Genomic DNA, 56,614 nt, shown 5'->3' on the forward strand with positions numbered 1-56,614 from the left:
GAGGTGGGAGTGAGGGAATAAAAGCATTCCTGCATGTCTGGAGGAAAGAAAATAGATAAAGGAGGAAAGTGAAAGGGGAGGGGAACAGCGGCCAGGGACTTGAACGGCCAGTGAAACGACGCTTCTCTGGCCCCCCTGTTCAGATAATAATTAACTCGGGGTTAAAGATTAGTACTCAGGCAAAGCACTGTATAAATGGCCCCGGCAAGCCGAATGTATGTGAGGTGCCTCCTGCTCTCCAGGCCGCCAAGCTGCCCTCCCCTGGCCCCTGCCCAGCGGCATGAGTGGCCCGCAGTGCGCGCTGTGCCGCGGCTGGCTCCCGGCGCTGCTGCTCCAGGCGCTGCTGCTGCTGCCGGCGCTGCCGGCGCTGCCGGCCGCCCGCCTCGCCCGCGGCGCGCAGCCCGTGCTCTGCGCCCCCTGCACCCCGGAGAGGCTCGCTCTGTGTCCGCCCGTCCCGCCCGACTGCCCGGAGGCTGCCCGGCAGCCGGGCTGCGGCTGCTGTCAGATCTGCGCCCTCGGGCCGGGGCAGCCCTGTGGGGTCTACACCGCCCGCTGCCGCCTGGGACTCCGCTGCCACATCCCCGCAGGGGAGTCCCGGCCGCTCTCCGCCCTCATCCAGGGGCACGGGACGTGCTTGCCCGCCAGCGAGATCGGAGAGATGCGTACAGAAGAGCCGGCAGGTACCGCGCCATCGCGTCCCCGCTCCGCGCGCCTCACGGGCCCGGTCGGGAGCTGAGCGCCGGGCGCTGCGGCACAGCCCTCGCCGAGGGCGGCCGGAGGAATTGGCAGGCTATGGGAGCCAGAAGCTGGGAACAATGAGCGAAGTTAGGGAGGTGTCTGAAATGTAGTGAGGTTGGAATGCACTTTCCAGGGAAACGTGCTCTGACCTGTTCGAGCTGAGATGCATCCTGGTGCCGGACCTAAGATGTTCACAACAAGCTTGTACGCTACAATCTGAAAGCGTGAAAACCCTCAAGCATAATGATGGAACAATGCAGAATAACTACAATAACATATCTGGGAGGCTGCAGACAATTTTTCTTTAGTAGCAGACAGTAGCTGGAGTAGGACAAATGTTTTATAGGCTTTGGTTATGTCCATCTCTAAAAGTCATGATAAGAATGAAAAGGCTTTGTGCCTGGGAATAAAATGTACCTGGAGCAATGGAGTGCTAGCCAAATTATCTTGAGGCAAAAAGGCATCTCAAGCATCTTAGACTATATGATGGGCAGGAATTTCTTCAGTGTTATTTTAGTATTTTTCAATTTAATATTATTATAATAATGATGATGATTGTTATTATTTTCATCATCACTACAGCTATGTCTATGAAGTGGTTATTAAGGTAACCTGGTAGCATTACAAAAATAATCATCATTGACTCAAAATAACAATAGCCATTAGTAGAAGTGGAGTTTCTCTTGTAGTTGAGGGGGTGGGGAAGGCAGAGAACAGTGATCAAATTGAGTATTTAAGCTACCTGCATTATATTTGATTTGATTTTTCCAGAGTTTGCTAGCTTCATTCCTTCCTTACTTTCTTTCTTCCTTTTTTTGCCTCCTTAATATCTCACCTTCATTTTTTCTTGAACATTTTCAATCCATTGCCTGTTTACAGCCTTCATCCAGCAAGTAATTTAGATATGTAAAAATTTTATCCTATGATGAATCACCTGCAATTGCAAAGATCTTCTCTTGCTTTCAGTGGAAGAGTTCACACATGCTGATTTAGGCACTGGTATGAAGGCCATGATCAGGCAGAAACAAATATTTTCTGCCAGTTCTTTGCTATTTGGTCTACTGCAGATCAGCAGGAGCTACTTCTGGCCCCTGTGAATTGCTACCCCTTCTTATTTATGAGGCAAGAGCAAAGTACAGGATACCATGGGATGAGGTCTTGACCATTTCCTTTCATGAATAAAACCAGAAGTACATCATGCTGACAAAAATCTAAATTCATTACAAGTTTAACATCAATCTTTTCTCATTTAGCCAAGTTTCTACAACCCACTGTACTCGAGAAGGCTTTTTTCACTTTTAACAGATGGGCTGCAACTTCATCTTTGGGATTCAAGTAGTTTTGAAGGATCATAAAATAACCAACATTAGAGAATAGCTGCTGAGCCCTTCTATGAATTTATTATCAAGGTATAATTTGCCATGCTGCACATGTAATTTATTCCTACAGGATCTACTGTAATGGATGTCTTAGATATTACTTTTTCTTTTCTTTTGGTTGATCTTTCTTTTCACCTTTTTAAACTTTGAGAAATAAGTGCCAAATTTCACTGAAGATGTTTACTTTAATATCATCACTTCCAGATTCTATAGAACCTGATGATATGCCTCTGGAAAGCACTGAAATAACACAGGATCAGCTGCTGAACTATCAGTTGATGTTACCCATAGGCCAGGATAAATCAACTCCCTGGAATTCCATCACTGCGTATGAAAACATGAAAGCAAAGAGAATATCTGAACTCAAGAAATGGAAAGAGCAGGTGGGTTTTCTTTGTAAAACTTTCAGAGACCATTTCAGTAGAGCCTTGCTCTACTGAAATTTCTAGCAGCAACATTGAAATATCAGTATTTTGGGTAGCTGGCAAAGCAGCTTTTGGAATGTTCTCATCACATGCTTGAGGAACAGACAAAATGTCTGGAGCCATAATAACATGTGTGCATCAGGTATGTCCTAAACAGACTTCATGCAGAGGCTGAATGTTTCACCATATTTACAATCAGATTATAACCTGCCCCCTTAATTTACAAGAATCTATATTAAATTATTGGACTCCTTTTTAGTTTTAGTTAAGAAAAGGCATTTTTCACTGGTCCAACATACAGCAAAATAAAAGGGAGTCCTTCTATGAAGTTATTGATGAAACATCAATGCAAAACTCTGTGATTCACTCTGATCACAAGGAAACACTATTAAGTGTATTCATGTAGAAAGAAAAAAACCTCAACAATTAAAGTGGGGCTCGACACTGCAAAATCCTACTGGGTAATGAGAATGGATGGCCTTTGCAAGCAGGTTTGTGTTCCGCTTGAGGGCACCAGAGAACCACAGTTAGACAGGTCCCAGGCGGCAGCCGCACCCCTGCATTATGGAGCTGGGTTAGTTGGGCAGCACAGAAGCTTTGGTTCGTAATGGTCACTGACAAAATGGAAAAGAAAAAGAAAACATATACTAATCACCACCCTACCTTAGGAAGCCTCATTCCATATCCAGAACGGGACTTAATCATTGATTTAGTTTGAATATGTACATGTACTGTTAGCTGCAATTCTGATTTTTTGGGCTTTTGCTTTTCTCACCCTGAGCCACAGATAAACCCACAGACTGGAATATGACAGCTTATATGAGGGGCTAACATGGGAGGTTTTGCAAAAGCAGAGTTTATGCTTTCACTCAGAAGTAGAAATATTTATTCAGTTACTTTTCCTTTCTTGTACTGATTCAAATGTGTTAGGTACTATTGATGTACAGAAATTGTGACTTTGAAAAAGAGAGCCAGCAAATTGTGAAACAAATTGCAAACAGTTCTTCATTCCCAGTTCCAAGAACTTTGGGGTTTGGTCCCAGAGCTATAGAATGGCTCCGTGTTGCTTTGGCAACGGGTCTGTCCTGTTCAAAAGATAAAAAACATTCAGATATTTGTTCTTGCACCATCTCTGTATGTCTTGTACCTATCTTCCATATATCAACACAGCACAAGCCATGGCAACCTGGAAAACATGACCAATCTCATGTACCAGTCTTCTAACTTCCACCTCCCTATAAGAGGAGAGATTGTATCCTCTAAGCAGTAATGTGTTTACTTAGTACAGGGTGAATTTTCTTGAGTGGCAATTTAAGGACTAAAATCTCCATGTTTATAGAACAGAAAAAACCTCAAAGAATAAAAACAAAGGTCTGAATGCAACACCAGAGTTTTCTGTGCTTCTACTGATAGAAGAAAAACTACATGCAAAACAGTCCAGTGTAGACTTTATGCCTAATAAGTATTTTCAGCTTTTTACTGTCTATAATCTGATCACCTTTTATGTAGCTGATTTACTTGTGATTCTGGTATTCACTACCCTGGTATACTTGCAGAGTCCTTGTCAGAAGGAGCTTTACAGAGCCCTGTATAAACTGGTGAAGGCTCAGAGAAGCAGAGGGGAGATTTACAAATTTTACTTGCCCAACTGCAACAAGAATGGATTTTACCACAGCAAACAGGTGTGTGCCTTTTCCCCCCTCTCTGCTCACAGCAGTGCTGCGACTAGCCTGATATAGCCAACCCTTTCACAGCCCTCTGCTCCCAAACTCACAAGTTTGCAGCAGGTTGTGAAAACAGGGATACTTAGAGCAGATGGTGTGTCCTTCTCTTCAAGGTGAGCTGCATGCTGGTGGCTGCCAGTAATAGAGGCAAAAGTATTTTCCCTTCACAAAACAGGTGTACTCAGAGCCTTTTCCAAAATATTTTAACCCTATCTGCTCCCATGTACCCGATTTGTTAGCATTCATTCAGTTGACATTAATTCATAAGATCTGCCATACTACCTGCCAAAACCCATTGAATATATAATAGTCACTATGTAAAAAGAGGCTGGCTCTCAGCTCACAGGCAGCAGAAAACCTACATAGGCAGTGGAAAAAAAAAACTCTTTAGAGAAAAATTAACCTTCTGAAAGCCTAACAAAAATACTGATTTGTGCCTGTGGATTAGGTTATTTGCTCATTTCCATCATACCCTCAAAAAATCTTTTGCAAGTTACAGTGAGAGTAATCTGCAAAACTAACTAAAGCTCCAAACCTCAAGCCACACCCTGTAACCACAGGTCATGCACACAAATTTAGTAGGTCTGCATAATTCTGTGTCACCAAGACTCCTTGGTTTTGGGCATAGCATCACAGTGTGACTCACGAACACTGTGACCTGGGATCTAATCAAGCAGAAACAGAAACCAGTTTAAGCCCCTCCTCAAGAAAAAAACCCAAAACATATCACCTTTTTTGTCTCCTTGTGTGAAGAGACAGAAAATTCAATCACTGCTCTCACCCTATAAGATTGTATATTCTGCCATCCTTCCATTTCTCACACTGGTGCTGGGAGATACTGCTTTTTTCTACTGCTGTTCACCAAGGGCTGGACAGTTTTAAATCTGAAGTTGCTGTTGTGATAGCTGAGCTTAGGTCTTGGTTCCCTAACCGAGTGTGTTGTTTAGAGGCTCTGCAGACCACTGCATTCAAAACAAGACTATGCATGGCAGGTCCCCATGTTCTGATCCTAATTGTGTCCAACACCTCTACTGGCAGTACCTCACAGGTAATCTTACAGTTACTTATTGTGTTTGGGTTTTTTTTTTTTGCTAATACTATTCTAGTGTGAAACTTTGCTGAATGGAGAGTCTGCTGAATGCTGGTGTGTCTATCCGGAAAACGGCAGAAGAATTCCCAGATCTCCAGCAATTAAAGGAGACCCAGAATGCCAACAGTATCTCAGCTCACAAGAATAAAACTAAACCCTAAGGTTTTTCACACCAAGTTTTCTGTGGGGCCTGTTATAGTCAGGAACCATTCCAGTCAGGAGCCATTTCACTAAGGTAGTCTTGTGCACCTGATTTGGAGTATATGAGTAACCCCATAAAGTAACATTTTTACTGCACTGAGATTGCCTACATGTTTAAGTGACAAATGTGAGCTACTGCAAGATCAAATCCTATAATCTTGTATATTTGGTTTGTATAATATTATATATACTCTCATATGTAAAGCTGATGAATTATTTATTTCACACTGCATGTATTTTTGTCTCTATGTGTTGTTACTAATTTATATTCTCAAACACTTCATAACTTTATATTTAAATACTTAATATTATTGTGCTTAAATATATGCATCATGTTGGAGGAATGCTACAATTTAAGTATTCAAATGGCATAGCTATTGGAAAAAATGGCTTGTAAACTTGCATTTTTGTACTACATATTTATAGATGTAAAACTGAATTTTTAAAACTAGATTTCAGTAGAAAGCATGCTTAGAAACTTATTTAAAACTTGTTTTGTGAACATATTATGTTACTTTTGCACCTCTGTTTCAATGCCAGTCTGTTTCTTAAAAAAGAAATATTATATACCGAAGCTCCTGATGGGACAGTATTTGTATAGTTTTTAAATATATGCACTGGATAAATGGCAAAACACAATATGATATTCTGCACCACCTTTGATGATGTAAGTCGTTCACAATGTTGACAATATTATTTAAAATGAGCTTGAGCTATTAAAAGTCTTCTGCTCTGCCCTTGTCTCTTGTTTTCTGCTTGTTTCCCTTCAACAGTCTGACCTCAGCAGGAAAACAGGCAAAAGTCTTGCAAATCTGCCTCCTGCATGCCATGCTCCTTTTACATTCAATGAGTTTCCTTCTTTTGGTCTCCTTTCCCCATTGCCCTAGTCCTTTCCTCTCCAGTCCCAGCTGTGCCATGCAAGCCTCTGTCTTGGTTAAAACAGCTGCTTCCAAGGGAAGTTATTAAAAGATTTTCTGGAGAGGAAATTTGGATGCCTTTCTCCACTCAAATGCCCAAGGCAGCAGTATTAGTACATTTACAAGATAACATCAAGACTAGAAAGAGCCATTTCCTGCACATAAAGTCAGAAGTTATAAAAAGGAGGCTGGGAAAAAAACAGTCTCACACTTTTTTCTGAAAGCAGAGAAGAGGGTGCTCCTGGCTTGGGATACAGTCCATTTCCCTCCCTTACATGTTCCTTTGACTTAGTGATTGCAGAGAAAAAGAGAATGCAAGTGACTTCCATTCTGGCTTCAAGCTGATTTTGTCCATGGAGAAATGGGTGTGGGACTAAGCAAGATGCACAGGTGAAAACAGTCTGCACCAGCCCTTCCTATGAAAACAGCTGGGGAGGATAGTGATAACATTTTCTAAGAGTCTGGCAGAAGTGAAAGCCTAAAATTCTCCTGCCATTTGTTGGCACAAACTGAGTTTTAAATGGGAGAGGGAAGCTGCTTGTTGAAACTGCAAAATGAAAGTGTGATCTCTGCTCTCCCTGTCACATTTCTGTGGCTTCATACATTGCACTTGCTGACTGTGTTGTATCTGCATGACAGTGTCTGCCAATCCAATGGGGGTCTATTAAACTGCTCTAGATTTAAAAGTTTGGATATACCACTGACCTCCTTTGTGAAGTCTTTTGAGATCTTCCCAAGGAAAGCACTGCAAAAAAGCAGTCGATGGTATTGGTATTGTAACTAATGTCTAACATCCCTGTGATGAGCTGCTGTGAAACCTGGCTAAAACTGTGTTACACCACTGCACCACATTCACTATGTCCAAATGCTTGGCAGTCTCTGTATCAAAATAATGAAGAAGCAGCAAGTTTTGGAGTCCTTTTCAGGGAGTGTACTCAGCATGGAACATTTGTCACAGCATTGCCAAGGGAAAATGGTGAAGAAAGGAGGGGAAATCATAGTCTCACAGCTACAGCACACTCTTAAGAGTACTCTGACTTCTCTTACCACTTGTGTAAAGGTTTATCTCTAAAGAGCAGAAATTGATTCTTTTTGTTGGGATTATTATACATATAGGGGAAACACTATTAGTTTATGTAGTAATAGTCTGCTTGCAGAATAGCAATCCAGTGGACACCTACTTCCAACATTTTGCAGTGTGGAAAATTCCCTATAAGAAATTGGAGTTTTCAGTGGGGACAGGGGTTTAGGAGATACTCTTTCCTCTAATTTTTAAGTACCAGAAGCAGAAGTTACTTTGTACAACATTCAGGAATGATAGGCCAATTTCTTAGAAGTGTTTAGCCCCTTACTTCCCACTGAAAGTGCCAGGGGAGGAGTGCCTCCTTATCTGCAATCTGGCCTCCTATGACATCTTGCCAGGACTCACCAGGATAGACATGTGCTCACCTGCTGAGTAGAGCTGTTGGACTAGAACCAGACTCTTCCATATACTGGGATTAGGACTAATACAAGGAGGCAAAGCAGGCAAATTTTATCTTCCCTATAAAAATTCTGCTGGGAGCTTAGACTACATTTACACCATAGATGACACACACCTTGCTTTGTCCTAATTTTTATGATCAGCCTCAAACATCAGGGTGAAAAATCAAAGATCTTCAGTTTTTCTCTGTTTTATTTTCTTGTTTGTGGAGCACTTTGGTTTTGTTGTTTTAGTGGTTGTTTGGTTGGTTGGTTTTGCTTTTGTTTTGTTGGAGTTCTCTTCTCTTCTCTTCTCTTCTCTTCTCTTCTCTTCTCTTCTCTTCTCTTCTCTTCTCTTCTCTTCTCTTCTCTTCTCTTCTCTTCTTTTCTCTTTTCCATGTGTCAGCTGGCAGTGCTGGCTTCAGTGTGTGCCTGCTGCAATGGTTCCTCCTGGGCTGGCAAGCCAAGGCTGGTGGGAATGAGTGGCCAAACAAGGAAGGTGCCACAGGATATTCACCCAGCTCGAGTGTGTAGCTGGATGTGTAAAGGAGATGTACTGATCCTTGTTATTTCAGGTCCCTCCCTTCATATTCACTTGCATTTCTCCTACTCTACCTAAAAAGAAATTAGCTGGGCATCTGTGATGTTTGGTTCATGTCATCTGAGAACTCTACCTACCCATTTTGCGTTTCTTCTTGCCAAAACCAACAGGTTTGCTGCAGCAGGGGTTTTTCCAGCCATGCCTCCTCCTGCCCATGGCCTACTGCCAGCTGCAAAATGTAAATAGCACAGAAATGAGGTCACTGCCTTCTTTACTTCATTTTATACCCATTGTTTCCCCTAAAGCTGTCGAAAGACAACCAAAAATCACCTAGTATTGGCCTCTGCTTATACTGACTCAGTTCTGCTCATTGCTTTGGTGTACAGCAGAGACACATTTGTATCAGCTAGAGCTGGCAGAAAGTGAGGGGAGAGAAAGGAGTAGAGAAATGGTGGTGAAGGGTAGGCAACCCTAACACTGAAAGATCATCTGTATCTCTGTCACTTCTCTACCACAAGAACACATGCTTTGGAAAAGAAGCACTTAGGGAACAACTTCCTGCAGACCCAGTCCAAAATGCATATTAAGATATTAAGCACATGAAAATTTAGCCTTTTACTTTACAAACAAACATATTCCTTTGATCTTGCACTTGCTAATGTTAGTCTTAAACACAGAAAAAAATTAAAAGGTAAATGAAAAATGCATCATATATAGCTTTCTTTCCTCAGGGAGAAGAAAAGTGGGATGGAAAGGAATGGCCCATGGCAGAGACTTGTCACAGGATTTACTGCCTTTCTGGAAAGCATTCAGCTACCATAGCACTAGATATTACAAGGGAATCCTAAAAAATTGCTAAAACAGAGCAGTTTTTTTTCTGCAAAGTCAGAAATATAGATGCATGTTCTTTACCAGCAGTTTAGCAGCACTGACTTTTCAGAATTATGTTTCTACACACATCATTGCTTTGCTATTGCAGAACAACACTGATGTCTAACCCCTGCTCAACCCATAAAATAATAATAATAATAATAATAATAATACACTAAAAATAAAATGCCTTTGGAAAAAAAATATCCAAACTACTCACTCCAAGCTAGAGTGGATGAAAAATGAAAATTATTTTTTTTTATGAAAAAATGAAAATCATCATGCTGCAAACTGAGTGGTCAAGCTCTATATGTATCTTTAGACAACACTTTTGACATTGGTCTACTTTTCCTCAGCTGTCACTCCACTGATAAACAGTCTCCCCAGGCTGCACTGAAGACGGGTCTCATGTTTTCTGTTTCCCAACACATTTCGCATTTATGGACCAATTGTTGTACATTGCATTGTAAAGTGGGCAGGTATCCAGACTTCACAGGAAAGTAGAGTATGAACATCTTAACAAACACCTAATTGTGTTTATTTGACTCTGAGGCTCAGATAGGTGGTATATATTGAGTAACAGTAGCAGAGTTGGTGGGAGTGGAAGCCTTCTCTTACACCCTATATTACCTAGCCATTTTTAGGTTAAAGGTGGGAGGGAACAAAGAAGGATAGGATCTGTTGGGAATACAGCCACTTTGTTCCGTATTACCAGTTAGTACCGTAAAACCAGCAGTGAAGCAGGAGCTCAAACATACCAGCACTTGCAAAATAGCTCCGATGATAGCTCTGCCAACAAATAGCCCTCCCTCCTTTTCTCCTCCCTTGACTTATGACTGCCCCCATAGAGCAAAGTTCATGCAAGGAAGCTACTGTGAGGGTACAGTACAGAGGGAGAGGGATAGCATCCCATGAGGAAGATGTGGGAGCAAGGGTGCTCTTGGATGTTGCAGTAAGGTTAAATATAAAATTTAGTCCATTCCAGATCATGGCTGTTTTATTTTGAAAAAGTTTCTGCTCATCTCTTCAGACACCTTCTTGGATTATCAAGCCTGAGTGGCAGCATGGGCAGCCCAGCAGAGACAAGGGTACACAAGGGAAGGCAGGGGCTGTGTTTGACTCCTTGCTGCTTCCTTACTAGCCACATTTTCCATCAGGGGGAGGGCCTGACCAACAGACACAGCTCTTCTAGCAGAGCCTTTGTGCTACAGTTCTGCTAAACTGAGTACAGCATAGGCAGTCTTCCTCTTGCTCTCAGTCTCCTCCAACATAGACATAAGCTAACAAAAAGCAGCAGTATTGTGCCTATACTGAAGCTTTTAATTGCATAACCATGCAAATGGTGACAGGTGATTATTTCTCTCTCTCTCACTAAGGGCTTTGTGGTGAACGCACCAAGCTGATGTGGAAATGCTGAGGTTCTTTGGAATAGCCTCTTAGTGTGAGATGTCTGTGGAGGCCTAGAGCAAATGGTGGATATAATAGTCATCATCTTTTATATTTTTTCTTTGCCTGCAGTTTCTGTTTATTGCTGTTTTGGCAGCTAAAGTATTACCATTTAGCCCCAGCAAGGGAACAGAAAAAGGAGATCAGCAACAAATTACTGGTAGTTTGGTAATAGCAGCTGTAGAAATGTATGGCAGCATCTGAAGGCAGAAGGTTGCATGCAGCACCCCTGTGATAAAACAATAATCAACTCTACAAGCTTAGTTAGGTCTTACTGAGTGCAATTTACATGATACATAGCAGACATAGGAAACAAGTTTCACCTTGAATATTCTCAATATGGCATAAGCAGGCAAAAATAGCCTCTGCTCTCCAGTTACAAGGAGTGAGGGAAATGCACTCTCAACCTGGCTCTTGTAAGCAAGTCCTTCCACTTTTGGAAGGTATTACCACAAATGACTATGGGAAGCGGTCCTTCTCAGTGACATTTTCTTTAGAGCTTTTCAGATTAGGCAATTTTTCTGCATGAAACCTCAGCTTTGTTCTGCAGAGATAATTTTCCTACCTTTTGCTCCATCCTCACTCATGGGGAGAGCAGTGGGGTAAAATTAGCCTTGACAGAGAAAGGCTCTTAAGGAATTTGGATAGGTCAGCAGAAGTAGAAAGCCAGAATGCATACGGTACCAGGACATGAATTCTGCAAGGATAAACTAAGATTTGCAGCATAACCCTCTGCTTTTGCTAATACCTGGTCTCCATACTTTTTTCAGCAGCAATATTCTGCCTTGAAGTAATTTGCATTTTTTAACATATTTACAGGGTAAAAGCAAAAAGAAAATTTTTTTTCAATGGGATTTTCTCTAAGGCTGGTATATATGCTTCTACTTCTGCAAAATCTGAACTGGAAGAAGTAAATAAAATGCAGAGTTTTAAGACCAAATCTTGTTCTGATGAACAGTAAATTTGTACTACTTGCCATTTTACCAGAAAATTTTCTTTTGGGCAAAAAATGTTGTAACATCTTCTCAATCAATACGTTGCATAATGTAGACAATCTCACACGCTGGAACTTGGGACACCAAACTTCTACTGATAGGCTCAAAGGCCCGTAGGCTCAAAGGATGTTTGAGGTTGGAAGAGATCTCTGAAAGTGACCTGGTGCACCCCTCCCTGCTCAAGCAGAACCACCAGGGAATGGTTGCCTGGCACTGTGTCCAGATGGCTTTTGAGTATCTCCAAAGATGGAGACTCCAAGATACCCAGGTCCACTGGACATACCAAACAACTTCTCTGCTAAAGGCCTTGAACCTATTTTGCATGCTTGCAGATGAAGCCATTACTGATACTGATCACAGAAATCTTGTCCTTGGAAGACTCTGATATCCTATTTGGATCTTATTTTTGGATCTCTTAGAAAAAATGAAAAAAAAGTGGGAGTTGGGAAAGAAAAAGGAGTCCTTTGTAATGAGGAAGCAAGCATATTCTTCTGGTAGAAATTAACAGAATTGAAGGATTTCTAAAGGCACAGCAGGACCACAGAGAAAACAGCTACATATATAAACATTTCATTTTGGATACTAATATGCTTTCATCTCCAGGAAATTTGCTCAGTACTTTTCTCACTTTAAATAAAATTCCTATTGCTAATATGTGAAATCTCTGTGGAGTCATCCTTGCTTACACAGTTTTAGAGTGACTAGAGATATACAAAGATGATTTCCCAAATAGTTTGAAAAACCACCACTTAAACTTAGGGCTCAGTTCAGTAACGAATTATGCTGTGTAGGGTTTCTATGGAACGTAGTCAAAAAAAGTTCAGATTGTACTAAAAATGAATTAATTCCATGGTTTTGGTATTCAATGAAGCCTCCTTCCCTCGTGCACAAATAGCTAACACTATGCCCTGAAAGGCAGGCATGTCAAAGAGGTGGAAAAGGATATTCTGGGCTCCAAAAAATATAGCACAGTAGATGTATTAAAAAAGGGAACTTTCTCAGAGTTTGTAAGATAATAGAGCTGTCTGCAAGCAGCTTTAACTTGTATTCTGGTCAATTATAGGGATTTATGCAGCTATGTATCACACATGCTAAAATACTTATAATATTCATCTGGGCTCCATATGATACACATCTAGAGACAAAACATGCTCAAGGAAAAATCAGCAAGTTTCTCAATATATATTTTGATCTTTTATAATGCCTTGCCATGCAAATATTTGAGGTGCAAATAATAAGTTACAATTTTTTTTTCTGAGGCTTCTTAATATTAACACAGACCACCTTAGTTTTTTGAAAGAGCTTATTAAAAACTAGAAAAAAGCTGACTTTCACTTAATAAAATACTGAAGCCGAAGACAGTGAAGGCACCAAGGCATAAGGGATTTTTCTAATGCATTGGTTTAATTTCTGTCACCAAATCCAAAGTTCTCCACTTACTGCAGCTCTTAGCAGGAATCATTTCTAACCTATACCTGGAAGTAACTCGTCTTCCTCTGAACTGATACTGACCCAAACATTTTCTTTGTGCTGCCCACATTCTGCTGCTTGGGTGTGGACCACAAATACATATATTTGCTTGAATTGCAGCCCTTAGCCATGAGAAAAATCTTTGAGTGACAAGTACTCTTGTCTATTGAATTGGACCTTTGTCTTCACAGAAACAGGAATGCCAAAAAAATAAAATAGAAAAAAGGAAAAAGGTGCCACTGATTCTTTAATTTTAAAAAAGTTCTCTCTTTTAAACAGGCACATCAGATTGACCATGGCAAGTATCCAATACTAATGCAAGCAACTGTTCTTGTAAAAAATATTTAAAAGGCAACTTCTGAAAAGGCTGCAGCTTTAAATGACAGGTGAGACTTTATTTTTGGGGCTATTTTAAAATACAATTTCTCGTTTAAAGATATTTGTTGGGAGCAAAATAAAACTGATTTGTACACATCTTTTTTCTTTCCCCTTATGGCTGTATGTTTTCTCTGTTACATAACTAAAGACTGTTAGTACTAATAAAGGAGCTGAACACCATTTCTTAAATATTCATGTGAAAAATTGCACAATTAAATCAGATTTAGCGCCTTGAGATGTAGTTTGTTTGGGGTTTTTTCATAATATATGACTTAATGACCTTTACTAGCCAGTTTCTTCTATATTTATTTGTTTTTAATTGTAGGATAAACCATAAAAAATTGAAATACTTGACAAAATACCCAAATCATAAAGCCTGTCACAGGCTGTTAAAACACCTTACATACTTGCAAAATGTAAGTATGTGATCTAAGTGATAGACAGATGCCTTGCAAAACATGTCTATCACTTTTGACAAGAAACTGATTTTTGTTTTCAGAAGGTTCACCAGATAGTTATTAAAAAAACAGAGGCAAAATAAGTGACTTCAATGAATCAAGCCCTTATTTTCTTATCTATGATTATATGCGCAAATATTGGTGTATATACAACTTTCTTCTCTCTGTGAAATTATTTGAAAAGAACTGGTTTACAACTCTGAAAAAAAAAAGCCCAGAATTTATTATTTTGCCTTAATCTTAAATCTTTGCAGGCATTAGATCTGCTTTAGTAATAAAAACATTGCAATAAATCTTTACCTCACAAAACTTTCTGTAACCTTGTGCCAGGAAACCTATATTAGCCTGGAGTAAGCATCACTTCACATACAATTTCTTTCTTACCATGAGATTACAAAATTTCAGTTTTAATGATCATATGAACTCATTTCATCAGACAGAAATTGGAAAGATGTGGAGAACACTCATACTGCTGTTCAGTTAATACACGTCATGGTAAGGCTTTAGACATCTGAGTTATAGTGATGGGATACAATCCTGGCAAGCTGCATGTCCAAATCCTTCCATGTCAGAGTTGCTAGACATTTGCCTTTGTTGGCAGGAACAAGCATGGCTGCAATTCAGGCAGTGGGAGAGGAATGGGTTCCTCAGTACCACAGCCTCTCTTCCATCAACATAACGCCTAGCCCCAGCAGGTGAAAACCCAATGTCCATAGTCTTCATGGAGTTCCCAACCCAACAAGGAATTACAGTGTTGATGGCTTCTTTTTCCTACAGTGACATCAAACATTTATAGTGAGACATATAAGAATATATATTTATATAAATATATAAAATATTTATATAAAATATATAAATAAATACATATACAAAATATGGCATTATTTTCCAGAGAGATTATACATTTCACAGGCCACCTTTCCTTATCCAGATTTCATTGTCATATAGAATTTTTCACAAAGTACATAAAACAATCAGCCTCAACAAAAAAAAAAAATTGCCAAAGTCTTCCTTATGTGAAAGCATCACATACCACAACAAAACCAAATCACTTCTCTTCCAATTAAAAAGACATATAACACCATGACAGACAGTGAATTTAACTATTTAAACACAATGGTTCTTTTTCTATGCTTAGATGCAGGCAAATGATTTCTACCATAGTCAAAGCAAGCAACAATTGTGTGTTGCATAAATGAAATGCATGGGTCTCAACACCCTGGGTCCACAATCCCCCCATCTTGTTGACATTGTTTTCAACAGGAGTTCCTCATACAGAGTAAGTGCTTTGGTAGAATTTACCAAGACAACACAGAATAGATACACCTTTTCAAAATAAATAAGCAAATACAAAGAGTAGTACTGTAATGGCAATTTTTTGTCCATGAATATTCTGTGAGCAGTAAATGGAGGAAATGTAAGCCCCGTTGCACAAACTGAAGCAACGTACAGACAAAAGAAAGCTTTACCAAGAGCTTCAGTGCGACTGTTATCTTTTCCAGTGGCATAAGTCAGTGATGGGTGCATTAGAATTATCAATAAAATAATTTAAAAAAATATTATCTTGGCATTTGTAGTTATATCAAATAATAAAACTCAATCCCTTCTGGAAACACTTTCTTTGCTCCAAAAATTCATTTCTCTTACCTAGAACAGATCAGTGTGTATGCACAGAGACTTAAACGTATTTATAAATCATTCCATAACCTTACTCTCTCTTTGCATACAGATGTATACACTACAATTACTGTGTAATATTTGGTATTCACATGTTACATTTAAATAAAGTTTATTAAAAAACAATTATATTAAATACAGACTAAAAGAATATTCATAATATATTTTACAGAAAAAATAGCCATGTCTTTATCTTAGAAATACATTTCTTTAAAAGTTCTTTAAGATTTTTATAAAACTTTTTACCCGTGAAGACAAGTTTCCCATCAGACCTGTAAAGAAAGCTTTACCTTTAAATCCTTGCGAGTTTTTTGGTTTAGTTTTTCTTTTTAATACTTTTACAAGCTTAATGTCTATAAATTCTTTAAAATAAAAAAAAACAGTATCTTTTGGGATCAAATTGGTCACAGGCCATTCTTTAAAAAGTCAGTGGAGACTCCCTGATTCCATTCTGAAGTGCCTTTTTTTTTTCTCTCTCTCTGGGTATCAATAGTGCAGGTTTACATGGGAATTCAGAGCTCCCTATACATCCCATAGGAAGCTCGATGTGTGTCGGTGGCAGGGTGCAGCTGCAGCCGCATCCACAGAGGCTGCAACTCCCCATCTGCTGCAGAAAGCAGAGCTTGTTACTCCACAGACAGTGCAGTCCCACAGTGTTTGCCCAGCCCCTCCAAGGTCTCTGTGAGGTCCAGTGGCCATGCACAGATGCTAGAAGAGCTGGCACCCAGTCCTCATTTGCTTTCCAAGTTATAGCAGTGGATATCTCCTTTTCCCTTCCCATCATACCCAGGAAGTGGCTGTCCATATTTATCCACACACCAGCAATAACCTCTTTTTCGGCCTTTGGATGGGCGACACTGAAACATAATAAAAGACCCAGTTAGCATGAATTTTGTTTTTGCCACTTGTTGTATTAGACAGCAGGGATTCCTGCTCCTTTGATACCTGCACTTCACTATCCTGACCATATCTGACAGAGAGTATTTGTTTACCACTACAAAGCATTTCAATAAAAATGCCCGCTCTCTCCATCAATCCCTCTGGGTCTAATATAATAGAACTGAGAACACTGAAAACTACCAGAAAATAGACTTACAAATTGCTCCCCTATCATATTTGGCAGTACAGCTGCCCCCTTTGAATACAATACAATAGTATGTGCTAGTGACTGGGACCCATCTTTAGAAAAAAAATTAAGCAGATATGGTCTACACTAAAGTACAGGTCTGGCAAAGACAACCATTGCAGCAAGAAACACACTTGGTTTGCATCTGTTTACTGAAAGAAATTCAAAAGTGTAGCCGACATTTATTAACAGATACATAATCCTTCTACAGTGTAGTTATTGCAAAACCTGCTAGGTGGACTAGAACTTTACACGTGTATTTTCCTATTAAAAAAATTGTGTATCTAGTAGTCTATAACATGTTAGCTTTAAGTTAACTGCTAGAATTCACCAGCAATGCTGACCAACCTGAAACTATCACAGGCAATAACACTGAACCTCTTTAGAAGCAGTAATGCAGTAAATATGCATTATAAAGTCTACTACATAGTAAGTAATGCTCCTCCCAAGGAACCAAGAATGGCAAAAAGTAGACTAAAGGAGATAACATTCTGCAGGCTGCATTCAGTATGCAGCCCTGGACACTGTTACATTACCATGAACCACTAAGACCTTGCAAGGGTTTTATCCATTCATAAGATATATCGAGAATCTCACTAGGCTTGCAATGGTCAGCCTCACTGTTAAGACACAGCCTTCCTGTTAGCTCATGTTTTGAGATCTGGTGATTCAGAATTTGCTTCAAATGCAAACAAAGGTGGCTGTTTACTCAGGACGTACTCACAAAAGTGGCAGTGACACAAGCACATCCAATTTCCTGTGGTTTTGTCTGTTGCATTGCCAGTATGAAGGAAGATTGGCTGGACTGGTGCTACTTATGTTCCTCAAGGCTGTCAAGTCTATTATTCAGGCAGAGCAATTGTTGCCTCTGAGATCACATTCAGAGTAATTGAAGTTTTCAGAAGTTCAGGCTGGTACAATCTGGTAAACATCATCATTATCCTTCTACTTCTTGTTCTCCAGAGGCTCATAGGCATGGCCCAATATCTCAGGAGGCTATGGCAGTGGCTCACATAAGTGCCTTTTCTATGTGCAGGTCCACAAGAAAACATGAAGCAAGTGTTGGGCTTCACATGCTGCTCCTAGTGACTGATCCTTTCCATGTCTAGTTTAGTATCTCAGGTGACAGTGCTATCTTGGACAGAACTGGAGAGTTCTGGAATACAGAACAATTTGGAACAGCCTGCACCAGCACACTGGCCTATGAGACAATTAATTTGTGGCAGCATGAAGTAGGGTAGATAGTGTTCACTAAGACCTTGCAAAAGAGATGGAAGCAGGTCACACATTAGGTACAAATTTTTTCAAACAAGTCACTATCTTGTTTATTTTATTTTACTGTAAATTAAGTAATGTTATTCAGCATAACTGCAAATTAAACCACCCTTCTGATATATTACTGAGTAAGAAGCCCAATGCAGAAATAATGCAATGTCTTCTTTTCTACAAATCCACAGTCCTTCTGCATTAGCCCTATGAAAATGGACAGCAGCAGGATGACAAGGTCCAGCTTAACATACATATCAGCTTAGTTTTAGAAGAGGGTAAAGAAGTTCAAACCTACTGAGAGAACAGCTACATTAATAATTTGCTGAACTAAATGGTTACCTGCAGTTCAGTTCTTATCTGTTAATAAATCTTTAAACATAAGTACTAAAACTTGTATTTATTGTCTCAAAAACCTGACTAGAATTTACATGTATTCTCCAGGATTTCTATGGATGACTGCTAATGTCCACTGATGTCAAGAGAAATTTTTCTTCAATTTTGGTGGTGACTGGACTCCAGCTTAAGTATTATTAACATTTAATGACTTAAATTCTTCATGCTTAACACAGAGAAATTAATAACAGCATTTGCACAATTTAATTTTACAAAAAGGAAACCGAGCCAGCACTTCTAGAGCTGTTTTCCCAACAGAGTAGACACAGATGGAGCCCAAAGAGCATAGGGCTTCTGGCTGCCAGGCTCGTGCTCTGGCAATGAAACTACATTTCTGCTAATAATAGTAACATAGCCTCCCCTTTTAGAAGTATATGAAGCATATTACACAACTCTCACTGATTCGTAGGCTTGCATCACTCTCAAAACAAATGACTGATTAAAGTTCTCATGTTGTTGTTGGAGGCTTTGATTGCTTTCAACAGTTGCACAATCAATTTTCAGAAGTAATTACTACATTAAGTTAATTTGCAGAAACACCTTCCCTGCTACTATTTTATTTACTTCCTCTAGATAATCCATTTGAAAAGCAAAACCCTTAGATCATTCTACAGCTGAAACAACACTCTATGAGAAAACAACTTATCTTTTCCAAGTGTTTTTTCTACCTACTCAGCCATGCTGTCAATAGTAAAGAACTTCTGATTAAAAAATGATGCTTTTATCCTGAAACAGCCAACCCTCTCTACAGGAGTGGTAAACAGGTCGTATAGAAAAACGTATATATCTAAATATTTTCCCTTATGAATTTTGTATTCCACATACATTTCTAGGCTCTGCCCAGCTATTCTGTATGACTTTATACATTTAAAAAGTTGGAAAACTGCCCAAGCAGTGGAGACTAATTACTTCTGATAGAAACAGCAGCTGCCATTTCCATGCCACCTGCTCCTCTCCCTTCCACAAAGAAATACTGCAGATGCATTTATGGGGCACAGCAAAGCATATGGTATTCCACTGAGGGCTCCATGGAGCTACAATCATGGTCTTCAGGAAGAGACTGCAGACAACATTGACGTGTACCTCAGGCCATTTTAGGTCCTGGCAAGTGCAGCTCTGTTTTCAGTGGAACAATGCCAGCTCACATTTAGGTGAGTATCTGGCTCCAGTATACAAACATGGGGCAATTCTAGTAATTGCCCCATATAATAATTCTAATTTCATCAAAACCTTTTTCCCATGTTTGGGGTAGGAATGTGCCTGTATCAACTAATTATGTATAAATATACCTATGCAGCACAATTGAATAGTACAACCTTACATGTGTGATTAAGACAAAGAATTATAAACTTTAACAGGTCTGATTTTAAAATTTATATATAAACAAAAGGTATGAACTATTTTTCATATTATACCCTGACACATAAATTTATGTTCTTAGAAGTGTTTCACAGATGCAATTTATTCTTCATGGTTGTTCTTGAAAAGTAAATTTCTAGATATCCACAAATGTCATGAAAAATAAGTGCTTTCAACTTGGCTGGAAGACCAGATGACCAGGAAAGCAGAATATGAGAGTGCCTCCTGAATGACTTTTAATGGTGCCAGCATGATCATTATTTACCAGGTTCCTACAATCCCAAACCTACTACATTCTCATCCTAGACAGTGGTTTTGGCAACTGTTTCTAGAATTCAAAATGCCTAGCTTGCAGTCATTTTTAATGGATTTACTGTCTACTTCCTAAACTACTATTCAGAATTTTGTGACAATAGAATATAATTCAATTACAGATTGAACATGGCTAATAATGGCATGAAAGGAATTACTAAAACAGCATAGAAGTCTGTTAATGAGATTAGACACCTGCTCACAGTATCTAAAATATCAGACTTAAATGTTGCTCTTTCAAAAAAAACCCCAAACACAACTGTCAAAATTCCTTGCAGACCAGTTAATTTGATCTGGACAGGACTCACACACTTCTCAAACTCATGGTTTTTTCCTCGGAGTTAATTCTATGAGGGCAACTAATATTTTTGGTTTGTATTCTGTTGGTGAGAGAAGCAGGCTGCCTCTTTAAGTCCCGTCTCTGAGGGCTTGTTCCCAGGATTGATCAAGGTTCTTTTACAGACTGAGCAACCCAAGTAAATATCGTGTAGAATGTTTACTCATGTGAGCTCCCTTTGTGGGCATCTCCTGCAAGACCCTGAGTCATCTCAAACTACCATTGAAACTTTTGGACCTATGTAAATTTGCACAGTGCTTGGCAAGGCTGGCTAGGCAGGAAAGTGTCCCTTCATTCTCTATGTATGCTGACCAGTTGGGCTACTGCACATAGTGCAGGAACTTTTTCCTAAAGAAATTTTACCAGGCAGCACAGACAATACACAGAGGACAAAAGTGTCTATTTGCTTTGTACCAACACATTATTCTCATAAATCAGCTTCTAGAAACTGATACTAGGTAAGATTTTTATCTGTCTATCCTTTTTTTCTCTTTGTATTTCCTTCTTTTTGCCTTGGTGATAGAACTATGACTGTACTTTAAAGGACAGTCCTCCTTTCAAGTAAGCTACTTTAATACATGCTTATTGCGGATCCAATTTACTACACACAATGCCAGAGATTACTTGCAAACCGCCACATTTTTGCACACAAAGCAAAAACCTTAGAGTCTGAAGAAAGATGAAAGGAAGATCTACTGAACAAAGTAAATACCAGTCTTCAGTCTTCTATAATACATAGAGAAGGCACTTGAGTGCCTTGAACACAGTCAAATTATTTGCTGTTCTAAAGCAGCTAAGAAAATACTTTTATGACACAAGCACAAAACACAGTCCTAGTCTCACTCTGCATAGAAGCCCAATGCATTTTCTGAAAACAAGCAGCTTGAGATGTGAGCATTGCTCTCTGCTAGTTTACACACGGCACAACGCAGCTGACACAGGCTTCTCAAAGCTCCAGGCAACAAAAAGAAAGTTCCCCTGCTTCAGAGTTGCCACCACCTGCTCAGGAAAAGCTGGGAAGCATAGAAAAGCTCAGCAGCATGTACCAAAGGTGAAAAAGCAATGTCAGTGCTAGACTGATGGCAAAAAGGAAGGCTGGAAATCTCATCCCTGTTATAAATGCCCCACCTGACACTGACAGCTTATCGCAGAGCTCCACAGAATACTAGAAAGGGAAAGACTGTTTATAAGAAAGCTGAAAGCCAAAAAATGGAGAGATACCATTCCCAAAATAAGGTTGCCTAGTCAGAGGTTGATCTCTCACTTCCAATCAATGAACTGCATTAACCAGCAACAGAGAGTCAACCACTCCTTTGGTTACCAGAGATAGAGAGGCTGATTTGTGTAAACCTGAAGGGAAAGACATGATGGTCCACAAACAAAATCTGTCCTTGAGAAAAGTCTTAAAGATACCTTTGAATTCAGGAAATTTTGGTAGTATACAAAGAAATATATATTTGGAGGCAGGCCACTAACTAAACACTGAAATTAAATAGGATGCGCACACTAAACAAAGAACCCGACACATCTTGCATTTCCCCGAGTTCTGAGCGAGCTTCAATGGCAGCACTGAATGGAGAATGCTGCCGTAGCTCAATCCAACACAACTAAAGCATAAATAACCACAGTTTTGGTTGGCATTTGTCAAGAAAGGTCACAACCCCAGAACCAGAAAAGGCTGAGAAGCCATCCTTGCCGCAGAGTAACTACTAGAAGTATCATTTTCACGATAACATGACTTGGATTTTGGAAGTGATCTGTGTAGCACATAAAGGACAGTTACATATCTTTCTCAAGTTGCTTTATGTAATATGATCCAGTGTATGTCTTCTAGGAACCCTCAAGCAGCTATTTACAATTCAAAGCATTGATCTATTGCAGTCATGTGGTGACTGCAACATTAGCTCTGTGGGTTATTGTAGAGGCAGTGTTTTTTTTAAACCAAAGGGCATTAGTATCTAGGACACCAGTCAACCCATATGTGATTAGGTATGCAGTTTCTCAAATGAATCTGTTGTCATGATCAACAAAAAATAAAAATATTATCCCCACCTGACAAGGTTCAGCACTATCAGATCAGGTCCTAAAACTGGAAATTAACTAGTTCCTCTGCAAAATTATATATAATGCACCTTGCTGGCAAGATCCTTCAACAAAGATGCAGAAAAGGTGAAATGCATGAATTAAAATGTCAAAAACTCCGTACTTACTTGCTTTTTCTTGTAGAATCCCTTCTTGTCACAATTTGGAATATGAAAGCCCCTGGGACTCAAGACATTCAGGATCTTTAGGTGGTTTAAAGTGTCTTCCATTTCTCTACGACATGGACCCTGTTAACAAGCATTGTTTTAGAAAACACAAATGAAACTTCACTCCCAAATTCCATCTTTCACTCAAGAGTTAATAAATCTTTAAAGGGCAAAAGAAAGCACAAAGAAAGCATAAATCCAAATAAATCCATTAAAATAACGAGAGGGCTGAATATGTAAAAAGCAGATAATTCATTAAAAAAAAATTTGACTTTCTGCTCTATTCAAGATAAACTGATTTCTAAAGATTGAAGGCCTTATGCTATGCTGAGGCACCTAGTGGCAGTTGAAATCACAGTCACAAATACCTTTAGGAAGGCTTAACCAGTATGTAAATCAGTCACATAGAAAATAAGTTTGGAAAAGCTGGCCTTGCACCACGTGGGAAAAGAAGAAAGTAAGCCACTGGAAATACATTACAGGATAGGCCTTCCCCAATGACATTTAATTTTATTTGATTCTGCTGGATTTGAAAGCTTAAATTACATTGATTCAATTGAAAATAAGTGGTTTGGCATAATGTATATATAAAATACCTCAACTTGGACAACAATTCCCAATTTCAACTGAATCAAATAGATACAGTCATAGAGAGGACCAGTTGCATTTATCTCATTAGATAAGTACATCACTTTTTTTCCTCTTTTTCTTCATCTGAAAAAGGCTGACAACAAGGTAGTGAGGATTAGCTCTAGGACAATGAGCCAAAAAGAGCTTCTAGAAGCACTTCGAAGAGAATGTCTCCAACACCAACTAATTTTATCTCACGGCAGCCCTTCAGGGTAGGGAGAATAAAGCATGACGAGCCCCACTTTGAAGTCAGAAAATCAAAAGCAGAGAGCTTCACATTTTGCCAGAGGCTAAGAAGGCAGTCAGTGTCAGCAGTGGGATCAGGATTCAAGAGTCACAGCCGACAAACTGTGCTTAGCTACACTCCTATCTGGGTATATCACTGACTTGCATTACCAGCCCACTTCTCCAGCAGAGACATGAAAAAATTTCTTTGGTTGCATGGTTTAAAAATATTTAGAAGTTGCTACATTGACACAAAGACTCATTTGGTGCTGTTTTTAATTAGTGAAGTAATGACATTCATACTTTCAAGTGGTAGTATTAATAGTTTGTTCATGTAAAGTACCTTTTAATGTGAGTGTCTGAAAGCATACAATCTCCATAGTACTACTGGAGATTAAAATGGAGGTTTTTGGCCAGTAAAGACCTTCCTTGTTGCCTTCACTTTTTCTTTCTGAACCAGTCTCACAAGTTCTAAGCATGGGCTTTAAATGGCTTCTCTTACTGGTCAAATGTACTGACTGCAAGTGACAGATATTCAAAGATTTGATCCCAAATTAGGCCTACAAAAAGATCAACAGATTTTAAAAATTTTTATTTTGAAGCAAGCTTGCAAAGTCAACCAGACCTGTATCAAAAGCCAACATGCAGACACAAGTAGAAGAGCATTTGCTGACAAAGGCACCTGTCCCTGATGGACTTATTTCAAGTTCTTAAAGACACCAGCAGCCTTGGTAAACTGGTATACCTTTGCTAATGGACCCAACTATCACTACTCATCCTAGTTAAGAATCTATTTCCTCAAGCGACCAACCTTCATTCTTTTAGTGATGGCACTTTTACTTCACATTTTCGGGAGGAAGACACACTGAAAGGCAGCTACTGAAGCAATATAACTAGATGGCTGGACATGAATGACAAACTAAAAATGAAGTTATTCTTAAAAGCCACACTCTCTTCAGGCAGAGGCTTTCACCTCATACATGTTTCAAAACCTTCTTTTGAAGATGAGAAGCCACGTCTGCTTTTACCGTGCATGTTTTGATAAAATGCCAAAGCATATCCAGATGTATTTTTCAAGCCATCTGGCCTAAGGCACAGATTAGCAGCTGGATGTCCAGGAAGAGAATTATTCTTGCCCTCAGATTAACCACACTCTGACTGCCCTGCAAGTTCACTGGGCACAGTCAGTAGGATGCAATGGCAGCTCATGTGACTACGAGACTTTGCATTTAGGCAGTAGCACCTACAGCAACTGCAAGTGGAGGTGATGCTCAGCATGTCATATAGTGACTGACTAGTCAAGGCCCTAATCCTCAGCTCAGCCTAAGTTTATCTCCCTTGATTTGCACCAGGCAATGTATGAACACAGTGCCACTACACTCAATGTGAAACATCTTTTCTCCATTATTGCAATTCAATTACACAGTTTGCAACCAAGATTAATGATGACACTTCAAGTCCATTCAAACAAATGTGTGACAATTAAAGGGAAGAACAAGAACTTTCTGTCTCTAAGAAACTTTAGTGGAAGTCATACTTGTATTGATGTAAACATCATTACATTAGTCCTATGTGTTTCCTGAGCACAATCTTCTTGGTCTGATGATTGTGTATGCATTTGCAGAGTCAATAGATTTACCAGTTAAAATGCCAGAACGTCCTAAAAGGCTGCAACAATTACCACTCTTTAGCTATTTAGTGTAATTATTTATCTTTTTATATGTACAACATGCATATGTATATACACACACACACATTCACAGGCTGGCAAATGCCCTCCTATTTACAAAAAATACTTACATATTCAGTCTCTTGTTTGGATTCAGAAGAGAAATTCAATGTATCTGTACTCTGCGAATCATATTCGACTTTATAGCGTTGTGTATCTTTGGCTTGCACTTTCCTGATGATATCTATTTTGATGTGTGGTGGATGTGACTTGGAATCTGGCACCCTGTGAGAGTTTGGAATGGCCTGATTTTCTATGCTGCTGGAACTCCTGTCTTCTTCTGAATCACTGAAATTTCCTTCAAAAAGAACAAATGCAGAAGAAACAATGTTACTTGGCTGCCAGCTGTGTCTGCAAGGGCATAGAAACATAGAATCACAGAATATCCTGAGTTGGAAGAGACCCACAAGGCTCCTCAAGTCCAGCTCCTGGACCTGCAAAGGACAGCATCAAGAATCAAAACATGTGCCTGTCAGTATTGTCCAAATGTTTCTTGAATGCTGTCAGTCTTGCTGGTGAGACCACTTCCCTGCAGAGCCTACCCACCTTCTGAGTGAAGAACCTTTTCTTAATATCTAACCTTCACCTCCTCTGACACAGCTTCATGCCATTTCCTCAGCTCCTATCACTGGTCACAAGCAAGAAGATATTAGTGCTTGCATTTCTGCTTCCTCGTGTAAGGAAGCTGTAGAGCACAATGAGGTCTCTCCTCAAACAAGCCACTAGATTAGGCTTTAATTTTCCTTTTTACAAAATAGCAAGATACAAAAAAGATGAACTGTGTAGCATTCCCCATGTGTCAGCACCCTTGTTGCCACGCGATAAGTTTTGTAAGTGAAGCATTCTCATGCTCCGCGCGGCCTCGCAAAGTGCCCAGCTGCACCTCCTGTGTAGGCTGCACCCAAGACCGGAAAACTCTCCCAGCCACGGCCACAGTCCCGGGAACCACGGCCGCGCTGGCCACCAGCCCGAATGCTCGCTGCAGTGCCGCCCGCCGGCGGCAGGGGGCAGGCCTGCGCCGCAGGAGTGAAGCCCGCCGCAACCCCAGCGGCGCCGCGGCGCTGATCCCTCCCCTCCGCTACTGCTGACTTCATCAACTCCAGATAAACGCGGCCGGCTTCGGGCAGTTAAGGACTGCAGTGTGGCTCTGCCTCTCCCAGGGCCGAAATTTTTTTTTTATTTTTTTTTTAAAGAAGTTAATAGTTTCAACTCTAGACCGCTGAGTTTCCTGGTTCTAATTAGACTTTTTTTCCTCACTTTATTCAATACACAGAACGGGGAAGAAAAAGAACAGCACACTTTCATTTCTCTGCTATTAAAATAAAAAACCCCACATCTTGGTGTACAAAACACATTTTAAAGGTAATGGACAAAAACCATCATTCATTCTGTAGTGGTTCCAAGGACAAACCCTGTTTTCATCTTGAGCTTCAAAGTATTTTCTCTTTAAACTACCATCCACAAAAAGTCAGGAGAAGCACATTTTTCTAACATACTCCAGAAGTTCAGCATTCCTGTACCTTCTAAGGTATTTGTTTATGCTGCATTCTAGTTGCTGTCTTAGCTGCTGACCACCTTTTTTTTTAAGGAAATCCTATTGGGAATGCTCAATGATAACATCCAGTAAAATTATAAATTATACTAAAATTATACTTGATGACTCACTAAAAAAAAATCACAAAAGCTGAGACATTCAGTACTTAAAGTCCATGTTCAAATGGGTTGTTAATGCTAAATATTTCTAAGTAGGGAGTACAGTGGCACTGCCAAAACACAGGAAAGGGAGAAGGAACATAAGAGGAAGAGGGTTCTGAGTTAATATTTTGGTACTGGTGGTTTTAGTGCAGCCACTGCTGGCAATGGACATAATTGACCAGGAAAATCCAAATCACAGTGCAAATGGATTAAGGAAGTTTAAGTACTAAGTCCAAATTTCCTGGTTTTTGTGGGTTTAACTCAGACTCTCAGTGGTATTTGAACATATTTTTGGTGGTTTAGTGTCCTGTTCTGAAACAGCAGTATTTTTCCCCCACATTCTCAATGAAATTTTCAAGAAATGAGCCACTAAAATGTTATAAACCTGAATCTAGGTTTTCTGCAATCAGTTCATTAGTTTTTCTCTTCTACCAAAAAATAAGTAGAAAATATTCTTAACATGCATTGAGTATCCATGACCATGTCTGGTCATTTCAGTTCAGAAAGGCCACTATAGCTCAATAGCACTTCTTACACTTCAGATTAAAATGGTCATATTGCCACATTTTAAACTGTAAAGCATATTTTATTAACTCAGTTTCACAAAACTTGGTGCCATGCTAGCTTTACATCCTCATAAGAGAAATGAACTGCCATGAGAGTTACCCATTCTCTTCTTAAGAGATTAAAAGGGTTGCAAATGCACACTACTATTTAACACTTTTGTGTCAAAAAAAACAACTGGAAAGTCAGTGGCCTACTACAGTTTCTGTTATAATGCTACTGTAATATACTCTACCCTATACAAACTTCTAGCAATTTCCGTGAACTAGGAAGGACCAGCAGAATAGCACGTGATGCAGGACCTAGCTGCGTGTAAAGGAAATTACGTGATCCTTCTCAGAGAGGTGTATACCAGGGAGTGTTGGCTTGAGAGCTGGAAGTGGAGTGGTCCTCATGAGGAAGTGGGCACTATGTGTCATACAGATTCTAGGTACTTCCTTCTTACACACCAGGTCTGCAAGCTTCACTCCCTGAATGTGAACTGTAAGGGTCCTACTATGCACTTTTTAAGGAATCAAAAGCTCCTACTAATTTCAAAATCAGAGTTCTCCCTCAGCCAAGAACGCAGAAATAAGAATTCAGCTGAAAATGATAAGATTTTCAGCTAAGTACAACTCTGTCTTTCCCTTTCTCTTTCTCTAACAGTCAATGTTGAAAGCACTACTCCTAGATTAAATGCCATCAAGTCCTAAGTACTGAGAAGATGATTCTTGTTTCCAGTGTTACTCCAAGGATGAACAGGGAGCCAAGCTCATATGATGAAGGAAGCTACTAGTTGTTCCAAGGAGATTAAAAATCTCAGTTAATACCTCCAAACTTTCACTCAAATTGTAACAGCTTGGAAGCAGCACATAAATAATTATAATAAGGCATTATTCTATTCTATTCTATTATTCTAACAGGCAGTTAACTGGAGCATTGGTGCCACTTTCTCAGCTAAGGAACGGCTAATCAAAGAGTCCCTACAACCTGGCAGAAAATCTTCCGGCTTTTTAAAAATGCCAACAGTGGAAAGCCTTTTGACACACTTTTCTATTAAATAAATGTTAACATACTCACTATTGGTTAGCAAAGAGTTTAATTAAATGCTTGCATAGAGGGACTGTGCTCTCTTGATTTGAATCCCAAATTTCCCTGTCTTAAGTTTTAAAACGTGCATGCTAACAGAAATTTTTTCAACCATCCCTTCCTTTTCAAACAAAACCCATTCTGTGAACATCTCACTTACAAGGCATAGAAACGGTACAGGAAATCTTCATTTGACCAAGGATTTATTTGCAGTACAGACAAAAAACCAACTGTGCACAAACGCTTTGTTCTGAATAACCACTTTTCCAGGCCAAAGGGATATTTAAATTTATCTTTTGGATTTTTGTCTTTTCATCTCTGTGCTTAGACTTCCCTGACTTACCCACGCTGCAGTGCAGCAGTTAGACCCCACTCTAGAATTTTTTTGCTCGCTCTGTTTCCAGATACAGAGTACACCGGGGACAAACGGCGAAGATTACACCCTCTCTCTCTCTCTCCATCCAGGCTCTGAAGCCTGCCAGACCCATGCACCGCAGAAGCCACATACAATCCCTCCCCCACTCTCTCTTTTTTTTTTTTAAAAAAAAAAAAAAAGTAGCTCCGTCTCTTTTGTGAGGAGCTACTTCTCAGCATCGGTGTTGAAGAAAACCAGTATATACATAAATAAGTTATAAGAGGTAAACTGTCCTTTCCTTCGGCCAAAGCACGGCTCCTTCAAAACGATCCCAAGCTCGACTACGTGGCTACCGGCAGAGCCCCCCGCCCACGGGCCGGCAGCAGGCGGGCAGCGAGCGAGGGCCGTTTCCGGAGACAGAGCTCTGCCGTGAGCTCGCCCACGCCTCCCCGCTCATGCTGCTCTCTTTGTAACTTAAAACAAAAGAAAGCGACACACACACACAAAACAAAAAACAAAAACAAAACAAAAACGCACAAAAAAAAAAAAAAAAAAAAACAGCCCAGCAAGAAAGCAGGTAAGAGGGAGAGCGGCGCGCAGGAAAGCCACCCCTTCGCTTCCCCACCCCGGCCGCAGCCCCTTACCTGCAGCGTGCGGTCCCGGCAGCAGGAAGGCCCGCAGCTTGCTGCCCGCCGTAGCGTTGGTGCAGAGCCCGCGGCCCTCGAGCAGCGCCTGCAGCGGCCGCGCCTCTTCCCGCCGCGGCTGGCAGCTAAGCCCAGCGCCGCAGCGTTCCGTGTAGATGCCACAGGGCTGCCCCGGGCGCAGGGCGCAGGTGAGGCAGCAGCCGCAGCCCGGCTCCCGCACCCGTTCGGCGCAGTCGGGCTGCAGGGGCTTGCACTGCTGCAGCGCCCGCGCGTCGCAAGGCTCGCAGCGGACCACCGGCCCCGCCAGCGCCGCCGCCGCCCGCCGGACCAGCAGCGCCAGTGCCGCCGCCGCCACTGCCCACAGCACGCCGGGCCGCGGCACCATAGCAACCGGCGGAGGGGGCCGCCGGGAGCCGCCCCCGCGCGGGCCCAGGACGGGCAGAATTCCGCGCGGACGATCACACGCCGCTGCGGGCCGAGGGAGCGGAGCCCGAGCTGCCTCCGAGGAGAGCGGAGCCGTCAACCGCCCGCGAGCCTGCCGGCGTGAGGAGGCAGGAAACCGCGCTGCCGGCACTCGCACGCCGGCCCTCTCTGTAGTCGCTTGCCCGTAAGTCACATCAAGGCAGAAAAGCTCTCTAGCAACAAAAGCAACTTTTTCCTTCTCTTCTCCCCCCTCCTCCCTGCAGAGCGCCTGAATTACTCGGCTCGACAGTAACTTTTCTCTTTTTTTTGCCACACACAACCCTCAGAAGAAAAAAAAACCAAAACCTTTGCAAAAGTTAAATTAAAAAAAAAAAAAAAGCTAAACCCAGACGGTCAGAAGAAAATTTAGTCCAAAAACATTTCGGAAAAGGAGATAGTACCGAGAAGGGAAAAATAGAGGTGGGGGGAAAGAAAAACCGAGGTTCCCTTCGATTTATTCTCCGTGCTGCCTGCCAGCCGTGCTGCCTGCCAGCCGCGCTGCCTTGCTCCACTGCCCGCCACTCCGCACCCAGCTGTCCCCCGTGCCCTCCGTACGCCCTATATAGCGCCGCGGCCGCCGGCCCGCCCCGCGCCATGAATAACGCGCGGCGCGGCAGGAAGAGCCGGCCCTCGACGGATCCAGGGTTCGGTCACGCAGGGCTGTGAGGGCGGTGCAGTGTGGAGGGAGTAGACGGGGGACGCCGCGCTGCCGGGGGTTTACGGGCACTTCTTAGAAATCAGCTGTGAGGGGTAGGGCTCTGGCGAGAGGACCACGTCGTGTGTCTCTAGTTTCAAGAAAAAGTGGTCTCTGTGCCTGTGCGCTTCCCCGTGACCGTGTTTCCTTGGCACCGAGAGAGGCGAGAGAAACTCGCGGAGAGTGCCGTTTTTTGGACTCCTAGCTACAATCTTGTCCACTTTGGGGCTAAGAGCCCCGGCCCTGGCGAAGGTGCGCATGTGCTCGCACCCGCTCGCCCGCAGGTTCGGGGCATACCTTGAGAGCGGCTTACAGCTCACATGACAGCTGCGTTTCCAAGGAAAACTGGGGGGAAATGTATGTGGACGACCACACCCACACATTCAGGCACCCCAGCCGCGTTTGAGAAGATGTTGCTCTCTGGCCCGGGACACGATCCATATCTTGCCCCATATCTTCCTGGATGTGCCTCCCTTAACTTTTTTTTTAAGTGTTCTCTGTACTCCTGAAACGTTTCCTTCTATATATAAGAAAACAGTTTCCATTGCAATGTCCTCACAAATCTAGGATAAAAAAGACAAGCAATCCATCTCCCCAAACTCCCATCATCGAAATTCTACATGGATTTTTGCACAATGTATGTATTTGTCTTCAGGCCACTGCAAATTCTCTTTCCATTTTGCTAGGCATATTTTGCTCCCCCTGTTAACTTGGCTTAACTTTGATTGAGAAAATCTGAATTAGCAGTGCCAAATTTTGTGACCATTCTTTCTGAAGCTCTACTGCACTCTCATGAGGAAGAGGATGGTGAGGTGTATACATAGACAAATATATGGTGTTTCAGTCAGAAGCTTTCCTCGTGAAAAATTAAAACAGCAATGCTCACAGTTACTGACTTCTATGTTCTGCTGTGGGAATTATGAGCCAGACTACCGTTCTACTTTCAACCCTTCATCAGTAACGCTGAAGCTCATCTTTCAGTGATACATCAGCTGTTCAAATGTGTCAAAATTCAAGCGGAAGAGAGAAGTATATATGTTATTGCTCAAGGTACTGTCTACAATACTGTTAATCTTGAAAGCTGCACTTTTTACAAGACATGTTTTTTTAGATAATTAGAATCACCTTTTCAGTTTTCTCTATTAATTCAGTACTTATACCTTGCAAATAACATCTTGAAAGTAGCATCATACTCAGCAGGATAAAAAATATCTGGTTTTATATGCGAATAATATGGAAAGTATGACTACTACTGGTGTAAGAGTAGACACTTTTCCTTGGGAAACTAAAGATGCTTTAGAAGAGAGATCAGCCTTGCTTAACTCCCCGATGGGTGACTACCAAGGATTTTCAGTATTCTTTTGTCCTTGTGCTCATTTTGTTAATTGACCAAAAGAGGTCGCAGGTTGTCCAGGATTGAATTACAGATTCCCTGTCTGCACGAGCCCATCTACAAAGGGGGAATTGATCAAGTCCTATAGCCTGCATGTTTGGTTTCACGGTGGGTTTTCTGGGTTTTTTCGGGGGTTTTGGGGTGGGTTTTTTTGTTGTTTTGTTTGTTTGGTTGTTTTTTTCTGTTTGGTTGGTTGGTTGGATATTTTTAGGTTTTGTTTCAGATTGGTTTTTTGGATTGGTTTGGTTGGGTTTAGTTTGGTTTGGTTTCATTTGGTTTTTCCCCAGAATATTGCAGGAAAACTTGCTGTTACTTTTTTGTAGATTTTGGTTTTAATAACTGTTTGTAGGTGATGAAGTCCAAAACTCCTTGGGGTTGCTTGACAGGATGTATCAGATTAGGTCTAGCAGGAAGAGGAGGCCTTCTTCATTCACACTGTATGTGTACAGGTATCTTTTCAGTTGGGGTGACCTTTTATAGCATGCTGCTTTCAAAACTGAAACAAAAATGCATAGAAATGCTGAGGGAATGTAAGTAAAATGGGGCAAAGGGAATGGGAGGAATGAAAGAGAACAAGCTTTTCTTTCACCAGAGTTGTACACCTCTCACACACTAATATCAGTGTAACTTGTATTTCAGACTGTGGCAAGAGCATTTTCATCAAGCTGAATTTTTATTCTCACAATCAGAAAGACTTTTTTTCCTTTCTCTTCTTTCTTTTATGATGTTACACAAGCTGTGGTGCACCATTTTGAAGTCCTGTTAATCCAAAGAGATATCTTCAATGTCGCAAAATAGAAGAAAATGCCCTTTTTAAAATACAGAATTGTTGAACTTAGTATATATTTTTGAATAGCACTAATGAAGATTAATGCAGCATCACAGCACTTTGACCAAAAGAACTATAAATGAAAAATTAACACCAACAAATATGTAGCTGGATCACCTTTGCAAGGAGAAAGCCAGTGATGTATCAGAGGTCAGGTGGGTCTAACAGCTTCTGCTAAAAACATAGAGGTTTGCACTGTCTTAACCAATGGGCACTACAGTGATATGAATGACAGAATTTGGTTCAGAGCTGTCCTTGGAAATAACAAGATGGATACCAATGTGTCTGGAAAGCCAGATTAGAGATTTATGAAGAAAAAAGAAAAAACTAAAAACCTCAATGTGCACCTATAGCTAAAACCCCAGCACCTATAGCTAACAGTTGAATTACACTTACATCCCAAACTTTGCTACTATTGATGGAACTGTTTTACTTGAAAAAGACCAAGCTTTAATTATGCAAAGTAGCAATGTTTATAAAGTTGTACAGAATCTGAATATTCATATTTACATGTACTGTTTATTCTAGAGGCTTTGCATTTTTTCCTGCTTATTCAGTTTTACTGGGAGGAGAGGGAGAGACAAAAGTCATGTACTGAATCTCTACAGTCAATTCTAAACAATAGAAAGCAGAAGAGAAACAACTGAGAGGCACTGCTTCAACAAATTCCATGTCCTCCCATATTATGGAGGCACAAAAAGAACGTATTTTATTTCCCCCTCTACTTCATCCTCACACCTTCTTCATATTCAGCTCTCTTCTCTAGTGCCTTAGCTGAATTCATATCTTTTGGTATGTTTTTGTGGTATCTGTGCTTGTTACAGGGACAAATAATGGAAAATAGAATTGTGGTTGAAGTAGCTCTACTTTCAGCTTCATGGTCACTTTATGGAGCAATCCTAACTTTTTAGTGTAATTCCTTGTAGTACATGTGGTTATAGCACCAAAATGTAACTGTCAAGAATGTGAACTTCCCTTATAATACCATTTTAGAACTTTTGTTACTTCACAACCCTTTTCCTTTTTCAGAAAAACAAAAAACAAACGTAAAAGCAAAAAGCAAAACAGAAAACCAAACCAAATAAACAAACAAAAACCCACAACAACAACAAAAACCAAAAGAAACAAACAAAGAAAAATGAAAACAAACCAAAATCAATCAAATGAAAAAACCTTCAGAGAACTCTAGAGATACATGGCTCATCTTGGGTTGAGGGCTAAGTCCTCATTTAAAAAGCATCTCTTCATTTTGGTATCTCTGCTCTTCTTTTTGCCAACCTTGAAATTTTATGTACAATAAATTTTTGAAGTAAAGAGAAAGCAGATTTCCTAAATATGTTCCTACTCTTCAGAGGAAGAGTACTGAGATTTACAATGAAGTCAGCTGATATAATACTTAATTGAAAACCCACTTCACAAATCACTGCTTTCTCAAAGGCAAGGAGTAAAATCTCAGCATTATTTGTCAACTGTCTGTAAAAGCATAGCTTAATGAAAATTTCCTGCAGACTTCCTTCTGGTTTGGAGCTAGACATGAACACTTCAGGTGTTTTCCAGCTCTTTAGACTCTTATGCCAGGTGTGCAGAGTTACAAAGAACAAATTCTAATGGATTCCTCACAAATGCTACCAGGGTAGCCAGCTGCTTGTCTACTGTGGTACTACCACTGCTGTGGTACTACTGTGCTGCTTGTCTGAATATGGCAATCTGAATTGAGTGTGATGGAACAAACTGGACTTGAAAGCAGATAAAATTAGGAAACCAAAGAAAAAATAATGAATGCTTTGATGGGAAGTCAACTGAATTGAGTCATTTCTTTGCTATTAGAGACATACATAATGAAAGAATATATATTGATGGTATTGCAGAAACAGTTACCAAACACTTCCCTTTTCTAAGTAAGGCATCTTGGAGGAAGGGTATATAGCTGATAGGCTTCCTTTTACAAAGCTCTTACCCACAGATGTGTTCATATCTTTTATGTTCTAGTTAGACATTATATAGTGATCTGGCAATAAAAATCTTATAGAATTTAAAGATAACAGGGGAATTAGAGGAGGAAATGAAGGAAAATATCTAGCTTGCAGGACTTCTTCATAAAAAGAGAAGAGATTATGGCTTGACCAGATGTTCTCCACACTTACACTGAAGTCAGCAATCTGGGTATTGTGCACGTTCCAAAAAGCAGATGTCATAAGAGATTAATGGAGACATGCTGCTACTTCAGTCTGCTGGAGATAGACTTACTGACACTGTTGAACTTCTATCCACAAGTAAAAAAACAAAAACAAAACAACAAAACAAAACAAAAACAAAAACAAAAAAAAAAAAGCAAAGCAACCTTAATAAAAAATCATATCCTACCTTAAAATCTCAGTGAGGTGTTGAAGTGAAAAGACTTTAGATTACTGGAAGAAGAATACAGCTAAGACTGTGAATGGAGGGGAAGGACATGAACATACCTCATGTTAAGATACATTTACATACAATCAAGGTCAGAAGACAAAAAGTGTAAATAATATGTGATATATTAATTTAGCACAAGTTCATTCTTTTCTCTATTCAGTCTCACAGCTTGATGACATGAAATTACAGTAGAAGAATATCTCATTATATTTATAAAATGTCATCTATATATTATAGAAAAAAAAGGCAGTAATATTAATAGCTGTAAATCTAGATGCTATGTTACCAGGTGGCCTTCAGAATAAGACAAAAACACTCTTAAAAACTTCTCAGGATATAAGTCAAGCAAGAAAAATATCGAGTTGTAAAATCATCTATCACAGACCGCTGTTAAAGCTAAAAGCATATGCTGTGAGTTGTGTTGAGAAGTTTCCTCCAACAAAAAGCATGAAACGTTCTGGGACAATCTGTGTGCAAAAAATGATAGATAGTCTGAAGTCCATTTTATTAATTACACATGTTCAAATCACGTATCTCAACCATTTCCATGTGAGAATGGTATCTCTAACATCCTGTATATTGTGCCAGCTGATGAAGTATTGATTGCAAATTGTCAATATTTGTCATACCTTCTGTCTTTTCAACTCTAGTTTTTTGTTTTATCTTGGATGCCAGACTATGCATCTTAGTCCAGCATTGGGCAGCACTGAATACCCAAAGCGTTTTGGGTCTCACAGGTGTTAAGGTCCAGCCTTCTGTTGATTACAATGGGCAGGTCCATTTGAATGCCTACTGTTATGCATCTCAACCCTCTGGCTGCTAATGCCTAAGAAAGTTATACAATTTTTAAATAACCAATTATTACACATAATTTTTATAAGTAATGACATACGCCACTAATACCAGAAAACGCACTCACATTATTTGCCATCAGTCCCCACTTTGCTTCAATTTACTTCATTATTGCATTTCTTCAACTAGGATTATAATCTCTAGGAAGACAGTAGTAGTTACACTTCCCATTTTATAACCCATTCATAATTTTGAGCACTTCTACTAATTAATTAAATAATATTGATGTCCATCATGGATACACTGACAGAGAACAAGTAATACATAATTTCTGATTAGCAAGCCCCTTTTAAAATGGCTCAAATATTAACTCTAAATTGTCTTCTTTTTCTTCTACAATGTAGGCTCATATTTTTAAGAAGACTTCAGAAATAGTATTGTTCTCTTGGATGTGCAGGGCATAATTTCAACAAAATATACTAATTTGTATATTCAGAAGCTTTATACACTTTACCATGTATATTGCACAATATGTGCCCAACCAGCCTGTTGGGTTGCAAGAATCCATGTATCTCAGGCTGTTGTATGAGACCAATCCAGCTAGCTCTGGACTCTGGCCCACACGTAAAAAGCAAAGTAAAAGACAAGAAGCACTCTTCACATGGGGACAAGTGTTCATTGGCTTGGGAAGGGACACTTCTGGCTCCAGTGACCACCCAGGTGGGAAAGATGGCATGACAGTCTCGCAGTGGACATTTATACCCGAGGGGATGGGGGCGGGGGAAGAGGACCACAGCCAATGAGATACCATTGAGGAGGGGCAAGGGGAGGGGTAACCAGGGAACCGACCACCAGGGTGTATAGCAGAGGGGTGCATGAGGGAAAGACCATGTGATGGGAGAGGGGAAATAACAATCTACGTGATATACCATACTCAGTACAAATTTACCATCACCCAGTGCAAAACAACAACTAAATAAACTATTTACTGCAATACAACATTAGGTTTTCAGTCTATTTTCTTTACAATGGCATCCAAAAAGAGTTGTGCAGGACCATGCACAGAACTATAAAGGAGCAGAATCAGAGTACAAAAACTGTAGCTTCCTGTAGAAGATTAAGTTTCCTGCATTTATTAGGATTAGTGTAGACACTTGAAAATATAAGAGAAATTCTTATGGGTAAGTGTTTCTTAATTGCTTGTCTCACAAGCAGGTTTTGTTTGATAGATGGTTTGCTGTTTTGTAAATACCTCTTCAGTGGGCATTTCTACCTAGTCCCAAAGCAGAACAGGAATAAAAAAATCAAACCATAGGTAACAATACTTGCCAGAAAATTCAAATTATTTCATAACAGTGCAATATCTCTCGATGACAGAAGATTGGCACAATGCAGTAATAGCACTGCAAGCAATCTGATCCTAAATCCATCAAGTATAATGGGAATCTCTGTCCTTTTAGAAGCCATTAGTCAGGGTCTCTAGCTGGAGCATAGTTTTGGGCATGAATTTCTCCTCTGGATGTGGAAACTGCAGAAAAATATCCTAAGATTTGCTATAGACTGAAAGGAAGAATTTCACAGTAAAATGACAGAAAAATACTTTGTTTCATAAAACTCATACCTAGAAAGAGAACAGAACCACATATGACGTATTTGCTAACACATGCTTAATATCACCTGCTGTCTAATGCTTCTTGTTTTTCTGTTTTTCAAAATTCCATCTCCCTGAGGGTTAGTTAGAAGTTTAGTGTGACTTTTTAAACAGATCATAGGTAAGTCTGGTTACAAATTTCAACACATTTATCATTGCACAAAGCCTATCTCTGCAATTCACAAGAGTGTTGTTTATCTTGGTTTTGGCTCTGAGTCACAAACTCAGTCAGTTTTTAGGAGAATCTTGAAAGTCAAATCACAGCATATAAACAAACATTCTGCTTATTCTGTGTAAAGTAGTTTCTCAGAAAGATAAATGTCACAAATTATGCTGGAAAGGTATGTGCATCTCCTTTTTATACATATGGGTGTGACCAGAAAACAAGGGGACTAAATCAAATCCCTTTCTTGCTGCTGAATTCATTGACAATATTCCCAATGACCTGGAAGTATTTTAGTCTGAACAAATGAGTGGCCCTTAAAAATTAGTTTTAGCAGACTCATACAAAACAGAGTTTTGAAGTGCACCCAGTGTAGAAACAGGAGCTTCTGTACTCACTGCTTCAACATACTGATCTGATATCCCTTCAACAAACTACTTGATCATGTAGATTTTTATAGGCACCTAGTAGAGAGTAACAACACCATCCCTGTAGATTTTATGTTGTTTACTAGAGGAAAAGGACTGTGGTCTATTTACTATAGAACATCATATTTAAAGTAATTTGAAAATATGGACCTTTGAGGTTCACCTCAAAATTTAGGATGAGAGGACAAGGCCACAAGTTGTGCTAGGGGAGATTTAAATTCGATATTAGGAAAAATTTCTTCACCAAAAGGGTTCTTAAGTACTGGAACAGGCTGATGAAGGAAGTGGTTGAGTCACCATGGAAGCATTTAAAAATGTGTAGATCTAGCATTTAGAGACATGGTTTAGTAGTGGACTTTGCAGTATTAGGTTTATGGTTGGAGTCAATGATCTTGACTTAAGGGTCTTTTCCAACCTAAATGATTCTATCATTCTATGATATCTGAACAGAAGTAATTGTGGAGAACATCTACAAGAAACACTACTAGCTTTCAGTTAAATGAAATCATGGGGAGTTACTTTTAGGAAGGTAGTCTATGACAGTCCCATTGTGGAATCCATTTCACCTTGTACTCCCACTGGTTTGATTGTCCTTGCATAGCATTGATAAAAATTAATGGAGCTAGAATTTTGGAAAGTTGGCAGGAGGGGAAAGAGAATGTAGTCCTGCATATCATACCTCACTTGGCAGTAACTCTTGACACATAACTCTTCACTAGGAGATTAAAGGAATGAATACATCTCTCCCCCTACTATCTAGAAAAGGTAAAGGACATTAGCCATTATTATTATTATATGTTGGTATTCAAAATGTTACCTGTTCAAGAACTTGTTATGTATGGGATGCTGGGTTTGAAACCAGAATTCAATTCTGAAGTCTGACTTAGAAAACTTCCAAATTATGGATGAAAACTGACAGAATCTGATGTACCTTCTTACATTGCACAGCAGTTCCTCACCCCCCCCAAAAATTCCCACACTTGCAGAAAGATGAGTCTATCCCTGTCCTTATTGGCTTCTATATCTTAGTCTACACTTAAGACTATTTCTGCACTAAAAATCTTCATTGAATTTAGCCAGATTGAGGTCAGAAGTATGATGATTGCAGCAGTTTTTACTGATACATATATATGTATACATATATATATATACTTTCAAATACTCATATATAGTTTTATTATCACAGTAGGACGTGGAAAGGGTTGTACTGACAAAGCTAACAGTCCTATTTCTGCAGCTGTGTCTCTCCTAAGTGCATTTTTTACAGTGTACAACTGTTTCAGCCTGCTAGAAAAGTGATTTCAAGCAGATGGTTCGTGAGCTTTCTGGCCTCATCTACAATCAAATTTCCTAGCAAGAATTCTTATTATTCTGGACAGAAGCTAAAGATAAAGGCTGTTTCATTTCATGTTCATATTTAAAATGTTGTTCTTGATTTTAATCAACTTAATTAATTTTCTTAAATTGCTTCTAGTTCATAAATTACTCTCAAAGGAAAGTACAGCATGAAAATTGTCTCCTACGGACCACATATACAATTGCAGCATTTTATAATTAAAACAAATGTTAATTGTTTATTGACAGACAAGGTCTCTCAAATTATGAGAATACTAAGTTCAAGAAAAAGCCTACTGCAGTCTTGCTGTTAATAACATATTCCAACATAGCTTAAGACTTCCACTAACACTACTAGTTTCATTCTGCATATACTCTCCCGTAAATCTTCATTCTCCTCCTAATTCTTAGCATTACACAAAATCATCCCATCTGAATGAGGTGGATGACCTTAATTTTTCTTCTCTACAACTGACTTTTTAAAAATTAAATCTGCTTAAGGACTGAAATGCCTTATAATAATCTACACTGAGAATTTGCTTAGATAGAAGTTAATTAAAAGTCGCTTTGGAGAGAGACTAGGTTCTAAGGTTTTCTAAGCTAGGTACCTCTCTATAAATCTACAGACTTGACACACAAAATATTTATTATTATTGGAATAGCATATTATTATATATAATACAATAATGATTATATATAATAGAAAAATCCATATTGATAAATGTATGCAAGTTAGACACATATATTAAACTTTCCATCAGAAAATGTGAGTCACACAGCAAGTTCCACATCCACATGTTTGACCAAAAGAAAGAACTCAATGGAATACTATTAAAAACTATTTTTTCCATTATTCTCTGTTAGAGGTAAGAAAAAAGTGAAATATGCCTCTACAAAATGGAGCAGTTTTGCTTTAATAATCTAAGCAGAGATCCAAAATCATCTTTGACTGAAAAAGATGAATAATACCCACTAGATTTTTTTTCCAGACAACAGAACAGACTAGCAGCTTAGAAATCTGGAAATTATTAAACATTTAAATACCACTCAACTCCCTCCTTTGGATGTTAAAAATGTTAAAAACAATAGAGAATCATTTGAACTAAGTCATCTGTTGTCCTATGTTGTGGGATCTACAAGATGTGGCAATAACAGATGATACAGTAACACAACATTCTTAGAAAAAATCTACATTTGGAAATAATTTGTTAAACTGTGAATTTTGCTCTTTCAAAAGCAGCAGCACCATGATTTTCAACCATGCATCAAAAATATGCTAGTAGTAGTAAGATGAAGGCAATATTTTATGTCTTCTGGACGCATTAATATCTCCATATGGTGCAATACCTTTCACTCAATTATGATATACTATAATACTGATTGCTACAGTAATTGTGCTTTCCTTAATTTATTATATTACAGCCCTCTTAATAATCTACTACTTTAAATAGCAAAGATTAGATACTATAAATACTGTTTATACTCTGCAATAGTTCAGAATAAAGAGGCTTACAGTACTCCAAACAAATGGGAGCTGGATTAAACTTTTAGTATAATTTAATTCCATTGTTATAAAAGACCAACAACAAGCTGAAGCATTAGAAATCAAATAATCCTTGCATTACTTGCTATGGAAAATACTGTTACCACTGAATGAAATGTAGCTAAAGCTGCTGAGTGCAGCAGTTACCCTCTGTCAGGGTGCACAACAGGAGCAGTTAAATGTCCTTATTCCACAAAATGTTGGAGTAATAGGGAGCCACCGCCCAAAACACAGGCCACATGCATGGCTGGTCAGATGCTGTGTGGGTGGAGGGATTTCTCCGGGAGCTTAACACAAACAAATGGGTTGGGCATTGCTGGTGTAGGGCTGTGCATGTGCTCAGAAGCAAAACAAGCAGCCTAAATGACAGAAAATGATGCTGTATGGAAACTGGGTACAGTGAGTGGAAGGACAGATTATTTCAAAATTGTATTTTCTGCTTCTTTTCAGGAGTGTATGCAAAAACTCCAAAAGAATAAAAGATTTAGTTCTGTGGGCCTCATAAATAAAAATCATCAGCCAGCCAAAAAACCACTAACCCACAAATCCAATTAACCTTCTACCAAATAATCAGCTACTCAAAAATGACTAATTTCATGTCTTGAAAATTGTATGCTATTTTTCCTAGAGCCCATTAACTCCTTTTATAAAATCAGCCCCCTCCCTGCTACAATGCCTCAGTATTTAAACATTTGTTTGATGGGAGATCAGGCTTTGCTAGGTTAAGTGCTAGGCTGTGCCTTTCCCTTTTCTCTTAGTCAAAGAAAGTGGATAGTTCTGAGTCCATGGTAATGTTTCTAAATACAGAAAGATATTTAGAAAGACTTCTGATCAAATTGACACAGGTCTGTAATTCATGCAAGTCATTTATTTTAGACTGGGTATCAACAGAAGAATATGGCATAAATAGAGATGAGTGGACAATTTTGTGGCCACATTACATAAATTTAAACAAATCTCACCCTGAGTTGGCCCACTAAGGTCCAATTTTAAACAATCTCTCTGCTGCTTAAGCCTATAAATGGCTGGCAAAATATAGAATTCTTGAGAAATTCCTTAATGTTAAGGCCACTTGCTTCATATATTTTGGACTTGATGATGGCTCTTTGAATTTGGACATGACTTCATATGACATTTCTGGAGAGAATAACAATATTTTGTTAAGAAAAAAACAGATGGACTTCTAACTCAATGTGCAGATGAAATTGGTTAGTAACCACCATTACCTACATTGTGTTTGAAACAACTACACCATAAAAAAAAAAGCTGTGAAAAGTCAGCATTTGCTGTTTAGACCAGCTTATTTGTGATCAAAGTAATTAAGATGAAACTGTCAGTGTTTCTTGTCCATGGATTCTTTAAAATAGGATAAATAAAATGGCATTTGCTGAACTACCTTCTTCATGCTTTATTGTTGCTGCTGCCACAAGCTCCAGAGGTCCTGCCCACAAATATCATTAGAAAAAGACAATTGACTCCACAGACAGAATTTATGCACCACATTGTTTTCATACTTGTATCAAGATTTGAACCCTTGGATCTTTTATTTACAAATTGCATAATCTTAAATATAAGATTATTTTAACAAGAGTCTGTCATGACTTCCATATAAACAAGAGAGAGATTTAAAAGGAAGGCAATTTGCTCAACCTAATCTTATCATCCCAGGTACATGATATTGTAATAGTGGCATCATAATTATTCCCATAACAATAACAGTGAGTTCTGAAATGGAAGCAGGCAGCCTGGTTTTGTTGGGTGCATGTATAAACATAAGAAAAGAGGCAGTCTTTGCCATGGGCTTTCTACTTCCTTCTGCAAGCAGAAGGAAGAAAAGTTGAAGAGCTTGCCTGTGATACACTATTTTAAGAGTCCTCCAAACTCTTAATCAGAGGTTTTGTACAGTTGTACAAAGGCTTTTTTCCTTATATGAAAATTGACCTATTTCTTAGCATGGCATTGTTTCTATATGAGCAGTGTGGTTTGTCAGTAGGTCAGAAGCACAGATGCAATTGTTCCTTCACAAAAAAAAATGGTTTAGTGAAATTATCTTGCTCAACTAGACTGGGGGCATTAGAGTATCTAGGCGCTCAGCTTTAGTCAAAGCAGCTGTATCATTTACATGGTGGGCTGCCATCATTTTCAACAGCACAGCTGTGAGGGGAAGCAAACTGTGCTGTGGGTGCTGGGGCAGGAACTTCATAAAGAGGTTTTGTTCCCAGGGGGACTGCAATGTTAAACTCCATCTTCAGTTCATACATATATAAATATAGGCAGGTAGGTATATATATATATATATATGATTTTTTTAAAACTCCTCAACCCAGAACAGAATATTTTTGCTAGTGTAATTACACAAGCTCTCTCAAAGACTTAACCTGATTTGACAAAAGCTGCCTTCTGTCAGCATGGCTGTGATGAGAGCAGGGGTGCTCTTTAGCAAAACTGTATTGGCCACAATGTGTGATTTTTTTTATTAAACAAAAATACTGTCTTTTTACATTAGCACAGTGTCATAGTCTGACTTCTCTTTGCACAGTCTTTCACTGACAGGCATAAAGCTACAGTATTTGATGGCAGCATGAAGCCAGATGGGGTATGAGCTGCTGCTCAACAAGGTTCAGATTTTTGTTAAGAAACATCTATGTAGCAAAAAACTGACAGGCATCTTTGTTGGCATGTCGTAACATTGAACAAACATTGCATGTGTACAGTGAGGTTTTTTCTCATTCTTGCTGTGATCTCATGTTAAAGAAAAAACATTTTGTAAAGCAGAGATGCTACCATATGTGATACTTGCCCTGTGCCACCAGGATCCCAGGTTTCTACAGGATACTTCCTGTACCACCCAGGCACACGTGCTGTGATGATTCCTTTCTTTTGTAAATGCAAGAGTCTCCACCAATAGTCTCAATCTCTCCAAGGTATGAAGTAGGCCTATGTATTTTATTAACATTCGGTTAATAAAACAATAAAAAAATGCAACAAGAAAGCCGAGTGATTGCTTCTCTAACATCCCCTATTTGGGGACCCACACAGAGGACTGCAAGAGTAAAGTTAAGGGGATTGGAGGCTGAGAAGCTAAGTGTTATTGCAAGGAGAAACACCAACAAAGCTGAGCAGGATACCTCACTCCTTCCGTGCACTAGAGTTACTGACAATTTCATTTCATTTCTTAACAGGAAGGGCTTGTTGCTAAGATTAAGAAATTATTCTTATTTACCTTAAGAATCAAGAGAACCGGTCTCTGGGATATAGTGAAAACTGTGATGCTTGTAACATATGTGTTCTTCTAAGACAAAATATCCTGCTTCTGGCTCTAGGGCAAGAGAGTTTCTAAGCCTTTGTGGCCCAAAAGATGATGCCAGTCTCTAGCTATACCAGTGCTAGAAAGTGAAACCATTTTCTGGCCCTGGGATTAACTAGTATGACAAGATTTACGTCTGCAGTGCTAAGCTTTCCTATAACCTCAAGCAGAGTAGCCACCTCCAAACTGCCGAATAGATCTCCTTCAGATCACCACATAACCACAGAGCCTCACTGAAATTACAGTTTCAGGAGTGGTCCCAGTGGTCCCACTTGCCTTGCTGCCCCAGACAGGAGGGAGACCAGTGAGTGTTCTGTGTGCTGATGTTTTAGACTACCTAGTCTTTGGGTAGAGAAATGATCAGCTTGTACCACAGCCCTTACTAACAATTTGACAGTATCAAGAACCACAGGACAAGGCTTGGACTTGTGAACTGTCTCTGTTTAGTTTAATAGTATAAACACAGACTTAGACTTTTCTGCATGCAAAAGGGTTACACGAGTTCAAGGACAGATCGGACAAGCACTTGGAAGTTAGGTCTACTGAGGGCTGCTGAATAGCCAAACCACATGAGCTAGAGAAAATGCCCTGAGCTAAAAACAGCCAGAGATTAGAACAGTCAGAAGATGTGTCACATATAGTTGTTCTGTTCTCACTCTTTCCTGGGAATCAACTCAAATTCTAGTCTTAGAAACCACACAGACCTTTGGTCCTCACCAGTAAAGATATTCTCAAGCACTGAGGACTCACAGAAACTATGAGACCTGCAGTGAGCTCAGTTGTCTGAGACTCTATCTTTACACATACATGTAGAAACATAAAAATGCATTTGCTTTGAGGTTTTGGGGGTTTTTTTGAAGATCTTCTCCAGCGCGCTAATGATACCTTGAAATGTCAGGAGTGCTATGCTGTCACTGCAGCCTCAGCTGCAGGTGGTCTCAGAGGAAGATACCAAAGCAGACATTTCGTACCCAGCTGCAGCCTGGTGTCTAAAATTTGAGCCTGAGTTTCCTACACATTAATTAGAAAGAGAGTACATCAGGATGTTTCACTTCTTTGCAATACAAGCTTTAGTTTGCAGGGTACCTGATAAAATACATTCGAATTGCGATTAAGATAGGGAATTACATGTTTTGGTAACACTGAAAAATATGATATGAAAGTGGAGACAGTGGAAGAATGAGGATCCACTTGAAAAATTTCATGGTTTAGGAGTTTTATTTAATTTGTCAAAACGCTATTCTTCCAGTCATCTCCCAAAGAAAAACCCTATCTGATAACACAGGATTCATGCACCTTTCCCACTTTTGGTACCGCGTAGGAGTTTTCAGAGATCCTTTCTCCCTGAAGAGGGAAAATCACTCTCAGGGAAAAGAATAGCAGCCGTATTGCCAGGTGCCAGGTGCTCTCCCAGCAGTGACAGTGTGAGGGAGAGGGCCCATTTGGGGAAGCCCCTGCAGGGCTGCAGATGAGCGAAGCAGCACCGCGGGCGGGGAGGGTGCGTGTCCGGACCAGTCGTGCCGAGCTGTGCCGCGCCGAGACGGGCACAGCGCCGGCACTGTGCTCTTGCCCGCTGCGGGCGGGCAGCGGGGAGCAATGGCAGCCCGCGGCAAGCCCGCCCTTCTTCTCCTTCTCCTTCTCCTTCTCCTTCTCCTTCTCCTTCTCCTTCTCCTTCTCCTTCTCCTTCTGCTGGCCGCATTCCAGAGGTTGCCGGGGAAGCGGGGGAGTGTCCGGTCACTGTCCGGCCCGGGCGGAGGGCACAGAGGGCGGCGGGCTGGGGGGCTCCAGCAGCCCGCGGCCAACACCCACTGTGCTCGCTGGTGTCCTTTGTGGTCCTACCCTGCCCGCTTCCACTGTTCCAGTTTGCCCATAAAACTGCAGTCCCCTCCACCGAAGTGACCAATAATTAAGTAGACCCAGTGAAGAGCAACCAGTGCATGGCTTCCTAAGTGAGCAACTTATGTTGCTCTGATTTGGAGTTCTGACACAGAAAGGGCAACTTTCTTCAGGAAACATGCTGCATCTTTCCAGATTTGAGCTGTAGTGCAATCTTCATGCCAAGCCACGTGATTTTTCAGGATGTGTTTTTAAGACCAAAAGGTCCTGGTTATTCTTCCATTTACACCACTGGAAACCTTTTGCACTGAATGGAGCTACTGTGATTTATAATGTGCCCTCCAATAGAGAAGAGCAAGGGCACATATTGCCTTTCTGCATGAGGTTCTGTGGCCAGTGTGCTGTGCAGATGCAGCATGAGTTCACCTGCATACAGGCTGGATCAAACGTGCCTTTTATTTCTCTATGGCTACTAAACAATGTGCACCTTTTATTTCTTTTATTATGGCCACTAAATTATGTGAATGGTGATTAAAAAACAAGTTTGAGTTTTGTGGGCAGGTTTGAAGAGGGTTTTGTTCTTCAAGGCACTGCTACACAATGATTGGCAATCCTAAAAGTATTAATACCTGTCCTATATGTTAGTACTTACCTGTACATGGAATGAATTGCATGAGGGGCCCATGTACTGGCCACAGAAAGCAGAAGGTCTGAGTCAGTCTCACAGACTGGAACCACTGTGTCCAGAGAGTCAATGTATTTCTGGCCTGAAATTTATCCCATGAAGGCAATCTTTCTTAAGGATAGGAGTAATAAAATTAATAAGAAAATCCTTGTAAGAGATCAATTAAACTGTGTACAGTGGGTTCTGGAAACTTGTTTGGGACTGCTAATCAGGTTCCTGAGAATGACATTAATGCAGGATCTAGAAAAATTGTGGTACTGTTTACTTATTATTTAATTAATTTAATTATTTTAATTATTATTTTAGAATTAATGTAATTTTTAATTATTTAATTTCTGCCTTTGAAAAATTACTCTGAAGGTCTAGAGATTTCTTAATGATGCTAGAGCTTAATACAATTAACACACATGAGTGAGGAATGTCCTCACAGAGCTCTATTTGCTACAAAAGCACTTTGTGAAAGATGAAGTAAAAATTATTTCAATGAAATAGTTACATCGACTATTAAATGAAATTGGAGTTCCTAAACTTCCTCTGAGATACTGAGATGGAGCCTGACTTCTGCTTTGTGTAGATGGGCAGTTCACTTCATTATCTGATTAGCACAATGTCCCCAACCATGTGTAATTTTTTATGTTGCTGCCTCCCTGACCTGACTATTATTCTTACTGGCAGGCCCAGAATGCAGATGGCCTTCATCTTCTCAAACTTTTTGTGATGCTTCTGCTGACAACAAGGTAGCAACAATAAAATAATAACCATATATATTTGTATGCTATGGTGTGGAGAAAGAAATTGAACAAGATCAAGAAAATAACAAATAACTTTCATAATAGCAATATGTTCATTAAAAAACCTGAAACACATTAAAGACTTACAAGACACAAAGATATTAATATTTATCTTTCAGAAGTTAGATCTATCATTGTTTTATTTTAATAGATTGTAGTTGACAAAGGTTCACATTCTGTCTCATATTTTAACATGTGCACACTTAAATAACAGCTTTTGCAGTATTTGCAGAAATTGTTTTCATTTGTTTAAAGTCCATGTACATCCCTTTCATATAAACAATATTCTTTCTCTTCAGTGAAAGAACAATTTCAAAGCTACAAAGAACTGCCCAGTATCATAGAAAGATGACCTCCAGCCAGGGAATAATGTGCTCTTACTCCAATGGTTTCAGAAGGATGAACAATTGTCTTATTAAGCTATACTATATTACACTAATACTATACTATATTAAAGAGATATTATACTAAAGAGATACTCAAGAAAACCCTGTGACCCTTTCTGACAGTCAAAACAGAGCTTTTCCCCAATTGGTCAATCAATCCAAACAACCATCACCAGTGTCCAATTAAGAAATCACTCTCAGTAAACAATCTCCATAATCTCCACATTCCACATGTGCCAAACAACAGGAGCAGCAAATAGAGATAAGAATTGTTTTCATCTTCCTTCTCTGAGTTTTCTCACTGCCTTCCCCAGGAAAAATCCTTGGGAAGGTTGTGCCTGCTACTCTCTGTGATGAGAACTGCGGTTACAGCCCAGCAGCCAGCTCTCAAGCTGTTTTCTGGGCATCCTTGCTACCCAGCTTGCTGACCTGGTAAGGAGGGCTTTAAACTAGCAATGATATGGAGGGAGAAAACTACCAGAAGCCCTAGTGGAAGTGATGGAAAGGACCGGAGTGATATGAAAGGACCTGGAGTGATGTGACAGAAAGAGATCACAGAATCAGGAAAACAGGGCTGAAGGAAGGCCACCTCTAGCACTTGTGTAGAAGCAAGGAAGTATCTAAAAGGCACCATTTTGAGGAAGTTCCTAAAATTCTTTCTGGGAAATTGATTTATGTTGCTCATGCTGGAGTGCCTCTCTAAAGCACCTACGCACTCATATACATAGCATGGGTAATAAAAAAAATTAATTCTAGATCTCTGTGCAGCTGCAGGCCCTTAATATTCTTGGGATCATGGAGATGTGGTAGGATGGCTCCTGTGACTGAAGTTTTGCAGTGGAGGAGTACAAACTTCCTGGAGGCCAGGAAAATGATGAAGGGGAGGTTTCCCTTGATATGAGAGAGCATCTGGAGAGCATAGAGCTTTTCATGGAGATGGATGCTTCTGAGTAAGGATTTAAAAACAGACTGGCATTAAGGGCATTGTAGTGGGTATCTGCTATGGGCAGACATACCAATGGGAAAGGAGAGATTCCTTGTGGATATGAAGGTTGACAGGACTGTTGAATGCGGTGACCATGCTGGATATCAGACCCTGAGAAAAGGAAACCGGGAAAAAATCAAGATCCCAGTGCTGGATTTCAAGAGAGCAGACTTTGGCCTCTTTAGGGACCTACTTGGTAGAGTCCTGCAGGATAGGGGCTTGGGGAGAGAAGGGGACCAAGAAGGCTGCTTTATAGTCAAGAGTCTCCTCCTCCAAGTTCAATAGCAGTCCATCCTAGTGATGAACAATGTGCTTCTGACAAAACAAAACAGAAAAAAAAGTTACGGAAAACCTCAGAAGGTGAAAGAAGGAGTAGGTCACTACAGAGATGTTGTCTAAGCGTACAAAAATGTGGCTAGGAAAGTCAAAGCCAAATTGAGATTGGATCAGGCCAGGGATGTCAAAGGCAGCAAGAAGGGATTTTGTAAGCACATAGATGACAAAATGAAGATTTGGGAAAATGTGGGCACATTGATGAATGGGACAGAGGTCCTGATTACACAGGTACTCCATGCAGTCTTCATCTCTATCTTTATTAGGAAGATCGATCTTCAGGGATCCTAGGCCCCAGAGAACAATGATGAGTGGAGCAAGAAAAATGTACTTTTAGTGAAAGAGTACCACGTCAGAGAATAGAATGAGACATATAAAATCCCATGGATTGTGATGGGATGCACCTACAAGCACTGAAGGAGCTGGCCATTGTGAGGCCACTCTTGATAATCTTTGATTGATTGTGGTAACTCTGAGCACTGAAGAAAACAGCAAATATCACTTCTATCTTCAAGAAGAGCAAGCAAAAAGACCCAAGGAACTGCAGTCCACTCTTACTTTGAGCCTTGGAATGGTTATTGAGCAGCTAATCCAGGAAACGATTTCCAGGCCCATGAAAGACAAGACTTCAAGTTGTCAGGAGTAGTCAGTATGACTTCACCAAAGAAAAGTCATACTTGGTCAACCTGACAGCCTTCTACATTAAAATGAGTGGTCTTGTAGGTGAGGAGAAAGCAGTGGATGTTTCTTACCTGGTTTCAGCAAGACTTCTGGCTGAATGTCTCCCATAAGATCCTTATACAGAAGATGTTAAATAGGGGTTGGATAGGGAGATGGTGAGGTAGATTGGAAACTGTGCCCTGAGCATGGTAATTAGTCATGAGCCTGAGTTGGAGGCCAGTAACTAGCAGTGTACCTCAGACATCTATACTGGATCCAATCCTGTTTAACATCTTTATTAATGACCTATATGATGTGGCAGAGCATAGTCTCAGCAAGTTTGCTGGTGACACAAAAGTGGGAGGAATAGCTGACAGACCAGAGGATTTTGCTGCCATGTGCAGGAGGAGAGATGACAGGCTGGAGAGATGGGCTGACCTCATGAAATTCAACAATAGGAAGTGCAAAGTCCTGCATCTGGCAGAAAACAACCCCTCATGGCAGTACATGTTGGTGGGAATGTGGGATTCACATTCTCTGAACCTGAGAGAAGCAATGAGAGACGCAGAGAAAAGAATGATCAAAACATTTCTTATCTCATTTGCTGTGCCTGTGTTGTTCACAAGCAGAATGCAATCTGGAGATTGTTTACCCAAAGTGATGGTGTTTTGTTTCCTTGGCCTGTCAGGACTGTTGGCTGACAGTCATGAGATTCTGTGCAGTTGAGTTGGGTTGGGTGCTTGTGCCGATTCAGTTTAGATGTAGTGTAATATAATATAGAATAATATAGTATAATAAAGTAATTAATTAGCCTTCTGATATCAGTAGAGTAAAATGCATCATTCTGTCCCCCTCATCGGGGTTGCCCTACTTTTACTATACCCAGATGGAAAGGGGTCCTGATGAACACAATATTGGACATGAGCCGATGGGGTACCCTTGTAGCAAAGAAGATGGTATCCTCATCTGCCTTAGGCCAAGAAATGCCAGCAGGTTGAGGGAGGTTCTCCTTTCCCTTTACTGAGCACTCGTAAGACCGCATCTGGATGAGTTCAGTTCTGGACTCCAGACATTCTAGTAAAGGGCCACAGATATGATTGAGGGGTGACAGTAATCCGTGGCTCTCTGGGCTTTGTATGGGTCCAGTCCGACTAGCTCAAACCCAAGCCCACACAGACTTGCACGGACAGAAAGTAAGAGACGAGAAGCGCTCTTCTCCACCTAGGGACGAGAGTCCTGTTTATTGGCTTGGGACAGGACACTTCTGGTGGCGGCAACCACCCAGGTAGAAAAGAGGGCATGGTACCCTTGCAGTGGAGTTTTATACCCCAGGGATGGGGGTGGGGAAAGAGGACTGCGGCCAATGGGATTCCATTGGGGAGGGGCGAGGGGAGGGGTACCCATGGGACAGACCACCAGGTGTGTCTAACAGGGGGGGGGTGTATAGGGGAGAGACCGTGTAACGAGAAAGGGGGAATAACAATCTCCGTGACATAACATACCCAGTACAAGCTTCCCATCACCCAGTGCAAAATAACAACTAAATAAACTATTTAGTGCAATACAACAAAGGGGTTGAAGAATCTCTCCTATGAAGAAAAGGATGAAAGAGCTGAGACTGTTCAGCCTGGAGAAAAGAAGGCTCAGAGAGAATTTTATATATATAAATACGTGAAGGGAGAGTGCAAAGATGTCAGAGCCAGGCTTACAGGAACCAGGCTCAGTTGTGCCCACTGACATAGGTAATGAGCACAAAGTGGATCACAAGAAGTTCCCTCTGAACATCAGGAAGCACTTTTTGATTGTGAGCATGGCCCCAGGCTGCTCAGGGAGAATGTGGAGTCTTTGTTCCTGGAGATATTTAAAAGCCACATGAACTTGGTCCTGGGCAACCATCTCTAGGTGGTCCTGCTTGAGCAGGAGGCTTGGACCAGATGACCTCCAGAAGTCCATTCCAACTTCAACCGTTCTGTGATTCTGTTTAAGCCCTGTGAGCTTCCTAGTCAACACTAAAGATAGATTTCTTCTGAAAACAAGATGTTTTCCATATGAGCTCTTAGCCTTTATAGTCTATGAAAACAAAATCCTGTTTTATTTTTCATGTCTAGTAATGGTCAGCAGCATTTCTTTTTGCTTCTTCTGAACTTTTATTCTATAACAGTCAAAATTTTTCCCTTCACACCTCCTTAACCCTAGTGCCATCTGAACCAAAGCATTAACAGAATTCCTTTTTAATCCTACACAAAACTCTTCTGCCTATGTATTAAAGGTGTATGCTTTACTCATATCCTACCTATTTCTTTTGTTAAATGAGTCAATTAATTCCAGCATAACTTTAACCCTTGCATTACACTTTCATCAAAACTAAAGACTGTCAACTGCAAGTAACGCTTCTCATTTGCCACAGTTAATGAAACAATGAATTGTACTTTTATGTAGGGGGATATAATATAAGGTTGTATAGAAATTAATCTTACCTCTTAAGGAGTTGCAGCTGAGCAAATATTAAGGATTAGGAGCAGGCCTGATGTTAACAGGCTGCAGCTGTCGCCAATAATAAGAAGAGTGTTATAAAAGAGTAGATTGGTTGGTTGAGGGGAGTTGGAGTTAGTTGGCTACTGCAAAGACAAAGAAGAGTCAGTGCTAAGAGGAGATGCCTATGAGAAACATAAGGAGGTATGAAACTCTAGCAATAAGGAATCCTTGCAATGTAATCATAATAGAACTCTTGCAATATAATGACAACCAATGGTTACCCCAACATGATTCAGGAACCTGTGGATTTGGGACTAAACTATATAACCCTGTGGATTTGGAGAAACAGGATTCGACTATATAACCCCATGGATTCAGGGAGAAGGACTTGAATACTAAACTGTTAGTAAAATATATCAATTGCAGCTATTAATGTTTGTTAAATATGAGCATAAAAGATTTTGAAGATAAGTACTTTGTAAACTGATAGAAGCTGCAAAAACTGAACTAACATTTAGAAATATATATATTTGTACTATAATATGTTGTTTGAATGTTTGTATAACTCTTAGTTTGAAATATATGAATGTGTCATAATGTTAATTTATTTGAACGTGTACTTCTAGAAATGCTGTAACTCTGTAATTAAAAGAAAAAGGGGGAATTGTAGGGGGATATAACATAAGGTTGTATAGAAATTAATCTTACCCCTTAAGGAGTTGCAGCTGAGCTAATTATTAAGGATTAGGAGCAGGCCTGATGTTAACAGGCTGTAGCTGTCCCCAGTAGTAAGAAGAGTGTTATAAAAGAGTAGATTGGTTGAAGGGAGCTGGAGTCAGTTGGCTACTGCGAGGACAAGGAAGAGTCAGTGCCTAGAGGAGCTGCCTACGAGAAACATCAAGGAGGCAAGAAACTCTAGCAATAAGGAATCCTTGCAATAAAATGACAAAAGAACCTTTGTAATATAATGACCACACCTTTAAGCGCCAGAACACTATTCAATCACTCCAGAAAACAGTAAATAAAAACACCTTTAATAATTTTTAAGGCAAGATGTTTAATTAATCTTTGAGTCACATCTGAGATTTATGGGTTTCAAGATATTAAATAAAACTAAATACATACAAAAATCTTAGCAGCTAATTTACTTTCATAACAGTAAGTCAGAGGGAAAAGTGAAAACAGGTAAAGTACAACTGATATATCCTAGCTCTTACAGCCCAGGAGATATGCAAAGCAGAGGGGTATTCAAGGAGACAACGAGAAAAATTAAAGGAGAATATACCAAGATAATCTGATTGAAGGGTGCATAAGTGCATATATTTCTATATACAAATTCTTACATTCTGCCTTCTTTATGTGAAGGCATTGAAACTGAATTGAAATTTGAGTTGAATTTAAATTTAGTGAATTTAAAAATAGTGAAATAGAGGAGCATTTCCATCTCTTTGAGAGATGGAACAGAGGAGACAAGAATATCTAATTTTTATCCATGCTATAGCTGGCAGAAGAGTGTAGACTTAATGATTACAATCAAAACAGAAAAAAAAGAATTCTCTTTGCACAGCTCCATTAGTTACATTTCCAATCTGACTGGCAAATAATGCTAAGGCACTTGTTATATGCAGTTTTTAAATAAGTTGCAATGCTTTAGATGTCCAATAGGTCTTTAAGCACTAGCTGAAACATTCCTGTAGTAAGAAGGGGGATAACATACCAATGTTTTCATTTTGCACCACTTTTATGTGGCAATGACTCCACTAACTCAACTGCCATATTTAGAAAGGATTGATGATAGATTCAAAGGTGTTTTTCTTGGAGAAAAAAGATATATAAATATGATCCCAAATTCTGTCAAGAGTGTTTAATTTATAACAGTAAATGTGGTATGTGTTTGCCTTTTTCTCTCTAAATTCTAAACTAATGACATTTTTTGACACTTTGTCTCTCAATAGATATCCTTCTGGACATAACTCCTACATGTAGTAGTAAATTGCATTTTACTGAAAACACTAACTCTTACATCTGGTAGGGAACCTACGCTTACTAAGAGCAATTCACCTTAGTTAAAACGAGCCAGAGCAAAGTGTCATCCAGGTTATTTGAACTAAGCAGGCTCATTTTGGCAAAAGTGAATTAAGGAACACTTATGTGTTCCTCCCCCAGGAACTGAGGAATCAGTGAACTACTTGAAAACAACACTTATAAAAGCAGATGGAGAGAAATTATTGGAAGTAGTCTCATCTACCACTACCACCAGAGCATCCTGTGCAGATGCCTACAGCCTTAAGTGAGACTTTTCAAAGAAGCAGAAGCGAGCTGGCCATCTGCTGCCCCATTCAGTCCCCTGATTATTCTTCAACAATAACTGCTCACCATGCTCAGCTTCACAGTGGAGGTGACAAATCATTCTCCTAAGAGCCAAAATGGGTGATGTCTCTCCATAATAGTGCAGTAATGAAGAGAGAACAGAAATTTAAAGGCTTAAGGAACTGGAATGATCTTAAAGGATTTTAGTTATACCAGTAAAACTGAAGTATTATGCTATGATTGTACAATGTAATCTCTTTTCATTTTTATTTTGCTGCACTTTCAATACTGCCTTCAGTGTAGCATGATTATTCAAAGCAGAAAAAGATTTGTATAATTATCTCAAACTTTGTTTAGACAAGCCAGTAAGGCAACTTTCATGTAATACAACACTGCACAACATGTACGCCCCAAACAAAAGCATTCTCCCTGATAAGTGTGTGTGACGATATGTGCATGTCTACAGATCAGATGGCAATATTTGCGAACTTGGATATTTAAACCTAAATTTAAGCTCCTGAGAGAGAAGCCACATTTTTAAAAGTGTCTACATCCTATTCCTTGACAAATATGAAAGTTGGGCATTTAAGTCATGTAGGTAACTGAATCTCATGTTCAGATTCAGAATTTTGAACATATTGCGGCAAGTAAAGGTGCAAATATGCAGTTTTGAATTTTTCTTATGGATTGTCCAAATCTAAAGGTTTGTAAAAAAAAACAAAACTGATTTTGGGTCATAATCACATGCCAGACATGCAATTAAGTCCTCCACTTAATCACTTGATGGAGTAAGTTTCCTCAGGAGCAAGATGATCCTGCACCCTAGGTGGATTACAGAGTCTTAAATAGCAATGTAGCAACTTGCACTCCCATGAAGTGCAAGATCACTCCACATTTTCCTCTGGATTTCCTGTTCCCTCTTCAAATTACAGGTACCTGATTTTAGGTGTGCTGTATTAACAGATCAAATGAAGATGCACATTGCCTTTGCTTCCTCAAGAAAGAGAAACAAAGGCAGAGAATACACATGCTCACTCTTCTTGAATGTTTTCAGTGATGAATGCAGAGTCTAAGTTGAGAGCTACAGCAATCTAGCTAATAGGAAAAACCAGGAACAGGGACTTTAATGGAATCTGAGTAAGTTTATATGTTTCTCTTCAGGTTTATACACTTCCCCTTCACATCTAAACTTAATCTACACTAATAAGAACATTTTAGTTAAACTGTGTTTTCAATCAGCAAGTACTTGCCATTTTTAGATATAGGTCTACCAGCTGACATGCTTGGAATGAGCTGGCATAGAAATTTACCTTAGTGATTGGTAACTTTCTTCCTAACAGTTTTCTTTGGAACACCGAACAGGAAAACAGAAGATTGGCCTTTTTTCCTGTCATTTATATGTGAAATTTACAGGGTGTGGAGAAA

General features: G+C 39.9%; 2 protein-coding genes across 2 annotated transcripts; one reads left to right on the forward strand and one right to left on the reverse strand.

Annotated features, from left to right (window-relative positions):
* The first annotated feature begins 280 nt into the window (after nucleotides 1-280).
* Nucleotides 281-6,293, forward strand: IGFBP1 (insulin like growth factor binding protein 1). The gene is made up of 4 exons (XM_054645329.2): nucleotides 281-680; nucleotides 2,322-2,500; nucleotides 4,099-4,224; nucleotides 5,373-6,293. The coding sequence occupies exons 1-4, from the start codon at nucleotides 281-283 to the stop codon at nucleotides 5,502-5,504; spliced, it is 837 nt and encodes a 278-aa protein (XP_054501304.2). The 3' UTR covers nucleotides 5,505-6,293.
* An 8,000-nt stretch (nucleotides 6,294-14,293) lies between these two features.
* Nucleotides 14,294-30,729, reverse strand: IGFBP3 (insulin like growth factor binding protein 3). Its single transcript, XM_054646192.2, has 4 exons — nucleotides 29,726-30,729; nucleotides 25,471-25,697; nucleotides 22,777-22,896; nucleotides 14,294-16,627 (listed from the first exon to the last, which is right to left on the reverse strand). The coding sequence occupies exons 1-4, from the start codon at nucleotides 30,108-30,110 to the stop codon at nucleotides 16,502-16,504; spliced, it is 858 nt and encodes a 285-aa protein (XP_054502167.2). The 5' UTR covers nucleotides 30,111-30,729; the 3' UTR covers nucleotides 14,294-16,501.
* Between the last annotated feature and the right edge of the window lie 25,885 nt (nucleotides 30,730-56,614).

This window comes from Agelaius phoeniceus, chromosome 1 (assembly GCF_051311805.1).
Source record: "Agelaius phoeniceus isolate bAgePho1 chromosome 1, bAgePho1.hap1, whole genome shotgun sequence".
Taxonomy (NCBI): Eukaryota; Metazoa; Chordata; class Aves; order Passeriformes; family Icteridae; genus Agelaius; species Agelaius phoeniceus.

Excerpts from the sequence above, each read along its gene's own strand:
- IGFBP1 (XM_054645329.2), top strand. The coding sequence starts at position 281 with ATGAGTGGCCCGCAGTGCGCGCTGTGCCGCGGCTGGCTCCCGGCGCTG. Across the intron at positions 2,501-4,098 it reads TCAAGAAATGGAAAGAGCAG|AGTCCTTGTCAGAAGGAGCT; the intron begins GTGGGTTTTCTT and ends GTATACTTGCAG. Across the intron at positions 4,225-5,372 it reads GATTTTACCACAGCAAACAG|TGTGAAACTTTGCTGAATGG; the intron begins GTGTGTGCCTTT and ends ATACTATTCTAG.
- IGFBP3 (XM_054646192.2), bottom strand. The coding sequence starts at position 30,110 with ATGGTGCCGCGGCCCGGCGTGCTGTGGGCAGTGGCGGCGGCGGCACTG. Across the intron at positions 25,698-29,725 it reads GCCGGGACCGCACGCTGCAG|GAAATTTCAGTGATTCAGAA; the intron begins GTAAGGGGCTGC and ends TTCTTTTTGAAG. Across the intron at positions 22,897-25,470 it reads CCAAACAAGAGACTGAATAT|GGTCCATGTCGTAGAGAAAT; the intron begins GTAAGTATTTTT and ends GCTTGTTAACAG.